Source organism: Podarcis vaucheri (assembly GCF_965113315.1).
Source record: "Podarcis vaucheri genome assembly, chromosome: 8".
Classification (NCBI taxonomy): domain Eukaryota; kingdom Metazoa; phylum Chordata; class Lepidosauria; order Squamata; family Lacertidae; genus Podarcis; species Podarcis vaucheri.
This window is the reverse complement of record NC_138766.1, coordinates 25,019,273-25,090,550: the sequence shown is the minus strand read 5'-3', so window position 1 is coordinate 25,090,550 and position 71,278 is coordinate 25,019,273. Positions and strand designations below refer to the sequence as shown.

General features: G+C 43.0%; 2 protein-coding genes and 2 long non-coding RNA genes across 8 annotated transcripts in view; 3 read left to right on the top strand and 1 right to left on the bottom strand.

The window, feature by feature from the left end:
- LOC309538993 overlaps positions 1-6,041 on the top strand; it is a 10,654-nt gene extending 4,613 nt beyond the window's left edge. Inside the window, exons 2-3 of the long non-coding RNA XR_014222586.1 lie at positions 758-879; positions 6,007-6,041. This is a non-coding gene — a long non-coding RNA (uncharacterized lncRNA). The remainder of the gene's footprint in view (positions 1-757; positions 880-6,006) is intronic.
- Positions 6,042-22,192: 16,151 nt separating this feature from the next.
- Positions 22,193-48,217, bottom strand: MC4R (melanocortin 4 receptor). The gene is made up of 11 exons (XM_082234625.1): positions 46,165-48,217; positions 44,824-45,308; positions 43,885-43,931; positions 39,697-41,306; positions 39,465-39,589; positions 38,942-39,103; positions 38,408-38,761; positions 36,973-37,077; positions 36,037-36,626; positions 24,866-25,015; positions 22,193-24,314 (listed from the first exon to the last, which is right to left on the bottom strand). The coding sequence occupies exon 11, from the start codon at positions 23,932-23,934 to the stop codon at positions 22,933-22,935; it is 1,002 nt and encodes a 333-aa protein (XP_082090751.1). The 5' UTR covers positions 23,935-24,314; positions 24,866-25,015; positions 36,037-36,626; positions 36,973-37,077; positions 38,408-38,761; positions 38,942-39,103; positions 39,465-39,589; positions 39,697-41,306; positions 43,885-43,931; positions 44,824-45,308; positions 46,165-48,217; the 3' UTR covers positions 22,193-22,932.
- LOC309538855 lies at positions 41,560-43,386 on the top strand. Its single transcript, XR_014222400.1, has 2 exons — positions 41,560-41,700; positions 43,305-43,386. It is a non-coding gene; the product is annotated as an uncharacterized lncRNA (long non-coding RNA).
- A 9,761-nt stretch (positions 48,218-57,978) lies between the features above and the next one.
- LOC309538710 (N-acetyllactosaminide beta-1,6-N-acetylglucosaminyl-transferase-like) lies at positions 57,979-68,931 on the top strand. Of its 5 annotated transcripts, none has more exons than XM_082234550.1 (4): positions 57,979-58,184; positions 61,978-63,262; positions 65,010-65,096; positions 66,598-68,931. In XM_082234550.1, the coding sequence occupies exons 2-4, from the start codon at positions 62,314-62,316 to the stop codon at positions 66,786-66,788; spliced, it is 1,227 nt and encodes a 408-aa protein (XP_082090676.1). In that variant the 5' UTR covers positions 57,979-58,184; positions 61,978-62,313; the 3' UTR covers positions 66,789-68,931. The 5 variants fall into 5 exon arrangements, with proteins under 5 accessions (XP_082090676.1, XP_082090675.1, XP_082090674.1 ...); XM_082234549.1 differs by lacking the exon at positions 57,979-58,184 and adding an exon at positions 59,652-59,884; XM_082234548.1 differs by lacking the exon at positions 57,979-58,184 and adding an exon at positions 59,923-60,060.
- Positions 68,932-71,278: the final 2,347 nt, after the last annotated feature.

Below are 71,278 nucleotides of genomic sequence, written 5' to 3'. Positions count from 1 at the left end.
AGGTGCGTCAAGCAGCTGAGATAGACAAACCCCCCATCCCTGAGGCAGGGCCAGAGGAGGAGGAACATTGGGTGGCAGTGTTTGCATGGGGGGGGAGGCAAGAGATCAGAGGGAGGGATCACCGCTTCTGTTGCTTTATGGTGTTTGCATGTTTTATAAAAAATAATAATTGCATTGCTAAATTATGATTTGATTCTGTTGTTAGTTTCCTCGAGCTTATTGTGAGGAAAGGGAAATACAAATCGGTGATATCCAACATTAGTCAGAGCAGACCCACTGAAATTGGTTGGCATAAGTCTACTCTGAATATGACTTAGTATTCCTTCAAGACACTATGGTAATTATTTTTATTCTTTTTAAGAATGAGGGAGAGTCCTCCAGTGGTGTAGCATGGGTTGCCAGCACCCGGGGTGGGTAAGCCACCGACACCACCAGAGGGGGAAACTGACTGGTGCCAATGCAGGCCTTGGTGGGTGAATCCTCCACAGAGAGGAGCACCGGGCTGGGCTGGGCTGTTGTCACCCCTTGCCTGCCTTCCTTGGTCTGCACCTTTGCCAGGGCAGCGATCCTTGTGGAAGCTGGCGCCTGAAAAGGAATGCAGAAGGAAGAGAGGCTTCCACAACTCCTAAATTCATTTGCTTCTATGCACTGACAATTTTCTTCATCAACTTTTAGTTCTCGTCCTTAAAAAAAAAAGTCCTGGAGATGTGGACAGTATTGCAATGGTGAATTTTCTTGTGCTCATTTTATTTCCCAGCAAAAGGATCTCCACTGCACTATCCTAAACTATCCTTGAGAGCCTGAAAGCTAGAAAACACTAGCAATAAATCAAGCTGGAACGCTGTTGAAAATTGTATATCTGGTGGAAAGGAGGAGCAGGTAAGCTGCTGCTCACTGTTCTGTTCTTAGGAACAGTCATTTCAAATATCATCATGATAATGTATCATCACATGGAATTGGGAAGGCAATTTTCTGTAACTGCTACAGATTTTTGATGAGCAATGAACTCTGATAAGCAGTGAACTTCACAAGGAGTTTCAAAATGTATGTGTGTGCATGCATGTGCGTACACAAGCATTAGGCTTCGGACAAAGAGAAGCTAAAAGGACACAGGTGGCGCTGTGGTCTAAACCATAGAGCCTAGGGCTTGCTGATCAGAAGGTTGGCGGTTCAAATCCCCACAAAAGGGTGAGCTCCAATTGCTTGGTCCCAGCTCCTTCCAACCTAGCAGCTCGAAAGCACATCAAAGTGCAAGCAGATAAATAGGTACCATTTTGGCGGGAAGGTAAACAGCATTTCTGTGCACTGTTTTGGTTTGCCAGAAGCAGCTTAGTGATGCAGGCCAGATGACATGGAAAAACTGTCTGGGGACAAACGTCAACTCCCTCAGTTAGTAAAGCGAGGTGAGCGCCGCAACCCCAGAGTCATCCACAACTGGACTTAACCATCAAGGGTCACTTTACCTTTAAAGAGAAGCTGGGTGAGCAGTTTTCAAGGGAGAGTGGAGTTGCAATTTTCCTAAGCCCTCAGCAACAAGACGGTTTGAGCACATTGCATTGTTCCTGGTCTGACTGCACTGGCTGCCAACTAGCTTCTGGGCTGAATTTAGAGGGTTGGTTTCCACCTATAAAGTCTTAAATGGCTCGGGACCACAATACCTGAAGAACTGCCTCTCCCCATATAAACCATCCTGGACTCTGCAATCATCAGAGGTCCTTCATCATCTGCCTTTTCCACATGAGGTCCAGAGGGTGGCAACATGAGAATGGGCCTTCTCTGTAGTGGCTCCCCATTTGTGGAATTCACTCTCCAGGGTGGTTTGCCTGGCACCTTCATTTAGGTACCAGACGAAAACACTCCTCTCTTCAACCAGGCCTTTGGCTGATTAATATTCTACAGCCTTTTTTAATGTTTGTGTGGGAAGGCGGGGGTTATTGTTTTGTTGTCTTGGTTTACTTCCTTACTTGTTTTTATCCTCTACAGTGGTACCTCAGGTTAAGTACTTAATTCGTTCTGGAGGTCCGTTCTTAACCTGAAACTGTGCTTAACCTGAAGCACCACTTTAGCTAATGGAGCCTCCTGCTGCTGCTGTGCCGCCGGAGCACGATTTCTGTTCTCATCCTGAAGCAAAGTTCTTAACCTGAGGTACTATTTCTGGGTTAGTGGAGTCTGTAACCTGAAGCATATGTAACCTGAAGCATATGTAACCCGAGGTACCACTGTATTTTATTCTGTGAACCTCCTTGAGATCTTATGATGAAGGGTGGTGTATAAATCTAATAAACAAACAAACTGGAGACAGCAAAATCCTCTATTAAAAATATGGAAGCCTTTGCCAATCAAAGGTAAGACTAGAAGTGGAGCCAACAGGGACACTGGGAGGCAGGGGCAGTGCCTGCCAAAACCCACAACCCTTAAATGACTTATTTAAGCCCAGTTCTCATAAGACCTGAAAAAGACAATGCACTCTCCACAACCTCATCTCTTTCGCCGATATACCCACACTTGCTTTCCGCTGTCTAGTGATATGCAACTCAAAGAGGGAGCCAAAGTGTTCTGTGATTTGTTGCAGTAAGCATAACAGTTCTCCGTGACACTCTCTAAGCGAAAGAAGCCCAGAGAAGTGCCATTTTGTTATGTGAACATTGCCGAGGAGTTAGAAATAGTACCGTTCCATAGTTTCATACTGCAGTTCCTTTCTAAAGTTTGCAGCTGTGAATGTTACACTCAGGAGTCATAATTTCAGTAGCTAACACTAGTGCACTGTTTTGTTTTGTCCTGCCCACTCACTGGAGGAAAATGAACTGCCGGAATAGGGTCTACCAAAACTCTATTGTGGTCTTGAAGAGTGACTAACACCAGCTGCGGTCTTAGCATACCCGAAGTACAACTATTTGTGCAGAGAAACATAGCTCATGGTGAATGCGTCAGAGGTGTTTTTCCTTTCTGCTGCTTTCATTTCATGACTCTGTATGGAAAATTCCAAGTTTAATTAAGTTGCCCTCATGAAAAAGACAGGCTTGAATCAGACCGTTTGCTGCACATAATTCAATTCCTCAATCTTTGATTTCCAAAGAGCCCCGGTGTGATTAATTTATACTGCTGCACAAGCACACTGTTTTGCTGCTATTTCTTTTTAATTCAATGAGCATCCTAAACAACGAAGCACTCCATCCAACAGCTACTAGCCACAGGGCAATGAGTATTATCAGAAGATTTCCCGTAAAGTTACCATTTGAGCCAAGATCAGGCAACAACAAAACAAACAAACCCAAAAACATGGGGAAAATTTGCTTAGGCCTCTAACTTCACCCTGAGAGATTTGAAGTTCAATAATTGCACACAGGCCTAACAAGATTTACATCTTAGATGGACAAAGTTCAAGGTTCTGTGAATGCTTAGTTACATTTTCTGATTGAAGCTCAAGGCAACAAAGTTGGCGTCCCTCTGTTTGTTCTGCCTCACACCCAACATATACAGACCGGCTCTTATGTACAGTGGTACCTCGGGTTACATACGCTTCAGGTTGCATACACTTCAGGTTACAGACTCCGCTAACCCAGAAATAGTGCTTCAGGTTAAGAACTTTGCTTCAGGATAAGAACAGAAATCGGGCTCTGGCAGCACAACAGCAGCAGGAGGCCCCATTAGCTAAAGTGGTGCTTCAGGTTAAGAACAGTTTCAGGTTAAGAATGGCCCTCTGGAATGAATTAAGTACTTAACCCAAGGTACCACTGTACAAGCAAGAAAGAGATCTTTATTTCATCGAGAAACAGCACAAGCTTGGCAACAGCCACTGAGTTGAGGACTCATGATTCAGGAGTTCAGGAATCAAGCGAGATGTTTGGAACTGGACAGAAGCAATGAAGATGTCCCTACAGTCTCCAAGCCCTCCCAGCAAGCTTTTGAAGATGAGTCATGATGTGCTCACTCATGAGACTCACTCGCTTTGTGGAAAAGCCAGGATTGCAAATCATGCTCCTCTGGAGTGGGTGGGTGTGTTCCTATCTGAGGAGGCAACAACAACTGGTTTTCCTGCCTCAAACCACCAACGGATGCTACTGATGCAAAACAAGTTGGATACCATCCAAAGCTCTTGTAATCCAAAGCTTTTTGATTTACTTGTGCTATATTCAGCTATGGCACTTCTACATTTTAGTTCCTTATTTCCACTGTGGAGTTTAGGTTTCTTTCTCTAAGAAGGAAGGTTTTTTTACTTTGGTTTTTTTACTCGTTGAAGGGAATGTCTACCCCAATTCCCAGCTGTTTTATGGGAAACGTTTGGAAACCAAAACTTAATTCTTAAAAAGTTTTAAAAAATCAGTAGTCAATGGCAGAAAGATGTGTAGAAAATGAGCAATCAAACATGGGGTCAAACCACAGCACCCAGTAATGCAAATGTGGATCCTGCTCGCTTTCCCTTTGCCTTGTGCTATGTGGTTACCAGCCTTGAGTAGGGAGCAGGTGGTGCTGTGGTCTAAAACACCGAGCCCCTTGGGCTTGCTGATTGGAAGGTCGGCGGTTTGAATCTGTGCAACGGGGTGAGCTCCCATTGCTCTGTCCCAGCTCCTGCCAACCTTGGAGTTTGAAAGCACACCAGTGCAAGTAGATAAACAGGTATCACTGCGGCAGGAAGATAAATGGCATTTCCATGTGCTCTGGCTTCCATCATGGTGTCCCGTTGCACCAGAAGTGGTTTAGTCATGCTGGCCACATGACCCAGAAAGCTGTCTGTGGACAAACGCCCTTGGCCTGAAAGTGGAGATGAGCGCTGCACCCCATAGTCAGATTCGAGTGGACTTAACTGTCCAGGGATCCTTTACCTTTACCACCAGCCCTGACCTTTACACTATACAGGGAGAGAGAGAGGGTATAATTTGAAAATATCACTAGGAGCTTAGGTGATATTTTCTGTGTTCCTTTTGTAAGTAACAACATATGATTAGGTAGTTGCTTGGAAAGGTTACTTTCATTTCATGCCACAACAGAGGATTGTGCTTGATAAAGGTAATCATACCAGAATTATTTACTCACAGAGCACTGCAAACTTTTTATTAAAAAAATGGATTATGTGTCCTCCTTATGTTCCACGTATAGTATCAGTGGCGAGCAGTCATGGACACAAACTAGTTAAAAGGCTAAAGAAATGGCTAATTTTTAACTTTCATTGTTTTTTCTCCAGCTGTTAAGTGTTTGACTTTTACTAGTTAAAAAAGATTAATTTACAGTTTTTTAATAGTGTAAGTTAAATAACACCCAAATCTGAAATCCGCTTTTCTCTGAGTTTTTCCTGACAGTTGCACACTCTAAGTTTTTTGACTTATACTTTTTAAAACCTGCAAGTTAATCTTCATGGAACCAGTTAATCTACATGGAACCATACATGCAAATTACTAGGGGCTGAGGCAGTTTCGGGAGCCCATCAATATACAGTGGTACCTCTGATTATGGACTTAATTCGTTCCGGAGGTCTGTTCTCAACCTGAAAGTGTTCTTAACCTAAGGTACCACTTTAACTAATGGGGCCTCCCACTGCTGCCCCGCTGCCACCGCGCAATTTCTGTTCTCATCCTGAAGTAAAGTTCTTAACCCGAGGTACTATTTCTGAGTTAGCGGAGTCTGTAACCTGAAGTGTTTGTAACTCAAAGCGTTTGTAATCCAAGGTACCACTGTATATTTTTTAGGGGGCCGGACCTCCTCAATGTTTAGAAGACGTTTGGCTCCACCCCCTGGCTCCTTGTCACATTGCGTGTGCAACCTCAGGATGTTGGGGCCCCTCAATCAACATGGAATAGCTGTTGCTAGCCTGTTGCCCTCCAATTGATTTGGTCTACAGTTCCCAACCATCCCAGCTGTGCTGGCTGGGGCTGAAACATCTGGAGAGCAGCAAGTTCTTCATTGAAGACTTCTTGTTTGAGAGGCAGAGTGGCGTCTCCCTATGAGGTATGGTCTTTTAAGAATTCCAAGTCCTAAAGTTCATGCCGATATTTTCTGTGCCCATGCTAGAGTCAAGAGAAAAGCCAATTGGCTGCAGGAGAGGGAATAAACACACACATCTCAGTTGCTGAATTCACAGGCCCTCGTAAGATGTGAGTAAACTATCCTTAATGTACAACTTTATGAGATATTTATACCAGTGGGATTTTATGTTTAACATTATTGCAGAATTCTGGCTGTTTTTCGAGCAGTGATCAGTTTCTGGAAACAACAATTCTTGTTTAATATGAAGGTGCATGCATCATACTTTGTTCCCAAAATAAATGTGTATATCAAGAATAGCATTAAAAGTGCCTCTTTGCATGGCATAAAAGTGCCCTTTGAGTTCAACCACCCATGAAAACTGGTCTTTAAAAAATGGTCTGTGCCACCTCCTGGCTCAGGCATCCTTGCCCCTAAAGCTACCCCGTCCAAAGTTGTCTCCCTGGCTAGACTGATGATGGTGGTCTTAGACTTCCCCCAGGCTTTGGAAGCTAGGGAGTTTCAGCATTCATGCTGTCTCAAACAGCTACGGGCATTATGACAGCCATGGGGCTACCCCATACATATGAGAGTCAACCCACCAGTTACAACAGTCAGCCAACTGTGTATTATAAGGGAACAATGCAATACTCAAAAAAACTGTTGTACAGCAAACCGATGTATATGAGGCAAGCATAAATTTACCGTATTATTCGTCCCATAGGACACACCGGCCCATAGGACGCACCTAGTTTTTTGGGGGGGAAATAAAGGGGAAAAAATTTCCTTTATTTCCCCCCCAAAACCAGGTCGGGGAATCCAAACCAGGTCGGGGAACAGCAGGATGGCGGCGCTGCACCTCCCCGCTGTCCCCCAAGCTTGTGGGGCTGCCCGATGTCTGCCCGAAGCGCGAGGCGCTCTGCTTCATGGCGCCCCGTGCGCCAGGCAGCAGGCTGCTATCTGCACCTAGGGAGCCCTGCGGGAACTCCCGCGGGCTCCCCAGGCTTGCTGATAGCTTGCTGAAGCCTGGAGAGTGAGAGGAGTCGGTACGCACCGACCCCTCTCGCTCTCCAAGCTTCAGCGAAAGCCTGCATCCGCCCCATAGGACGCACCCAGATTTCCCCTTCATTTTTGGAGGGGGGGAAAGTGTGTCCTATAGGGCGAAAAATACGGTATATCAAATCAAACCTCTGGTCAACAGTGAGACTGCTCCTGGATGAGCCAGCCTAAGCCTGGCAGAGGGAAAGCAAGTCTTTAAAATAGGGTCTGAGTTACATCACCCTTTTGGTCTGTCTGTAGTGTAGTGGCAAAGTTGGAAGAGGGCAAAGACCCATCATGACAGTCAGACACCAGACTTCTGCACAGCTGTGCCCTCTTGTAAGATTATTCAATAAAACTGAGCTTTCTGTCTCTTTGTTTGGAGTTCCATTGAGCAATGGGTGCAGGATGACGTACTGTACATAGTTTTGAGATTCAGCAAGAAGGCAATGACAGGGAGAGCAAAAGGTTTAGCGGCTGCATTTGCAGAGAATAAATTACAGCGTGTGCACTCGGAGCAGAAGGGGATGTTTGGTGGGGGGGGGGTTTGCAGAGCAAAGTAAAGCAGTTTTTAAGAGTTTCGACAATGCAGCTTTAGAATAGTGGCTGTTTCGCTCACAATATTTTCCCTGCCAATTTTTCTTCTAAAGTCGTTGTGAGTCAGCAAGGGACATTACTCCAAGCTGGCGGGGGGGGGGGCAACCTGTGGCCTTTCAAAAGTTGTTGGACTAAAGTTCCCAGCATCCCTCGCCCTTTGTGATGCTGGCTGGGGCCCGTTGCAGAGGAAGTCCCGCAATGCCACCCCTGCTTTGATCAGTGGTTTCTTTGCGAAAGCAAGAATTGTACAAGACTCGAGAGACCCTTTGCAACCTGTGCTCTGCATTACACAGTTAACATTAAAACCGAATGCCAAGTTAGCAATCACTTTCTCATCTAGCAAGGTGAGGATTAGTCAGCGAGGCAAATCACGCAGAGTGGCCTCCAAATCTGACCTTTCGTGTAAGTCATTCCGTTTATCTTCATTAGATCTAACCTTTCAAAAGCAAATCTTCATTATAGGCTACACTTCTGAAGGCAGCTTTGTGAACAGAGATGTGCTACGGAGATGTCTGAGCTTTAGCGGGCAACCCTATGGCAAGGTCTGCTGGGATGCAGCGGATCTCTAGATCCGCTGGCTGATTCCCCACCCGTGGTTCAGCCAAAGATAACATCAGCATAACTTATTCATCCTGGCTCCGCTAGTTGAGCTGCATCTGGATGAGCTGAGTCCAGTTTAATTCCCCCAAAAGGGGTAATCCAGAAGTGTGGCAGGTGCAAGACCAAAGAGGGGGAACTTAGGCTGTATCCTAAGTCTGTTCAGTTCAGTCACATGACCTGGCAACCTGGCGTAGAACACTATGGTAAAGACTGGTTTTCCATCTTCCAGGCTTAGGCAGAGAAGCAGCCCCTTAGGGCTTAAATCTGATGTAGCCTTACCCCGTCTTAATTAACACCAGCTTGCTTCACATCAGCTTCTTGGGTGTAGAATTGTTCCCTTAGAGTGTGTACTGCTGAACATCTCAGCTGAGAGTGAAGGCTCTCCTATTTCTGCCAGTGTTTGCTGGGCTTCCTGACCTGAATGTATTCTGTGTTACTTATTCAAGTCTGCTCAGGTTTCTGTGATGGATCTTTTACTATTTGATGTAATACAGCTGAAGTTACATTTAATGTCTGGATATATTTAATCCTATTTGATTCCTGAGTGAAGCAAGCAATACCTAAGCAAATCAACATGTTTTAATATGCTTCAGTTCAGTGCACTTGATGTGAACTGCTGCCCAAGGAGACCCCTTACTCCCGCTAGAAAAAAGTTTCTTTCTTTGAGATGACATTAATAAGCAAGTCGTGACTCCGGATAGAAATTTCTTTGTCTATTAATAACTTTGAAAGTTTCATCCACTTAGACCGGCTCTGTGACATTTAATATCTATCCCTCCTAAAGGTGATATTTGACAAAGAGAAAACCCAAGTCATAAAGTTACTGCTTTGAATGTCTTAGAAATCTCTGCTAAGATAAGGTAAGGTAAGGTAAGGTGAATCTCTATGCTTTCCTGGGATAGAATCTCTTTTCTCCCGTGGCCACCACAGAACCTTTGTAGAGCAGGTATGAGTAGTTTTATGTGCTTTGGGTTTCTTTGTTTCTTTTTCTTTGATATGCAAAGTCTTAATAGAGAGAGAGAGAGAGAGAGAGAGAGAGAGAGAGAGAGAGAGAGACCGGAGGGAGAGCTTTTTAAAAAACACAAACACAAAAACTTACACAGCATTATCCCAAAGAGATCCTACTGAGTTCAAAGGGGCTTGTAAGTATGTGAATACAGCTACAGCTGCGCCTTGGTTCTTGAACGGAATCCATTCAGGAAGTCTGTTCAACTTCCAAAAACATTCAAAAACCAAGGCGCAGCTTCTGATTGGCTGCAGGAGCTTCCTGCACTCAATCGGAAGCTGCGGAAGCCGTGTTGGGCGTTCAGCTTCCAAAGAATGTTTGCAAACTGGAACACTCACTTCCGGATTTGCGGCATTCAGGAGCCAAAACGTTTGAATCTCAAGGTTTTTCCAGAACCAAGGTGCAACTGTATAGGATTGTAGCCTTAGTAAGTCAGTTGCCTATTTAGTTCAACACTGAACTGAATAGGCAACTGACGTGTACAAATTCAGACATCAGTCTGTGTTGGCTCCTTGGGGACAGGTTGGGATAAAAGAAAAAGTAATAAAGGGTATAAAGCTATGAATTATATTTGAAGAGGAGGAGGCTGGAATCTTGACCGACTAGAGAGGTAAAAGGAAGAGGGTATGAATAAATCCACAATGTGATGCTGTTCTTGTTAGATCTATTTCCTGCCCTTCACCAGAAAGTCCCAGGGTGCTTTATAGCAACATAAAATGCACAATTAAAAAAAAAAACGCAACTGGAATGGGTCCTAAAAATATGTCTCTTGTGCCAAGGTAAAGGTAAAGTGGCCGCTGACCATTAGGTTCAGTCGTGACCGACTCTGGGGCTGCAGCGCTCATCTCACTTTATTGGCCGAGGGAGCTTCCGGGTCATGTGGCCAGCATGACTAAGCCGCTTCTGGTGAACCAGAGCAGCACAAGGAAACGCCGTTTACCTTCCCACCAGAGTGGTCCCAATTTATCTACTTGCACATGACGTGCTTTCGAAGTGCTAGGTTGGCAGGAGCAGGGACCGAGCAACGGGAGCTCACCCAGTCACCCAAGATTCGAACCGCCGACCTTCTGATCGGCAAGTCCTAAGCTCTTTGGTTTAACCCACAGCGCCACCCACGTGTGTCTGCAGCATAAGATGAAAATATTACAATGGAGGTACCAAAGGAGGTGGTTTCCAAACACCTGACAGCCATAGGGCTATTAGCCACTTGAGAACTGCAGCGTCAGCATCTTTCCTGTGGCACCAAGCAATTTGCACTGAGCCTGCTGCTGAAACAGAGCTTTCCACCTCCATTTTAGCAGCAGTTTCAATGCAAACCACTTGGGGATATCGGAAGAAGACATGTTCCCCCTGCTCATCAGGTGGGAGCGTGCCTTGCTCTGGCAAAGGAAGATCAGGAGCTCACTTTAAGTTCCCGATTGTTCCTTTGCCGTCATGTTGATACCTGCACCAGACTAGAAGTCTCATAAGACATCAGGTGAGCGGCAGGGGGCAGTGGTTTAGAGAAATTGCCTCATGGGGCAAATGAGGGGGGCTGGGCAGGCACATTTGGCCCTCAGGCCTGAGGTTTCCGACCTCTGCTATAGCCCCTCAGCCAGCAGAAGTTGAGGACAGGATTGTACCCTTAGGTTGAAGCCTGACATTCCTGGGAATGTGTCTCATTGTACACATGTTAAATGCATACTGTTAATAGTTGTACTGTGGAAAATGGAAAGCATAAATAGCATTTCGAAGCACAATTTGAGGCAAAATAGAATCTGTAATTCTAGAGCTCAAGATCAATGGGTGTTGTTTTTTTAAGTGCCTTTCTTACTATGTTGGATTAAAAAGAAAGAAAGAAAGACAATTTATTCCTATAAACCTTTCTGCGCTGGTATTGACAGGGGCAGCATGAAAATTCTGTGAGAACGAAACAAATATTTGTCGGATGGCTTAGCGCTGGATTTTCCCAACACTCTTAATCAGATGAATTGACTACATGTGGCTGAATACATTCAATACTGCAAATGCGCCTGTGATCCAGAGACTCTTTTTCCATTATGTTGGGAACAAATTATGGTGTGAACTTTCAATCCTGGTTCGTCCGTGGATGTGAAATCATTGAAGTAACGTAAGAAGAGCTTTATATTAAATCAGGCACTGGGGGATATAATAATCTCCCTCCAAAGGCTCAGATCGTTAACAGAGTTAGCAAATAATCTGTACTTCCCTGCGGCTGAGAAATATATCTGTAAGCCAGAGATAAGAAAACAGATGAAGAAAGGAGAGACAGAGAAAACCGCCCCATCAATTGATGGATATCGTTCATAAGCCACCATGAATAACACAGATGCCGGGCACAGTTTATGGCACCCATAAACAAGAAGAGCCCCCAAATCAGTGAACAATTGCCCAAACTTTATTGATTACAGTGCCTTGGGGTCTGGTGTGGCAGAAGGCAAGGATCTGCCCACCTGTGATGGCCTGGGACTTGGACTTGGAGCCAGAGGAGTCTCAGTCTGCACCGGATCCTTTGCCTCAGGCATCACCTGAACCAAGTCTGGGGCCTGATCCTGAAGAGTCCCAGTCTGCACAGGTGCCCCTGCAACAAACACCAGCTGGGCCAAGTCAGGGACCTGAGCTTGCCCTGGCTCCAGATGTGGGGGTTACCTCGTTGCCTTCAGCAGGGCCATCGTTTACAGCTGCTCCACTACCAGTTGGGTCAGGGGAGGCTGAGGTGGCCTCTGGGTCTAGTAACCCACTGACATCTCCCGAGCTGCAGAGACTGAGGTCTGAGAGAAGGAGAGACCTGAGTACTCGCAGGAGGAGTGTTCGCCTTCGGGTAAGACAGGGAGGTGAGTCACCAGGGGATCAGGACCGAACATTACCCTGACAAAGGTAAAAGGCTGTCGGACCCAGTCCCAGGTTGCAGGAGCAACATTGCTATATGCCAGACCCTGCCTGAGATCCTGTACCTGTCCTTGCCTGGTTTCCTTCCTCGTGTCCTTCCTTAGCCCTGTCAGACTGACTCCTAGTGGAACCTTCAGATTCTGGACTGGACCTGGTCTGTGTTGCTCGGGTTACCCCTGGGCCTAGCACACCACCCTACTCCCCTCATGCTCTTCCCAGCCTTCTTCCTGGGTTACTGGTAAGAGTTACTTAGGAGAGAATCCCTGGGGAAAGGGATTGACCATTAAACCACTCTGAGAATTGTAGATGGGGGGGGCGGACAACACGCTGCTCAGCACCCTTAACAAACTACGCTTCCCAGAATTCTTAGGAGGAAGCCAAGGCTGTTTAAAGTGGCATGATACTGCTTTAAATGTGTAATGCAGATAAGACTTTAGACATAAACTTTGGGGCATCCAAAAAGATTGTGAAGAAGCCAAATACTGATTGCTGAAGAGGTGAAGAGAATGGTGCTGGCTGCCAATAAGGTGGCCAATGGAGATTGTTGCTTTTACGCTAAAAATGTTTGGCATAGAGATGGGGGGGGAATCCCTCTAGATAGTCTGACTTTTCACAGCTGGATAATTGGCAGATGGGGGACCATTCAGATCCATAAATACAATTTTAAATTCATCATATTTTAAGGAGATAATGTGATATACCGGTATTCCATCTCCAATGAAAGCGTCAATGCTAGAAATGCCAAACCTGGGGTGTATAACCCAGTCTGAACTGGACCTACCTGTGTGGCTTGGGGGAACGGGTGGCACTGTGGTCTAAACCACTGAGTCTCAGGTTTGCTGATCAGAAGGCTGGTGGTTCGAATCCCTGCAACGGGATGAGCTCCCATTGCTCTGTCCCAGCTCTTGCCAACCTAGCAGTTTGAAAGCACACCAGTGCAAGTAGATAAATAGGTACCGTTGTGGCAGGAAGGTAAACAGCGTTTCCGTACACCCTGGTTTCCATCACGGTGTCCCGTTGCTCCAGAAGCGGTTTAGTCATGCTGACCACATGACCTGGAAAGCTGTCTGTGGACAAACACCTGCTCCCTCGGCCTGAAGCGAAATGAGCGCTGAAACTGTCCAGGGGTCCTTTACCTTTTTTTACCTTTACCTATGTGGCTAGCAGCGGGCTGTAGACATATCACACAGGAAGGGCATTGAAAATGAATGTGTTTTACTTGCCCTCTAAAGATAGCATTGAGTCTCTCAGGGAAAAGTTGGAGGTCTAAGCAAATTTCTCCCATGTTTCGTGGTTATTTTGTTGTTGTTGTTGCCTGACTCTCCTAGAACCTTGGCATGATGGCCATGCATTCCATGTCATTATCAGCTGTTGCCTAGCAACAGAGCTTGTGACTGTTTGAACTGAGGTTCCTGCATCCTTAGCATCTCAAGGTTGGCTCTAGTGACCTTCGCTCAGTCACTACATTAGAAGATGGTGTCCAAAAGACTCCTGGAGGTAAGTAGGTGTTGCCATGCACTTAACTCTAGAATGTAGATTAATGGCATCACCAAGTTTGGCAAAGAGCTATCCAAAGTCAAAGAAAGGGCTGAGCTCTGTGCAAGTTTTTGGAAGGGGAGAATGAATGCTGTAAAGGAAAATTTAGTGTTCCATACAGCAGTCGATTGAATATTATTTTGAACAGAGCACTTCCTTCTGCTATATGCATATGTGAATCTGGGAGAGGGTTTATTTATATTTCTACATTCTGGATATCATTTTTGTACTATAGTTTGAAAGGGAAAGGGAAAAACAGAAGAAGAAAATAAAGCGTGAGCGGCTGGACCAGTGGAGGGGAAGGAGATGCTGGATGAAGCTGGTCTTTCCACAGAGCTGGTGCAAGGAGCCCTGCTGCCCACCTGTCCACAGAGTCCATTGGAGGCGAGGGCTGCTCTCTGGTGCAGGTGAGGGAGTGAGAGGAGGCCTGGCGGAGGTCTACACCTGGAGGAAGGAGGGACGAGAAACAGCGCCATCGGCTCTGCTTTAGACTGGCCATCTCCTTCAAACCTCCTCTCCCTCAATTGTCATCTGGCAGCAGCCATTTCATTAGGCTGCCTCAGTGGGAGAGTTTTCTTTTCCTCAGCCCTCCTTGCCCTCTTTCCTTGTGTGTTGTATTTCTGTTTGTTAGCTTTTTTTATTACAATATAAGCCTGCGAATAGGGAGTATCTTGCTTTTGATTTCACGTAAGCCTCTCTGAGCTTACATACCATATCCCAGTGTACACATCAGCATATATAGAAATACATCAGAGAAATCTACTTTCCAAATGTGACATCCCTGCCTGAGGGCCTGATCCATTCCCTAGTCTCTGAACTTCCTGTTCCTTTGCTCTGTTTTCTCATGAACAGGGTATTGACTTCGATGAAGACAAAATCTCTGAAATCTTCCTTTTGCTTTCAAAAACCCGCTTATGGTGGTGGAGCTTGGAGTCTCTGAAGGAAGGGAGGCAAGAGAAGCTGCTGAGGACTTCCAGAGAATTGAGGGATCACAACTGTGGGTGTGAGAAGGCAGCCATTTCCCTTTTGACACAAGCAGCCCTGTTTCAGTTCTACTATTCAATGAGAAGTGGGCAATGAATACTGTAAACAAACAGAATGGTATAAAATCCTTAAAATAATCAAAACAAATAGGCCACGTAACACGTCAAACTTTTCTTACAGAGAAGCTGTTGCTTATAACAAAACCTTTTTTTACACAAAAGTGTCATTCCTCTCTCCCCTCAGCATCCCAACCACACACTCTACCATGTTGGAGGCAGCTGATGTTGCTCCTGAAGGCTTCAGCGAGGAGCAGCTGACGGCCGTCATTGTGACAATGATGAGTCAGAAGAAGCTGGTCCAAAGGAAAGCTCTGCAAGATCTTTCTCACCTCCTGCAGAAGATGCAGGAATGTGTGAGTTCTTGAAGGGAATCATTGCAACCATGCAGGGATGTCAAAGCCTTCAGGCTGCCCCTTCCAGGCCCACCCTGCAAGGTGCCCGAGGGACAGTCAGGTATCAAAGCACATAAGTGATCTAGAGAACAGCGTTGGGTATAGTACAGTGTTTCCTTGCAGTTGGCTGGATCAGCTGAGAGGTACCAATAGCAAGCCTTGTTTTGGGCTGCACTCAAGAGTTCACAGCTGGGAAGGTTGTTGTACCCAGGTCCTGCTTGCAGGCTACTCAGGCATCGAGTCAGATCACGGTAAGAACAGAAGGGAGGACCAGCCTCTGGACTGAACCAACAGGGTGCTGTCTACACAGCTCAGGTGCAAGCTATCTGAAAGATTGTATTCCCCCCCCCCAAAAAAAAGCCAATGCAATTCTGGACTGCATCAATAGGAGTATAGCATCTAGATCAAGGGAAGTAATAGTGCCACTGTATTCTGCTCTGGTCAGACCACACCTGGAGTACTGTGTCCAGTTCTGGGCACCACAATTCAAGAAGGACACTGACAAACTGGAACGTGTCCAGAAGAGGGCAACCAAAATGGTCAAAGGCCTAGAAACGATGCCTTATGAGGAACGGCTAAGGGAGCTGGGCATGTTTAGTCTGGAGAAGAGGAGGTTAAAGGGTGATATGATAGCCATGTTCAAATATATAAAAGGATGTCATATAGAGGAGGGAGAAAGGTTGTTTTCTGCTGCTCCAGAGAAGCAGACACGGAGCAATGGATCCAAACTACAGGAAAGAAGATTCCACCTAAACATTAGGAAGAACTTCCTGACAGTAAGAGCTGTTCGACAGTGGAATTTGCTGCCAAGGAGTGTGGTGGAGTCTCCTTCTTTGGAGGTCTTTAAGCAGAGGCTTGACAATCATATGTCAGGAGTGCTCTGATGGTGTTTCCTGCTTGGCAGGGGGTTGGACTCGATGGCCCTTTTGGTCTCTTCCAACTCTATGATTCTATGATTCTATGATCTGCTCCAGAGGCATCAATGAAGCCTTGAAGCCGAATCGCTGCCTTGGGTGTTGCTGGAACCCACCTTTCTTCCCTCAGGGCTCAGGAGGGGAGCCCCTTTGTGAGGGCAATGGGCCCATTGAGGCAGGCTCAATAAACACACACACTCAATCCTGAAACCTATAATATAACGTGGTTGCAATTGAGCCCCTCATGTGAGCCTGTGCATTTGTCTGCCACTACCTGCCCAGGGGGATCTGAGAGGGGCTTGAGCCCCACAGCCCCCCCCCCTGAAGTTGGGCACAAAGGGCTACAGGGTCAGTTGCTGCATCTCTGTCCAAGTACAGCTGTGGGTGGGGAAGGGCTGCTTGGCCCTAGAAGGACAGGACTTGCCTGTGGACATATCTCAGGCCTTTCCTTGGGCCTTGAGAAATGTGCCTTGTTCCTCCACATCCCTTGCATTGGGTGTCTTGCCTTTTTGAGTTTCCATACCTGAGGACAGGACTTGTCTCACCTTAAAAAATAATAATCAGTCAGGTGCTTTAGGAGACAACATCTGTCTGGAAAGCAGAATAATAATAATAATATAATATAAATGGTACATTTAAAAGAATATATATACCACCACCCTTGAATTGCATGGAATTAACATTGTCCTAACTACTAGGCCACACTGACTCTCCTAGTACCTTGGCATGATGGCCGTGTATTCCATGTTATTAACGGCTGTTGCCTAGCAACGGAGCTTGTGACCTCAGCATCTTGAGGTTGGCTCTAGTGACCTTCACTTGGCTCAGATGGTAACTTTACGGGAAATCTTCTGACAATACTCATTGCCCTAGGTTTGGTAGCTGTTGGACGGGGTGTTCCATTGTTTAGGATCCTCATTGAATTAAAAAGAAATAGCAGCAAAACAGTGTACTTCTGTAGTTAGATAAATTAATCACACCAATGCTCTTTGGAGATTAAAGATTGAGGAATTGATTTACCTGCAGAAAACGGTCCGATTCCAGTCTGTCCTTGGAATTTTCCATGCAGGGTTGTTCATTAAATCACATCTGAATATTTGCAACCTGCTGTATCTCTAAGGGAATAGTTTTTAATTCAAAATTTGCTTACCTGCAGAAACAGGGCACCAAGCTCCAACAGAAAGGTACATTGTAGAGGCAGCTTCCATGTAGAATTGTCAATGGAATCTATCATATTTTTGAATCTGTTATAAATGTTAAATGAAATTATACTGGTAGCCAGAAAGATCCATGGTTTTCCAGTTCTGGAGCAAAAAAATATATCCTTGTTGTCAAAAAGAAATGTTGATAATATTAATCCTAATTTTAAATATATTATTGGATCCATGAGGCAGAGCTCGGGCAAAAAAGGGAAGGCTTAACTTTGAAACCTATGGAACAATTAATCCAATTTGTTTGTTTGCAAAAAATGTCTAGATATCACCATGTCATGGTGGTGAACTGCATAGAATCAACAGCAAAATTACTTGCATAAATAGAGGACAGAATGTAAAGCAATGGATCAGGTTAACTTAGCTGAATCTGGAACTCTTCAAAACAAAGAGGGAAAGAGATATTTCATCCAGAAGGGTGTTAATTTAATTACAGTGGATTCTTTCCACAGAGGATTCAGTTTATGCAAGCCCTTAGACTAGGGAGAGTGAGAAAAACTGCAGGGAGAAAATACAAATAACCAGACTATGGAATTTCTCCAACTTTATCTCAGAGGACTCTGGCAACTAAGCTGGAAGCCAGATAAGATGAACCACAAAAGTCATTATATTAACAAAGCTGGAGATTAAAATTGACATAAACAATCAGAATCGTTTTCAGAAAATAATATATTGTTTACATTTTCTCTTTCCCCCTCCCCTTCTTGGGGGGAAATGGAGTCATCCCATTAAGTATTTGACACTCTGCAGTGTTTGTTATGCCACTCCTTTCATGGTTTTTTATCTAGGAGGAGATGAGGAAACAATCCCTGTGGATGCAGAATAACCTTGTGTAATGTGACAATTGTTTCTTCCAAGCATATTTTAATTAGAAATATAATCCAGACTAAACACAGATTAAAAACCATGCTCCACAACTATCAGGATTCATATACTCCCATTTTACCCTATCCTTGATAATATGTTTTCTGTACATCACGGGGGTAGGGGGGGGGGACATTTTAAAAGGCTCTAATCTGTATGGAAGGACAATTCATTCTTAGCTGATTTATGCAACTGTAACTGGTCTGCTGCCCCTGTCCAAGGTGCTGACCCTGTGATTGGCTTGTTCAATAATGTAATTAAAATGGTTTCTGCTCTACTACCTTCCAGAAGAGGTGCTGGGGCACACCATAGCCATCAAAGACAAACATTTAAAGCCTGTAGTCAACTTTATGTTTGCCCAAGGGATTGTGTGCATGCTGTAAGTGTCTTATCTTTTTTCCCCGAGCAAGAGATCTCCAGCACTGTTCAGTTTCTAAGGGCAGAGCAAGATGGGATGTGGATAACAAGTCAACACTGAAAATAGCAAACCCACGTCCAGTTCCACTTTCTCTCCCTCTAATGTTTAGTAAGAGTAATGAGTGCCATGTAGCAATGGAGGAGACAATCAGTTCAGTACACAGTAAAAGCTAAATTGATCAAATTTGCTCTTTCCAAAACGATACGTGAACAGGAACAAAGCTATCCTTTGACGCTTGCATTTATTCTACTTTTGAAAATTGTGCATAAAAATGAAGCTATGAGTGAATATAACATTTTAAAAGACACTGCCTTTCAAATGAAAAATGTGCATTAGTCACAACTGCATATAAAAATGTGTTCATCAGGAGAAATTCACACTGAAATTACAATTAGCATATGAGGATTTTTTAAAAAATGCAAATGGCTGCAAAATGTGGAGAACTGAATGGATGATTGGAAAAATGAGAAACGGAGAGGGCCAGAATGGACAGATCCAGATCTAGCGCCATGATATTGCAGCTTTTGGTTTTTGGTTTTGGTTAATAATAATAATAATAATAATAATAATAATAATAATAATAATTAATAATATATTATTTATACCCTGCCCATCTGGCTGGGTTTCCACAGCCACTCTGGGTGGCTCCCAACAGATTAAAATCAGAATCAAAAAATAAAAACTTCCCTAAACAGGGCTGCCTTCAGATATCTTCTAAAAGTCAGATAGTTGTTTATTTCCTTGACATCTGGTGGGAGGGCGTTCCACAGGGTGGGCGTCACTACCGAGAAAACCCTCTGCCTGGTTCCCTGCAACCTCACTTTTCGCAGTGAGGGAACCACCAGAAGGCCCTCAGAGCTGGACCTCAGTGTCCGGGCTGAACGATGGGGGTGGAGACGCTCCTTCAGGTATATTTAGACAATAAGACAGAAGAATCAGCCTAGCAGTTATATCTCATACTAACAAGTGGTGCTTAAGATACAAGATCAAAAGGGTATTAGGGAGATAATTGCAAAGGCCAAGTTCATGGATTCCACTGCTGCGGAGTCCCCAGGAGCAGCAGAGCCTTCGCTCAGTTGATGGGACCAACGTCCAATGTTTATTGGTAGAACTTGAGCATGAAGACCAACTCAACTTCTGAAGTTAGGAATTTATATAGCCCTCGCAAGGGCATGATGCCAGGCTATGCAGGCATTCTACATTATGTGAACCTTCCTCCCAACTTGGGAGTGAACGCATGTGCCGGCCTTCTCTCTGACCAATTAGGGTTCATGACATCAGCTGTCCCTTGGGTTGAGCCAAGTACAGTTCATGGAGGGCTGGATTTAGGTTTGATGAGGCCCTAAGCTACTGAAGGTAATGGGGCCCTTTATATAGCAGGCGGGGCCCATTACTTACAACATGGGAGCCTACACATCACAAAACACTCTTGCTGTATGTAGGTTTTATTTTATTTGTTTTTTATCTTATATTTTGGAAATGTACATCTGGGGTTGTTTTTTTCCTTTGAATTTTTTGGGGGCACCCAAGAGAGTGGGGCCCTAAGCTATAGCCTGTTTAGCTTATACGTAAATCCGGCACTGAGTTCAAATCTCGGGCATGTTAACTTGTCAAACTAGACAGGCCAAATTCTCATTAAGTAACAAAGTGATCGCCAAGCCCTTATCATATATAGTTCTAATTATATTGACAAATATATAGCGGCATCTAGCACCAGTTCCTCATTGTAAGTTGGCTATATGACAAGGCCCTCATTATTAGGATAAATATATAAAGATTTAAAGCTATATTAAACGTTGAAACCAGGAAGCATCCCCTACTGCCCATATCTGGTCTGGCAATACAAGGGTGTCTGTTGGCTCCTAACCTGCTCCAACAGCCCAGATCTGGGGTTAGGATTGCAGCCTTGATTTCTCCCTCTCCTTTCCTGAAACCTCCAGATGAGATAATGCTCAAACATACTTTCTGAGCAGCAGTTGCACTTGCTTCAAAATAAGGCTCTTTTGTATCAATGTCTGTGCCACGTCACAGAGAGCACTTGGTTGCTGAGTGAATTGTCATATTTGAACAAAGCATAAATCAAAGGAGGGGAGGGAATGACGAAAACCTCAAATCTTGCTTTTCATTCTTTGTGTGAGTTCAGAAAATATGTGTCTGTCACATTGTCGCAGCTGAAACTATCTCAGATATCCTGTAATTAAAGGCATCGTATCATGGTGACCCAGCTTAGCTGAGTCATAGTTTGGGGGATCCAAAATGTTCTTTTATAGATTTAATAGGAACACTCCTTGTACTTTTCCAGGGCTAGACGCTTGCTTTGAAAATAATTGTGGTGCTCATTACAGTGCATGTTTCTTCAACCACTTACAGGGCTGTTAATTCCAGCTTTAATTGGTCATAAAGCATTTTATTTTATAGGCGTCAAAATTTGTGAGAGGCAGAAAAAAAACACCGTTGCAGAAATTATTGTGATGGGGGAATAAAGGGCTCAGGATTAGTGACTTAGAAAAGCTGAAAAATAGCCAATATATTTCACATCTGGCAACACATGCACCCCTTTGGTGCGATTTCTGTTCTCATCCTGAAGCAAACTTCTTAACCCGAGGTACTATTTCTACTAGTTAGCGGAGTCTGTAACCTGAAGCGTCTGTAACCCGAAGTGTCTGTAACCCGAGGTACTACTGTACTCGATTTTGGCTAAACCAAGTCTCGTAGAGCAAAATGTACCTCAGGAGGCTTAGTTTGGTCAGAAACGAGTACAGTGGTACCTCGGAAGTCGAACGGAATCCGTTCCGGTTGTCCGTTTGACTTCTTAAACGTTTGGAAACCAAGCCATGAAAGTCCCGTCGGACGTTCAGGTTCCATACCAGGTTCACATACCAGAACACTCACTTCCGGGTTTGTGGCGTTCGGGGGCCAGAACGTTCGACTCGCAAGGCATCTGGGATCCAAGGTACGACTGTATACACTTTCAGAGTTGTTTTTACATTGGATCTGTCCAGTTTTGTAGACGCTACATTTCCCTTACTCCCCTTGGCAGCATAGTGACAAGGAAGGGGCATTAAGCCCTCAGGCCTCTTAGAGTATTAAAAAGGACCTAGGACTTTTAAGCCTTGACCAGGAATGCTACAAGCCCCCCCCCCCCATTTATGTCCTTTGCAGGGCCGCCCCGGGAGGTTTTGGCACCTGACACGTAGAGTAACATGACATCTCTCAGGACCGTGTGTCTGCCTGTCCCCTTCAGTCATCACATGCAGCTGCACCAGCAACACAGGGGCTAGCCTGGAGCATCACCAGTGTCGGGATGTTTGTGCCGTGACAAAGTGGGTTCTGGGGGGAGGGTACAGGACGGGTGCTCTCCACAATGTCTCTAGGCTGCTGCACAGTTGTAAAGGGAAAAGTCCCTTCCTTCCTCTTGGTCTTTTCACTCAAAGTCTTTGCTCGCTTTTCCTTCAGCACCCTTCCGACAATGTGGCAGCTGCAGTGAGCAATGTTTTCCTCAGAGGCCAGATCTGACCCCTTAGGACTGCTGCTAAACATCTAGTTTGGAACTAACCTGATCCAACATTTAATGCAGAGTGCTTTTATCCCTTCCTTTATTTATGTAATTTTAAACATGCTTTTAAATGATTTGTTTGTTTGTTTAATTTATCTATCACCCTTCATTCGACAATCACAGGGCATCTGACAACATACATTTTAAGCTGTGTGACTTTGATTGCTCAATTCTGTGTTTAAGGTGTGCTTTAATTCTGTATTTCACCTTGAGCATCTTATGGAAACATGTTTAAGTAAATCAAGCAAGTAAATAAATACAAACGACATTTCTTATTGTCACAATCCAATATGAACACTTTCAGGGAAACAAAACATTGTTCATAACACCATATACAGCATAATTTACAGTCCCCTCCAAAAAATCCAATTTCAGTGAACCCAGTGGTTGCTAGTTCTATCTAACTTTAGCTAGATTGATGCCATTAAACGATGCCTCTTTAATATACATTTGAGCTCGGTGTGGAATAAAAACAGAGCCCTGTAATAACGCCCACTAGTATTTAATTAAAATTAGCAACATGGGTGTGAGGCATAAACCGGCTCCAGCTCTTGAACAAATGCAGTGTAATGGAGCAAGTCTAAGAACACGACTGTGTGCATTTTATATCTGCACAGTTACGTGCATTTATAAGGCAACTGTTTCTTTGCAATCTTCAGCATCCATTTATTGGTGTCTGGCAGTTTCAAAAATAAGTTGACATTGTTCCTTTAATTGCAGTCTGTCGGAACATTTCCAATCACCACCACTGCTTTGACATTGAAATAATTGCACTTGAAGCATGACAAGCGAGAAGGAAGAAAGATGCAACTAATAACTACAGCCGGAAGAGGTTCGTTGTTATGGATGTAGCCAAGACAGCCTTAAAAGTGGCAAGTGTGTGTCTGTGTGGTAGCTGAGCCACATCCACTCAGTATTTGCCAGAGAAATCGCAGAGCTCTCGCAAGCTGCAGCAGCACATAATCTCCTTGAAGGTTTTCCTCAGCTCTTGACTCCGGAATGCGTAGATAAGAGGGTCGATAATGGAGTTGCACATGATAAGGATGAGGTACAGGTTAAAGTGGGACATGAAACAGATGCAGTAAGGGTTGTGAGGGCAGGAGATGTAGAAGAGCAAGTGAAGGAAGAGCGGAGCCCAGCACACGACAAAGACGCCAATCAAGATGGTCAGGGTGATGGCCCCCTTCATATTGGCGCCCTGGCGTATCGGGCCGCTGCCGGGGAGAATGGCAATCTTCTTAATGTGCAGCCGGGCCAGCAGGAACATGTGGACGTAGAGAGAAGCCATGAGGACCAACATGGTGAAGAACATGGTGATGAGGCAAATGATGACGGCGCTGCTGTCGGAGTAAATGATGAACAGAATGCCCGAGATGGTGCAAGCAGCCCAGATGCAGGTGATGATGATGAACACACGCTTCACAGTCATGATGTTGTGATACTGGAGAGCGTAGAAGATGGTGAAATACCTGTCCACAGCAATGGAGAGCAGGCTGCAGATGGAGGCCAGCAAAGAGCTGCAGATGACCGAGTCAATGATGTTGTCGATGCTGACGGTGAAGCCTTGCGCGTCCGCGTCGGTGTTGTTCAGCAGGGTGATGACGATGGTCTCCGACCCGTTGGAGACGCTCACCAGCATGTCGGCCACCGCCAAGCTGCAGATGAAGAAATACATTGGCGAATGCAAGTTCTTGTTCTTGGCGATGGCCACAATCACCAGCACGTTCTCCAGCAAGCTGACAAAGCCAAGCATGACGAACACTTCGGGCGAGACGAAAAGTTGCTCGTAGCAGCCTTCCGAAGAGTAAGCCTTCCCCAGGGATCGATTTGTGCCTCCTCCGCCACGTAGTCCGTAACTACGATTCCACAAGCCAAGAGGTTCATGAACTCCATAGTGCTGTGTGAAATTCATCTCACAAAGCGCTGGTCCCAAATCAGGTGGTGGCTTGCCAGTTTGCTGCTTGAAAATGAAATTCACCTGTCAGTGGTTTCTCCTCTTTGAATAGTTCTTTGGGGTTTTTCACTGGCTGGGGAGCTGCAGAACTGGTCGAATGCCGTTTCCAAAGAGTGGGATGGTGTACAGCAGCAGGAAACCAGACTCTGATAGACAAGGTAAAGCTGAAGTGTTTTGCAATTATTGCTGGCTTATCCAACTCTGCAATCGCCTGTTGTACCCGCTGGGAATGATGTAGCTGAATGCTGCCTCCCTCTCAAGGAAGCCAGGAGCGTCAAGAATTACTTTTCTGTTGTTCTCTATAAAAGCACAAGGCTAGAATGCGCTAGTCCCTGCTACTGAGAGAGAGAGATACATCATTGAAAGCCATAACTACTACTCAGCCTTCTGTGCAATGCCTGCCTGCCTGCTGCTACTGCTTCTTATACTGTATTGGGGGGGAAAGGTAGTAAGAGACATGCCCCTCCTCTGATTTACTGATCAGCCAATAGGCTGGACATGCTGAATACATTTCAGGATTTTACACAGCTCGGCAAAACAGCTTCTGATGTTGCGCTGCTCCCCAAAGCTACGGGAGACGCCAGAAAAGCACAGCAAATTTCATTTGCTGCAATAGATTTTTGTTGAGATTTTATAACAGTATCAGCATCATTCTCCATGGGATGTGGAAATTAAATTCTAAGAATATACATGGTGTTACAAGTTAGGGCTTTGTATTATGATTATTCAATGATGCTGCTGTTCTGTTTGAATTTACTTTGTTTTGATTGGGAATGCCAGGATCAGACAAAGCTTTTAGTGCAAGAAGTAATGACTCCGGAATACATCAGCCTTTGATTCCCCCCCCCCATGTTCCCAGGGTTAGTTCAATTGTGCTGCGTTCAAGTACCTGTATTCAGAATTCTCTTTTCAAATATGCTATATAGCTCTGTTCACTCGCTGACAGTCTGCCATGGTTCTCTGACAAACCGTTTAAGTAGGAGCTGTAGAGATGCCCTTAATGCTTTTCTTCTTCTTTTGCCTTGAGACATAATACCATCTCGGTGGGGTGGGGGGGGGAGGAACTGGAATCATGATGTTTGAAATACGTGATCTGCCTTATGGTCAAGTGAAATGTAGAACATAGTTGTATTCTGTATCGCAGAGGTTGGGAAGCTTTGTGGTTCTCCCAGTTGTTATGGAACTCCCATCACCCGAGCCAGCATGGACAATGGTTAAGGAGGATGGGAAATGTTTCAACAGGAAGTGTTATGGAACTCCCATCAGTTGTCATGTGTTCAGTTGTCATCCGCCAATCTTCATTACATTATTCTTGCAGCTGACCGCATTTTCCTCCTTACAAACAGCACCTCTGTTACATCTTATAAGTATAAAATCCATTACATGTGTGTAGTCCTTCATATACATTTGTTGTTTCAGACCTGGTGTGCTGGGAGAATTAAGTACTATCTTCCATTGTTCAGTTCTTTGCAGTATTTATCTGGATGGTACAAGGTCACATTCCATGCCTTCCGCTGTTTACCAACTAGCATACGGGCTGCGGCCATAAATAACCCACAGAGTATATGTCCAGTCTTCACCATTAAAATTCCACTCTGGAGCTCTTTCAGCACATAGCTGAAAACAAGATCTTTTCTCAAGTTTGGCCTCTTGCCAGATCTATTTGGCAACCATTCATTCTTCTTGAGAGAGCCAGTGTGGTGTAGTGGTTAAGAGCGGTAGTCACGTAATCTGGGAAACCGGGTTCGTGTCTCCGCTCCTCCACAAGCAGCTGCTGGGTGACCTTGGGCCAGTCACACTTCTGTGAAGTCTCTCAGCCCCACTCACCTCACAGAGTGTTTGTTGTGGGGGAGGAAGGGAAAGGAGAATGTTAGCCGCTTTGAGACTCCTGAAGGGGAGTGAAAGGCGGGATATCAAATCCAAACTCTTCTTCTTCTTCTTCTTCTTGCTTATGAATGGTGGAGTCATACAATTTCCAGAGGGCTACAGATTTCCCATCACTGCTCTAGACCTCAAGGAGCAGCTTTTGGCAGAATTGGCATTTTGTTTTTAGCATAGAACATGGGTAGGCAAACTAAGACCGGGGGGCCGGATCCAGCCCAATCGCCTTCTAAATGTGGCCCACGGACGGTCCGGGAATCAGAGTGTTTTTACATGAGTAGAATGTGTCCTTTTATTTAAAATGCATCTCTGGGTTATTTGTGGTGCATAGGAATTCATTCATTTTGTTTCCAAATATAGTCCGGCCCCCCACAAGGTCTGAGGGACAGTGGACTGGCCCCCTGCTGAAAAAGTTTGCTCCCCCCTGGCATAGAATATACAAACCTTTCTCATTCACCTTTGCCTGATAATAGAGCTTAAAACCCTTTGCAACGTACGCAAGCATGCCTTTATTTATTGCCTTATGGCCAAGGCACCTGCTTCTTGCAGACATACATTATTAAAACTGGTAAATAGCTGCACGTAGAAAAAAGAGAGGGACAAGTGTAAAATCATATGTTCACATTTGGAGAGAATATTCGTAAAGATGTACCATTCCTGCTTGATTTACTTTTGCGGAAGGCATGTTTTTGTTCCCTGGAATCCAGTTTTTTAGTTGTTTTTTTAATTCATCTGTGTTCAAAGCTGTTTTATTTTTCACCTTGACTGTTAATTTCAGCCTGCCTATCACCTAACAAATGAAGCAGATGTGAAAAAAGAAAAAAAAGGATACACTGCATCAAATGTATGCAATTATTTCAGCCGCTCTTCACAAGAATGAGCAAAATAAACTGAATGTGTGGCCTTTTTTCTATTTTGTTCTTTTGCATTACATAACTTTCTACAATCTATAAGGAACGAGAGAATGGCAGTAAAATAAAGAACGAGAGAATGGCAGTAAAATGTCAAGGTCACCAAATGTCATCTCTTTGTCCTATCAAATCTGCTCACAGAATCAACAAATTGTACAATAGATTGTTGTCTGTATATAATAGCTGGTATTCCATAGAATCACAAAGTTGGAAGGGACCCAGAGGGTCATCAAGGCCAAGCCCCTGCAATTCAGGAATCCTGCCCATAGTCATCTCTGGGTGGGCTCAAAATATCAATCTTCTGGTTAACTGCCGGCAGCACTGGTCCATTGCACCACAGAGGCCCAAGCTGTTTCAACCTTTTTTCTCGGCCTAAAAGGGATTGTCCACAGCAGACAGCCAGTGTGGTGTAGTGGTTAAGAGTGGTAGACTTGTAATCTGGTGAACCGGGTTTGCTTCCCTGCTCCTCCACATGCAGCTGCTGGGTGACCTTGGGCTAGTCACACTTCTTTGAAGTCTCTCAGCCCACTCACCTCACAGAGTGTTTGTTGTGGAGGAGGAAGGGAAAGGAGAATGTTAGCTACTTTGAGACTCCTTTGGGTAGTGATAAAGCGGGATATCAAATCCAAACTCTTCTTCAGAGCAAAATATGGATCCGGACTGGTCTGTCTCCCCAGCCCAGTGTTGTCCCAGACCTTTTCCCTTTCAACTGCAGACTTTTTCAATCCTTGTAAATGGTGTAAACAGGAACGGTTTGGATTCTTAGATCACGGACTGCAGTTTCTTGAAGATGGACTTCTGGCAAGCGATGGGCTGCAAATGGTGTAAACAGGAACGGTTTGGATTCTTAGATCACGGACTGCAGTTTCTTGAAGATGGACTTCTGGCAAGCGATGGGCTGCACCTCACAACGGTTGGGAGGAATGTTTTTGCCAAAAATCTCAGAAACCTCATCAGGAGGGCTTTAAACTGACTAATGTGGGGGAGGGAGACAGTGCTCCTGAAGGTAGGAGTCTATCAATTGATGAAGATGATCATCCAAATGTCATAGACAAAATGGAGCAAACAGCACACAGACCTAGTGGTGGGAGGAAAAAATCCTTAAATAAGAGTCACGGGGGAATGATTAATGGACTTCAATGTCTGTACACTAATGCGCAAAGCATGGGGAATAAACAAGATGAGCTTGAGCTCTTGGTACAGCAAGCTAAATATGACATAATACGCATCACTGAAACCTGGTGGGATAAGTCCCATGATTGGAATGTAATAATGGAGGGATACAATCTATTTCAGAGAAAAAGACCAGACAAGAAAGGAGGAGGAGTGGCGTTATATGTCAGGGATGTGTATACCTGTGAAGAGATCCAAGATTTAGAACCTCAAAGCCAAAGTGAGAGCATTTGGGTCAAAATTAAGGGAGAGAAGAATAACAGTGACCTCATTGTGGGAGTTTACTATAGATCCCAAAGCCAAACGGAGGACATAGATGATGCCTTCCTGGAACAGATGGCCAAGCATGCAAAAGGAAGGGAGATAGTAGTAATGGGGGACTTCAATTACCCGGATATTTGTTGGATGTCAAACTCAGCCAAGAGCATAAGGTCAAACAGATTCCTCACTGGCGTTGCAGACAACTTCATTGTCCAGAAAGTGGGAGAAGCAACAAGAGGAACAGCCATTTTAGATCTGGTCCTAACCAATGTTGATGACCGGTTAGTGGGGTAGAAGTGGAAGGATCATTAGGCGCGTGATCATGCTCTTCTGAAGTTTACTATACAACGGAAAGGAGCAGCCAAGCATACTAGGACTCAATTTCTTGACTTTAAGAAAGCCAACTTCATAAAACTTAGGGAAGTGCTGGGTGAGATCCCATGGACAGTAATACTAAAAGGAAAGGGAGTTCATGATGGCTGGGAGTTTGTTAAGAGGGAGATAGTAAAAGCACAACTTCAGGCAATACAAATGAGGCGGAAACATGGAAGGAGCCTAAAGAAGCCAGGGTGGCTATCTAAAGAACTTTTAACTGAGTTAAGATTAAAAAAGGATGTGTACAAAAAATGGAAAAGGGGGGAAACCACCAAAGAGAAATTCAAACAAATAGCCAGCACGTGTAGACACAAAGTCAGAAAAGCTAAAGCACAGAATGAACTCAGGCTTGCTAGAGAGGTTAAAAGAAACAAAAAAAGGCTTTTATGGGTATGTTCATAGTAACTAAGTCTGCCTTCAGGGATCCAACCATGAACTGTTGATGTGAGTAAACTTCTTTTTACAGTGGTAACTTAATTCGTTCTGGAGGTCCATTCTTAACCTGAAACTATTCTTAACCTGAAGCACCATTTTAGCTAATGGGGCCTCCTGCTGCCGCCGGAGCACGATTTCTGTTCTCATCCTGAAGCAAATAGTAACCCAAGGTACTATTTCTGGATTAGCGGAGTCTGGAACCTGAAGCCTCTGTAACCCGAGGTACCACTGTATTGACTTTAAATAAGATTGTCGTGTGTTTACTCTTTTAAGAGGGATATAAGGGAACTTACCAGGAATCTAATAGTGAGAGGCTTACACAAGCCTGCAACCAGCTATCCGCTGTGCATTTAAAAGGGGAATGTAAACTCTGCTAAGTAAAGGAACTTGCAGACTCAAGTTAGGAAGGATATTAACAAACAATATATCCTCTCCTGCCTCCCTGAACATTCCCACAGCCTTGAGGATGGGGGGGGGGAGTTAGTTGCCTCAGATTCCACAGCAACTGGTTTTCTCTGAATTGGAGTTGTGAGGTTACTTAGTTTACAAGACTGGTGTGATCTTTTTGCAAAGGATCGTTAAAATCCCAATGAAAACAGGAAACAACTGTAGAGTACAGAGGGACCCATCTGGTCCAAATACATGCACATTTCCAGATTGCAACCTTCTGACTCTTAAGCCTAAAATATGAACTGGAATTTTATATGTATAAGACATAACAGAGGTGCTGTCTCTAAGGAGGAACACTAAATCAGAAACGAAGCAGCGCACACGGGGTGTGTGTGTGTGTGTATCTTGGACATATGTTTCAACAGGACCTGATTTAAAATTAATTTATTTTGATTTGCAATAATTTGGAAAAATAATGAAAATGATTTGAAAAAAGAGAATATTGTATGGAGGTCTAATTTAAGTTTGAAATGTAACAATCCAATGTTTCATTGAGAGAAGCAAAGGACCTTTCTATTCACAGAAGGCAGAACTGGGGACGCAGACAGATTATATGCGTATAATTGACAACTGGTTTGCAGAATGGGGGCCCTTATTTGCAATGTTTTTCAATTAGAAGTTTTGCAATGATTATAATATACATTCTTCTCTGTGATCGGAAATAAGTATCTCTTAAAAGGGGCAGTGAGGACATCTTATATTCTGAACACACTTGGTTGCTTTCTAAAACAATCCCAGAGCAAGATTTGTGTGTAAACTCCTTAGGTGTCACAAATTCTTTGGAGTTTTCGCCTGCCAGAAACAGTTCTTTTTATCCTTATCCACTTATTTATTTCCCCTTTAAAATATTAATCTCTACTTGACACTCAGAGAGCTATCTTCATGTTGGCAATAGCCAGCTTTTAAAATTAATCATCCTCTTAAAGTCGGCAGATGTTTACAGGAGATTGGTAAAGGTTAAATTGCTCTGTGGAGTTGGGTTGGGAAACCGGTGATTGTAGCATATTCATCTTGATTTCGTAGCTTGGATAAGATCCGGGGGAAAGAGGGCATGTGGTAACCCTATTTAAAGCAATTCAGCTTTCAAGATAGGGTTTTCGTAGCTTGCTTTTCATTAGATTCATAATTGGGCTTTCTCTGGCTAACTTGCTATATTGCTTCCCCTTTGTTGTGGATGTTAAATTCCATCTACACAACTAGAATAAATAAACGATATGCTCTTTCTTGGGATTCTTTTTCTTCGCCTTGAAGCCATACGCTGTGCTGTTTTTCTCCTCCATCTCTCCCCAGCCCACCTTAGGCAGTGAGCTGTGTGTAACGATTTGGGAGGCTGCTATTATCCCAAGGAGAGCAACTCAAGTGCAAAAGCAAACAGTTCAGAACCTCAGGGTTCTTTACCCTTTTGAAACACCCCCCCCTTTCCTTTTCTCCCCTATTTCAAAAAATGTATGTTTCCAGCCCTGTTGGGAATCCAATGTTATTGGAACACAGCAGAGTCTTTCAAGACTTTTTTTAAAAAATGTTTTCAGGTGTTTTTTTTAATTAACATTATTTCCATACACTCCAAACATTTTTCATATATACAGTACTGGGATTATACAAACCCCTCGGACTTCCCCCATCCCCCCCCCCGTTTCCATATTTTACCCTCTTTTCTTGCATAAAAGTAAAGGTACCCCTGACAGTTAAGTCCAGCTGCGGACGACTCTGGGGTTGCGGCACTCATCTCACTTTCCAGGCCAAGGGAGCCAGCGTTTGTCTGCGGACAGTTTTTTCAGGTCATGTGGCCAGCATGAGTAAGCCGCTTCTGGCGAAACCAGAGCAGCGCACGGAAATGCCATTTACCTTCCTGCCAGAGTGGTACCTATTTATCTACTTGCACTTGATGTGCTTTCGAACTGCTAGGTGGGCAGGAGCTGGGACCAAACAACGGGAGCTCACCCTGTCGTGGGGATTCGAACTGCCGACCTTCCATTCGGCAAGCCCCAGGGTCTGGGGTTTAGACCACAGCGCCCCACGTGTCCCCCTTTTTTTGCATATAATTATATTTATCCATTCTATTTCATCTCCTTATTTACTACTTTAGTTCATTTTACTTCATAAATGTTATATCAGTCCTGCTAATGTTTCTAAGTAACTACAGTGGTTTTTAAGGTATTCTACAAATGTTTCCCATTCTTGATTATTATTTTTTGTCATCTTGGTGTCTGATCTTCATGGTCATCTTTGCCATTTTGGCACAGTCCATCATTTTGGTTATCCACTCATCTTTTGTTGGGACCTTCTCTTCCTTCTACATCTGGGCTAACAACATTCTTGCAGCTGTTGTCACATGTTGTTGTTTAGTCGTGTCCGACTCTTTGTGACCCCATGGACCAGAGCACGCCAGGCACTCCTGTCTTCCACTGCCTCCCGCAGTTTGGTCAAACTCATGTCGCATACATAGTCTTTTTAGGTCTCTTGGTATTTCTTCTCCTGTTAAGCCTAGTCAAAAAGCTTCTGGGGATTTTTTAGTAAATGTTACTTTCAAGACCTTTCTAGGGTCCAGGAAATACCCGGAATACTGTAGCCGCAAGCAGTGTCTGAGCGGAAATCTGTGAAACGTCCAGGAAAATCAGGGTGTATGGCAGCCCATGTCGTTTTTGCTGATTTACCTCAGCTCCAAAACGTTCGATTTCTTTGCGTTTTTGTAAAAAGAGGAGTCAGTACCGCTCATTTTTTTGTTTTTAGAGGGAGAAGAAAATATACACTAGCTGTGGAAGCACAAATAGTGGTTCTCACAGAGGGCCCAATTAAAAGGAGCACCTTAGGCCAGAATGTCTTGCTTCCGTCCATTGCGGTATTGCCACATCTTCACTTGCTCCTAGAATTCCAGGAAAACCGTTGCACAAAGATGACGAAAGAGATGACCCAACAAGCCACACACATAAGGCGAAACACATAAGGGTCACTAGCTAATCTAACCAGGACGGCAGGGATGGGATTCTTTCCCATCTGCAAATGGGATTGGTAGTCAGGCCTTGAATTTTAGTGAATCCCGCCCCCCACCTTGGCAAAATTAAAGATGCACAAATTGGTGTGGCCATAGGGGGAACGGGATTTGCAGGGCAACACACACTTTACACCTCATACTTTCCCAGGGGGCTAGGTTTGCCACATTTCAAAAAGTAAAAACATGGACACTCTGAAAATTGAGCTTTTTAAAGGACCCCCCTCCCAATTGCTGAGCTTATTTTAGACAAACCCCCAAGTTGCCCAAAAGTCGCGATTTTCCAATTGGCTTTCCTAAGGTCCAGGTCAAAGTGTAAGGCAGCTGCTGGGGATGGTACAAATGGTCAGTAAATGAATTCATTGTGAATACATTAACATTGCCTGATATAATGCACGCTTCAAACAAGAAAATACTGAAATATTGCCCACTGGTGCATGTTTTTTTTTTTGTTTTTTTTTTAAAGAACACCAGCTCTTCAAGCAGAGTACTTTGTTGTTGTTGTTTGTTTCAGGCAGAGTACTTTTGCAAAGCAGTAGCTTTTAGACTAATTACTTAGCGTGCAAATATTCATATGTATCACCATTTGTGTGAGACAGTTAGAAGCTTCATTCTGCCTCTTCTGGTAAAAAACACTGAATTATGCATCCTTTCAGACACAACTTGCACAAGCTTCATTAAGCAAAGTTAATAGCTCTTTTTAAAGAATTGGGTATAAGTCATTGAAATGTGTAGAAAGAATTTGTTTCAACAATTAGCTTGCCATAGCAAATGAGGCAGTGGGGGTAGGGGTCTAAATTAGGGTTGCCATACATCTGGGGAAATCTGGAGGTATGGCAGCCCCTATGTTGGCAGTGCCATTTTTGCAGTTTTCCCATAAAAATAGCTTAAAAAGAAAAAGCTCAACAACTTTTCTGTCCGGATTTTCAGTGTTAGAAATATGGCCACCCTAGTTTAAATACATGAATCATTATTTCATACCATGGTTAGCTTCCTGACATAGTTTAAGGATTCTTTTGGCGGATTTTACTGTCCATTCGTACCATCCCCAACCCCTGGCCCTGTGCAAGTATCAGGTGAAAAGTATATGTGCTCTCAGGCAAATTTTGTTCCTTCCTATAAGCATCACACAAATTTAGTTCATTTTAGCAAGACAAATTCCCGTGCTGACAGAGGACAAATTTGTAACACTGGCAGAAAGACCAAATCAAAGATACATGTGGAAATTAGGTATATTTTTTGGAGCTGGGTATATGTTCAAAATTCACAGAGGTGTTTGTAAGGTATGGAAAGTATCTGCAGATTTCATATCCTAAGATTCGTTGTTTCGTCTTTTTAAGAAAAGCAAGCGTCAGACCATTCCACTTCTGCTTAATGAAATGTCAGGAGCCGGAAGTCGTGCCAAATAATATTCCTATTGTTCAGAGGATTTAGTGCTTTCTCTGTACCCAAATGTCCTGCCCCTTGACTAGAGAAAGCAGAAAAGGAATTCTGCAACATGTGCATATTATACAAGTCCAAAACACTTTACACAATTTCTCGGTTTTTTGCTTGTTTTCTACAGTGATTACATTTTGGAAACTTCAAGCGCAGCCGAAAACATTAAGCAAAACCAGAGGAAGCTGTGTAAAGTGGCTGGATTTGGATACCATATAAAGTTTGCAGAGTTCAGATTTTGTTGGAAAACCAACTTTTTAAAAAAGATGATTACAAATGGCCCTGAGTTATGTTGGTCTTTGGCCTGGTTAAAAGAATAAATGCTATAATAACACCTGTTTAGGTGTTACTAATCATATGCATGTTTGCTTTATAACAATGTTCTCTGAGCGATGACCTACTGAATACAAACACTAAAAATCAGTAAGTGAGGCAGAATAGTGTGACATATCCACTGACATAAAAGCGCAAGAGCCGTCTCAGTGAATCCCAGACCCTCCAAGTGTCCCTATTTTCCAGGGACAGTCCTGGATTTACAGAAGCCATCCCAATTTCTGATTTGATCCCAGAATGCCCCGCCTTTCCTTAGGACGTCCCTATTTTCGTTGAAGAAATGCTGGAGGGTATGGTAAGAGGTCCCTATTTTCATCTGAGAAATGTTGGAGGGGATGGAGTTATGCGACCCCCACCCCACCCCAACCAAGGAGATAAGTAACTAGACAACCTATAGAAGACATCTGGAGGCAGCCCTATGTAGAGAAGTTTTTAAATATTTAATTACGTTTTTATATGTTGGAAACTACCCAGAGTGGTTGGGGCAACCCAGTCGGATGGGTGGGGTATAAATAATAAAAAGTATTAATTATTGTTGTTGTTGTTGAAGAGGATGTCCCTATTTTCCTCTGAGAAATTCTGGAGGGAATGGAATCCTTTCAGCAGCAAGCTTAAAACATGACATCACGGCATCAATAAGACAGGATGAACAGAAAAACCCTTGCCAAAAATATATTAAGGTGTGCGTGCAGGAAAACTTCAAGTCAAAAAAGTTTTCAAAAGGAAGAAGTGGGAGCCAATCGAACTGTTTGTTTGCTAATAGCTTGGCTCTGTTCCTTGAGCCCCTGCCCATTTCCCCAAGCCAGGAAGGCTGTAGCTAGGACCAGGGGTAAGAGCTGTTGATTCAGCAATAAACTCAGACTAAAAGCTTACATAAGATGCTCCACCCTTGCACCCAATCAGATCCTGAACCAAACTATGTTTCAACATACTGCAACTGTTTATAACCAACACTTTCAAACTAATGCTTTCTTAAAAAAACCAATGCTTTTCACTTTTGCATTTCCTACCTCCCCACAATATATTATGTAATTGCAATTTTAATTTTAATATTATATTTTAATATTTTATTATGTAATTGCAATTTTAATTTTAATATTTTATTTTCAAATTGCCTAGTAATGAAGACTGGATCTGGATTAATTTTTAAAAACTTTTTAAAATGCCACCCTAGTAGCTACAGGCCGAAAATAACTTCTTTTCGGAATCAATTACTCCCCCCTGTCCACACTAAACTAGGGAGGAAGCTGAACTGAACCTAAGTGGTACTTATGCATCTAAATAAACATGCAATGATCAGCCCAACTGAAACTGGCTGGTGCCTTGGAACTGAACTGATTTTCACAGAATCACTATCTTGTAGAGCTGGAAAGGACCACAAGGGTTATCTCATCCAACCCCCTTCAATGATTTGATTTGGGGTAGGGGGTCAAATTATTAAGCTTGGTGGCTTTTAATTTTTTATGGATTTTAAAATAAAAAATGACACACTCTCGCTATACATCCGGGGTTTTGCTGGACATTTTGCCGATTCAGCAGAAGTCTGCCCAGATGCCATTCTGCTGCCCGAATCCCGGTAGTGTCCAGGAAAATCCAGACGTATGGCAGTCCTATTCTATATCCTCACGACAGTCATTTGAGCAAGGTTAGGCTGAGAGTTGGTGGCTGACTAATGCAGGAAGTCTGCAAAAAGTGAGTTCAAAATATGACGGTGCAAATGCTCAAAGAATTTGTTGTCGTTGATCAACGTTAGCAAACTGCCTTTTGTGTTTTCCTGTAAAAGAGTGGAATACAGCAATCAAGACTATTCTCTACCTTTCATGGTTGGCTCCATCCTGGCTCTGAACACTTGGATTTCTCCGTATATCGATCCAAGTTTCTTTCTGCCTACTCACCTTAAAGATGTATCTGGGTTGCAAAGAGTGATCCCATGTAAACTTGGAGGCATTAGGAGCAAAGACTTTACCATGGCTCAGCGATAGATCCCTTCTCTTATACTCCTAGAGTCAATCAGCCATGAGAGATTGGTTTATTCGTCATTCATTTATTGCAAATTCATTATTCACAGCTCAATAGCTCTCAAAGGGTGTTCCCACAAGAGAAAAATGTGATAAAATACGAAAAACTACAAGCCCTAAAAAACCATCCCTACAAACTCTGAAAACAGTAACTATTAACAAGAACAACAAAATCAACAAATTGTGGTCCCTCCATCGCTGCCACACAACACTTGGATTCTGCCTGGAGATTCATATCTCGTCTCATGTTGCAGCTAAGTTGTGGCTACAGGTGATGGCTTTAATATGGAAAGTGAGTCGTCTTGGATCATTCTCTGCTTTTATGGTTTGGAGGTTACCTCCTCTGAATCTATGGTGTGGGTCAGACAGCTCCGCAGAGACAATGACCTGCAGTAGAGATGAGAAAAGGCAAAGTCACATGCCTTTTGCGTTGCCAAAAATGCACTCCAGATAATGGGCACAACATAGAAGCAGAAGCAAGCCAAAGTAAGGATGCCATGAGATGACCTTCTTGCAACTCTGGTGGAGTGAGATGCTCATCTCCAATCTCTTGTCCCAGAGGACATCACTGGGACCTGCAACCTAGTAGGCACTGGGTTGAAAGGCAGCATTAAGGAAGAGGATAGGAAATGCCACCTGAATCTTCCTGGGACCACGTTAGTTGAGAGCCTCCTGGGGCTAGAAAGAGGAACCTTTTGTTTTCCAAATTAATAAATACATGTGAGAGATGTACCTTCAGATTGAGGAGTCTGGCTGCCTTTGTCAGCAGTGAACAGGTCCTGCTGGCTGCCTGATTCCTGCCATTCATGTTTTCAATGGAAATATAACTTCTCGGTTCCTGTGAGAGGGAGAACCAGCTCAGAATCAGATTAAAAAACAACACACGATATTTAAAAATCACATATTAAAAGGCAGCCTATGGAAATGCTGCCCGGCCACTGATTGATGTGACATAGGGGAATATTCCCTCCCATGAAATAAAGAAAAGGGAAGTATTTGCAGCATTCAGCACAATCTTTTTTTTAAAAGAGGAACAGAATGGCCTTGCCCAAAGATTAAAACCTTTTGGGACATGATCCACGACAAAATAAAAAAATTGATAAGGACATCACACACAAAAAAGGCAGAGGCATATCTATTAGGAATTCTAGATAAAGATATCCCAAAAGATAAAACTAACTTATTTCTATACGCGACAACAGCGGCAAGAATTTTGATTGCTAGCTATTGGAAAGAAGACAGCATCCCAACAAAAAGAGAATGCTTGGGGAAACTTTGCGAGTACCTGGAATTAGCAAAACTGACGGCTATAATAAGGAGAAAGTCCAAAACTATGGTTATGAAGCAATTGGAGTTCTTAAATGATTATTTACAAAACCAGGTCTCAACTACAAAAATTTGGTTTGTGTTTAGAATAATCTTGTGCGTAATATAAAAAATCCAAAGGGAGACATTAAGGAAATCCAAAGGGAAAATATGAAGAACAGAGGTTCTGACGAATGGATTATTAAAAATGTGTGAGGTAAATAGTGGAAGTCTTTTTTTAAAAAACAACAACAACACTTTATTTAAGGTAGATAAGGACAAGATGAAATTATACAATTGAATATAAATATAGATGGGAAACTGTTATGTATTGTGAGTACTTATCTACTTTAAAGTTTTTTCACTTATGATCTTTTTCTTTTACTTTTTTATTCTTTTTGTTCTTTTTTCTGATATCTTATCTTTCATTTCACTGCTTTATTGTGAATAGCATTTTATAAAGGTATAAATAACTAAATATGAAAAGAGGCAAAATATTCTCTAATTTTTTTCCTTGGTTAGATGTATTTTCTTTTTCTTTTGTATTTTCTTTTGTTGTGAATATGTATGTTTTCTAATTTGTACTTAATAAAAATATTAATAAAAAAAGAGGAGCAGAATGCTGGACAGCAGAGGAATTGTGATGGAGTCTCGTTTGGAGACAGAGTGATTGACAGGCAGTTGGAGCGTGCTGGTTTTGTCGGAATGCTGGTTTTGAGCCTAATTTAGGCCGGAGGATTGGAGAAAGGTCCCTGTGGGTGTCAGAAAAGGCCTCTGCAGGTACAGGTGAGCCCAAAGGTGCCACACTGATGCTCAGTGTTGGACTTCCACTTCAAAAGCAGCAAGGAAGGTAGGAGCAATACCTTTTCTCCATCAGCCTTTGAGGGCTGACTTGTTCTCGGGTCCGTCGGAAAAAAGGCGTATTGGCTCCTCAACCAGTCACAGGGTGGGCGGCTGTTGCAGACCGTAGCTCCAAACACCTTTGCCCCCTAGGAGCAATGCCTGGGGTTAGGCAGTCAGTCGTAGGAAACTCCTAGGCTGGCAACTGAGGAAAGCTTGCCAACTCTTTATCCTCGCCAACTCTTTAACCTGCATCCTGTCCAACCTACACCAGGAATCAATAAAGTTGTGGCCAGTTTTTTAAAATCTCAGAACATTGTCCTTCTTGCTCCCAGAGAGCAGGGGTTCACTGCGAGCGGGTCCACAATGGAAAGACTCTGTCGATGAAACAACGGGAAAGGGCAGAAGTAAAAAAAGAGAGAAATCATTGTCTCCCTTCTTTGAAAGAGGTATCATGGAAGTCTCCTCAAAGGAGAGATCAACTTCCTTCTTAACCCATTAGCCAGGTTCTCACTGCCCTCAGAACAATTCCCTGCCAGTACGGATCGTTTGCTCACCTGAAGAATAAGAGTGAGTCCCATCCGTCCTCAGAACACTGGGTTGCTCGAAAAAACACGAGGATTTTCCGCTCCTCCATCTTCCAGGCCAGCAGAAGGACTTTGCACCAAGAACATCTTTCTCAAAAGGCCCTGGAAACTTGAGAGACACCTTGCTTTGAACTGCAAAGATGAGGCACTTTGCTTGAAGCATAATAATAAACTTTACAAGGCTAATCTTTTGATAATAATAATAATAAGAATATGTTGCCCTATACCCGCAGGTCTCAGGATGGTTCACAACATAAAACCACCATATAAAATATAAAAACACACCATACATAATAAAACAAAACCAACCAATGATTGGAGAGGGAATGTCCTCTGTGGTGCTAAATCTTCATGGATAGTGGCAGAATCACAGTGGCTTTCTGCATCTCTTCCCCTCCCTCTCTTACCAACACAACAACTGCCTAACGCTTTAACTCTGACTGACAAAGTAACCCCCTAAGAAAATGGCTCACTAACTCAATAACTCTCTCACCTTATTCCCCTCTTGCCCAAGATGTCTGGCAAGTCACCCAGCAAGGGGACGTGTCACAATGGAGCACATGTCGCAGTGACTTTCGCAACCTTCCTCAACAATTAGCTCTGGCAACTGGGTGGAATCTACACACATATTAAAAAAAAAACCACAACGTTGTGAAATTGGTTTTTTTTTTTCAAGTTTTTTTTCGGGGGGGGGGGGGAAATACATTGAATTTGCCATAGCTCACCATCGCCATCTACTGTCACATTTGTACACTGCACTTTACAGCACCTTTTATTTGAAGCTCGATAAGAGTCGGCCACGACTGGACCTAATGGTCGTGGTCCCTTTACCTTTAGCTTTAAGCTGAGTCCAGGGTCTGAAGGAGAAAGAAACCATTACGTATTTTGTGCATTTATCTTGTATTTATGCCACGAACCACCCTGAGATATTTGGATGAAGGGCAGTACTGTATACAAATTAAATAAAGAATAACTGTAATAAAATAATCATTGGTTTTAATATTTTTGGACATGGCTTGGGTGGAGTAAATTTAGTAAAGTCAGAAAAGGGGAGTTGGTGGCTGGGTTAGGCCAAGAAGCTGCCCTATGTGAGGCCATACTGGAAAAAGAGGTCAGAAAAGCAGGGGGGCGGGGGTTACGATCAGTCAGAAATACAGCTGGTGGAGCTTTCGGGTCAGAAATGAATTGCACCTAGTACTTAAAACTGGGTGGGACTAAATTTGGCCAGGGCAGAGATTTGGAAAAATTGTCCTGAAGTAAAATCCATTTAGGCAGTATCTACATACACATAAAAAATGCTGTGAAAATGCTTTTTTAAAAAACGTTTTGAAAAATACATTGAATTTCACATAGCACTCAAGGTAAATATGAGTATTCCCTTATGTACAAAATATCCCTTTAATAAACAATCCTGGTTATGGCGCTCTGGTCTAAACCACTGAGCCTCTTGGGCTTGCCAATCAGAAGGTCAGCGGTTCAAATCCCCGCGACGGGGTGAGCTCCCGTTGTTCGGTCCCTGCTTCTGCCAACCTAGCAGTTCGAAAGCACATCAAAGTGCAAGTAGATAAATAGGTACCGCTCCGGCAGGAAGGTAAATGGTGTTTCCATGCGCTGCTCTGGTTTGCCAGAAGCGGCTTAGTCATGCTGGCCACATGACCTGGAAGCTGTATGCCGGATCCCTCGGCCTGTAGAGCGAGATGAGCGCCACAACCCCAGAGTCGTCTGTGACTGGACCTAATGGCCAGGGGTCCCTTTACCTCCAGGGTTGGTGTCAATCTCATACCTAAGCCTAGGGTGCCAAGCCACTAGGAATTTTGAAAAGCATGCCAAGGGAAGAAATGTCAATGGGAAACAGACACGTTGAGGAACTTAAGTTACAGTGGGACCGAACAACAGGAGCTCACTCTGTCGCAGGGATTCGAACCGCCGACCTTCTGATCGGCAAGCCCAACAGGCTCAGTGGTTTAGACCACAGGGGATTTTCAATTTGCTAGTACGTTTTACACAGATTAAACTGCTGCAGACTAACTGTCTCCGGGGTGCACAGGAGCACAACACAACATACCTGCTGCCCTCACAGTTAAGACTATTCAACTACCGGTAAGTGCAGAGTTGCAATATTTCAAAAAGTAAAATCCAGGAAACCACCGAAATTGTTGAAACCCCAAAGTTGTGGAGTTTCCCCACCCAACCCCCCCAAATAAAAAAGTGATCCAGATTCCCAACGCCTTTTATAACACAACTACATATATGTCTATTCAGAAGTTCAATGGGACTTACAGCCTTCCCGGTGTTGTTGAAGCAAATTTTACAGATGGCCTGGAATACAGACATGCTGAGAAATACTGGACAAAATGTCGGGAATTTTGAAGATGCAGAAAATCAGTGCAAGTGCATTAAGGCAACCCCTTAACTGAGGGTCAGTTTCAAGTCAGCTAAATGGAGTTTGTGCTTCTCATGCCTTCCCATCAATGCCTAAATTTCTTACAAACTTCTTTCTAACTGCCATAATTGCCTAACCAAAAGCTTGAGCGTTGCTACAGCTGTTGTTGTAAGGAAAGCTCGTGGAAAAATTTGATGCAGTAAGAGAGCCAACAAGTGTTTGCAATACACCTTTTTCATTACAGCTGCCTCACTCCAATCAGCCCTCACACAACTCTTAAGAATTCGGTTTATAGCTATTTTCTTCCAGTAATAAGCAAACAATACTCTTCAAACAGACATCCTAGGTCAGGGGTCTGCAACCTTTAAGACAAAAAGAGCCACTTGGACCCGTTTCCGAAAAAACAACAACTGGGAGCCGCAAAAACATTGCAACATTTAAAACAAATATAACACTGCATATATTGTTTCTGGCCTTAATGCTATATATACAGGATTGTGCAGTCAGCTGTCAATCTCAAGAAAAAAGGACAAATTAATAGCTAATTAAAATATTTAATTTACAACCAGGTAACCAGGTTAATGGGACTTTTGCTCCTGAACCTCAGTGCTCAGTGTCTGCACATCAGGGCTGTAAGACCTCACCTTCATTTTCACACAGGCTTGCAAGCTGTCATCTGTGAGGCGTGATCGGTGTTTGTTTTTAATATAGTTCATGTTGGAGAAGACCTGCTCACATACATATGTGGAAGAGACGACAAGGGCCATCGAGTCCAACCCCCTGCCAAGCAGGAAACACCATCAGAGCACTCCTGAGATATGGTTGTCAAGCTTCTGCTTAAAGACCTCCAAAGAAGGAGACTCCACCACACTCCTTGGCAGCAATTCACCAAACTTTCCCCTGCTTAAGTTTAAAAAGGGGCTTCGCTTAAAAAGGGGCTTCAGGCAACTAACTCCACGTGGAAATCCACGCGACCGCGACTGCATAATCAATGCCACAAAATGCCAAAGAAAATTAACCAGGGCCCCAGTGAACCATAAATCATAATCAGTGCCTGATGTAAATAATATATAATAATGAGGCATTCGTCATTATAAAAATACCTTTTTTGACACTTTTTATTATTTCTTTGTTTGACCCCTCAGAATTACTCCTCCTCATAGAAATAAACATTAAATTAACAAGTTACCTTTTTTTGAGTGTGTGTTCTTCACTCCCCTTCAAAACAGTGACCAGTGTATATGCCCCCTTTCAATGCAGCCTGCTTACAAAGGCGGGACGACAAAGACCAGCAATAAGCTGTTGCATAGCGTTCCCCAAAAACTTTCCCCTGCTTAAGTTTAAAAAGGGGCTTCAGGCAACTAACTCCCATGTGGAATTTCCTATAGTAAGATGGCGGCCGCCTCAGAAGACCACATGGGCAGATAAGATGGCTGCTGGGACGATCCGGTTACCCAGCAACAGCACAGCTGATTCCGACGCTTTTGAAAGCAGCCGGCAAAGCAAGTGTTGGAGCTCCGAAGCCACACTGCTGCGCATGTGACCAAATAGCGAGGACTTACTTTGCTAGAGACAAGCCCCGGCGCTACCACAAGCCTCCCTCTCTTCGCGCCGCCCAGCCTCCCAAGAAAAAAACCCCACCTCAAACAGTCACAAAGCACAAATCAGTAAACATAATAAACATTAAATTAACAAGTTACCTTTTTTTGAGTGTGTGTTCTTCACTCCCCTTCAAAACAGTGACCAGTTTTGAACAGTGGCTTCAGGCAACTAACTCCTCCGCCCCCTCCCCTCGCGCCCTCGCCTCCTTCCCTCGCCCCCTCCCCTCGCCTCCTTCCCTCGCGCCCGCCCCTCGCCTCCTTCCCTCGCGCCTCCGCCCCGGAGCCGCAGCAAAGGCTTTAAAGTGCCGCATGCGGCTCTGGAGCCGCAGGCTGCCGACCCCTGTCCTAGGTGTACAAACAAAAGCAAGGGAGAAGAGCTATTGTTTAGGGTTTTTTGTTGATGTCAGGGTGGATAAAAGTCAGTGATTTTTATTTTTAAAAAATCCATTTTTATTTTATTTAAATCAGATTTTTTATTATATTTAAATCGGATTTTTAAAATAAAATGCTTCTGGAGGAAAAATCTTTCTAAAGATAGTTTTCTATTTAAGTTACATTATAGTCCAAAGGCTATTCATCAGGAAATAAAGATTTGTTTTAAGTTTTTTATTTGTGCTAAAACTCAAGTCTAAGTTTTGTTTGTGTTTTATAAAAATTAGCAACACTAGTTAACAAACATGGATACATATGCTATTACGTTACTGTTTTAGTTAAATATATTCTTTAAATTGTTATTAAGGAAATGATTATTTTTCTCCTTCCAATAAAGTACAGCAGAAAAGTTGTCCAAATATAAAGAGTTAACTTATTAAACCTCACAATAATTTCATAATTATCTGTGTATGTAATTCTAATAGTATAACCAAATAAGTAATTTTTGATATAACTGTAAAAACTACTCTGAAAATTTATTATTCCATAAACAATACCTTCCTCTGCTTGTAAATATTAAGATTATACCAGCAAGACAGAGTCTCTGTAAAAATAAATAAATAAATAAATAAATAAATAAATAAATAAAATCAAGTCTTACTGACTAGTGATTTAAATTGATTGATTTAAATCAAATCCACACTGGTTGCCGTTATTATTAATTTTTTTGTATCTGTATTTTTAAATGTGGAAACCACTTCAAACACATTTTTCGATGTGTTTTGTTTAGGACTACTTTTGTTATGTTTGCGATTGTGTGAATCATTTCCTCTTGCAAGCCACCTTGAGCATGGTTTGAGCTCTGGAAAAGCAGCATACAAATGAAGCGAGGGTAAGCGGAAGGGTTGAACTAAGTTTTGGCCAGGCATAAGATTCTCCCCCCCCCCGCACCCCTCTTTTCAAAACCCAGTCCTGATTTCCCCTCAACGCCATCTGCTTTTCACAATGAAGGCTGCAATTCTAACCCCATTTACCTGCGAGTCAGCTTCACTGAACGCAATAGGAATTACTTCTGAGTAGGCACGCTTAGGATTGCAGTGTAAAATACCACAACCCTTCCACGAAATTGCACCCCCACCCCTTCTGCCCACAGCTGTCAACGTTTTCCTTTTTTTAAGGGAAATTCCCTTATTCTGAATAGGATTCTACTCAAGAAAAGGGAAAAGTTGACAGCTATGCTTCTGCCTGTTGCCTAAGTCCCAGCTCCTTGGGGCCCTAGGTGCCCGAGCACCCACAAAATTCCCCATAAAGGGCACCCACAAATTTTGGTGCCAGGGCCAATGCACGCTGCATGGCATCCACAGCCCCGGGTTGTGGGGCTAAGCTGGCAGAAACCAAACAGGGCATGCACCCATTATTTCCCCCCCCCCCACATATTCAAAGAAAATATTTAAACACACACAAAGTCAAGGGCCGAAACCTGGTCAGGAAAATACCCTGTCCCCTAGGATTCACAGCCCACATTTTGCTTCCCTCTAGCAATGGTAAGTCTCAAAGCAGAACAAAAAAGCAAGATGCATTAGGCTTGCAAAGAGTCCTGGCTGCAGCAAGATGGCTGCCTACCGCATTGGGAGAATTTGCTGCCCAGGTTAGAAACAACATGGCTCATTCCTGCAGCCTGCATTTTGGTTGGCTATAAGCAGCCTTCGTTCCTTTGTCATTCAACTTGGACTACACTGGCAGCAGGCCAAAAGAGAGGAATCAAAACTGCCTGTTAAGAGAGACCCGCCCCTCCTTTAGCAAAATGCTAAATTATCCCGGCGGCCATTTTAAGTGATATTTGATTTTCTAAACTTTTAATGGATTCTTTCATACCCACCAACCTTTCTCTGGTGAAAACAGGAGCGTCCCATTCCATAATGATGATTTTACACTTTCTATCCCACACGTCTGGCTAGGCAGCTCTAGCTACTTTGGGCAGCTTGCAACATGTAAGGAAAACATCATAAAACATTAAACATTTGTTTTAAAAACCCCTTCCCTATACAGGATTGCCTACAGGTGGATTGGGGTCAGATAACTCCATACCCTCCTACCTCTCTCCAGTGAAAATAGGGAAGCCCCTTTCCATAATGATAATTTGAGTATTTATACACCACACATCTTACTGGGTTGCCCCAGTCACTTTGGGCAACTTTCAACATATATAAAAACATAATAAAACGTTAAATCAAAACTTCCCAATACAGGATTGCCTTCAGACGGCTCGGGGGTTGGATAACTCCATACCCTCCAACGTTTCTCCAAGGAAAATAGGGACATCCTAAGGAAAAGTGGGACATTACAAGATCAAATAAGAAACCAGGAAGGCTTCTCCTCACTGTGCCAACTCAGGGAATCTAGGCAGATTTCCATCTTTTTCTCTTTGCAGTTAATCTTCACTTTTTTTAGAGCAGAATATAACTGGGGTTGCCATATTTCAAAAAATGAAATTCCAGCAACAACAGAAAAGTTGTTGAGCTGCTGGGGGGGGGGCAGGGCAAAGTTGTTTAGCTTTTTAAAGTTTTGTCCAAAGTGTTTTTTGGTGTGTGTTTTTGCAAAATCGAAAAGAAATTGGACGGGAACACGACACTGCCAAAAATGGGCTGCCATACATCCAGATGGGCTGCTTACGTCTGCAGTATTCACAATATGCCCAGGAAATTCTCAACGTATCCTAATCATAACTCCGTTTAGGATATTCCACCGTTCTTACGCAGAGTTTCTTTTCTTTCAGAAAAGTAAGCGGCTCACGTAAATGCAAAACAAAGCTTGAGTAATAAAGGAAATGGTCATACCACAACATACAGTCAAAGAGAAAGTTGAACAACATCATGAGGCAAGAACGAGGCAAGAAGCAAGAATGACAGTTGGTCTCTCTAACTGAATTTAACTGCACAGCTGCAGCAGTTACTCCATTCATTCCAATGGGGCCTGCCTGCAACTCCAGCACAAAGTCCCATTGGAATGAATGGAGGACGGACGGACGTGCAAGTCAGCGGTTCCCCAGATCAATTCTAAAGCCGAGTTCATGACTCAAGCTTTGAGGAGAATAAGTGCTGCAACTCATACATCAACAAGTACCATGTCTGCATACTTTACATAGCCCTTAATAAATATATACTGTATTTACTCGAGTCTAATACGCCATCAAATCTAATTTACACCCTAATTTTTGCAACGTGATTTGGCCAAAAAAAGAGAGAGATGCGCATTAGACTCGAGTAAATACAGGTACGTTACCTTTACAGCTTAGTAAGAATTAAATTTTGGGAAATGAGAAAAAGCAACAGTGGTGGTGGTGGTGCCGTGACAAGAACTACTCTGCAAATTCTGATAGTTCATTTGCACTCAGAACACATTATTAATCGAACTAATAAACAGAAATGAGTCAGCGTCTGAAAACACAGTAAGATGTTTATTAGAGTGAAAATACATGAGCGAGAAAAGGCAATGCAGCCCTTTTCATAATGCGGTGAGTCAAGGTCAGTTTGTTTAAGGCCATAAATCAGAGTACTTTTTGAATGGAAAGATATGTTTTGACTAATCTAGGGGGATGTTTTAAGAGAAGAACCAGAAATAGAAATGTGCAGGTCAAGAGCAAAGGCAAAAAGGATAGTGTTTTCTAGGGTAGGTATTAAATGGCAGGCTGAGACTGACTCCCAGCTATATCTGAAGGGCCAGAGGATGCCTGGTTTTAATTTCTCCAGTTAGTATTGAGAAATAATTACCCCAGTTAGTAAAGCAAAATGCATAGGAGTTTCGGTATCTTAAGGCTGCAGCTTTAAGCACAGTAAAAAGGAAGTGAATGGTTTTGAATGTAGTGAGATTTGCTTCTGAGTAAATATGCTCAGGGGTTTGCTCTGCATGACTCACGTAAAAGACAAATGTGTACAAATTCTTCCATTTTGGAGAGCCTAAGTTACACTTTCTAAGGGCAAATCCACTCCATATATTTAAAACACTTTTGGTGCCCATTTAGAGAATTATGGGAGCCACAGTCTAGCAACCTTTGGAAAGCACGAGATTCTGTATGTGTCTCTATAGAATTATATGCAGTCCTAAATTGGGAATCCCATTCTAAGACCTAAATGAAGTATTTCCAGATCCCAGAAGCTAAACTTTAGCCACAATCCAGTATGCATCCATGCACACCAAAGAAGTTTTCTTTTGGGCAGGTTTGCGTTACCGTAAAACCCCCTTAAAGCAATGCCGCACGTAAGTTTCTGAAGGCGATACTTACTAGGAAAACATTTGATGCCCTCATATTCCTGCTACCAGTTGAGATCACAGTATCGCTTTAAAAAACCCCACACCAGCAGCTGAGTAAAGATATCATTACTAAATAGTAGAGGAAGGTTGGTTTGACATTTAAGGGTAATGATGACCGGATGCACTTCAGAGCTGACTGAACAAGATAGATGTATTTTTGTGTAAAAGGAGAAGAGGAAGACTTCTAATCCATCTTCAAATTTCATAGTTTTAATACTAAAAAGCTGAGAAACTTAAAAAAAAAAGAAAACTGAAGTGAGGCTCTGTAGGTGAGGGATACGATCAAAGTGCAATTCCATTAGGTGGGGTAAGATAAAGGGTCCTTGTTCTGTTACCGGGGGGGGGGAGCATTTTGTGGTTCGCCTCAGATGCTAAAATGTCTTGGGCTGGCCATTGTCTTTCTATTCAATGTTACCAGGTGTCTGTAGTGTAGAGGAGAGGACATAACTGGGACTTGGGGTTTTTTCTAGAAAAAAAATCAACAATTTCAGTGTTTTCCTAAAAAGCTCAGCAACTGGTCCAATTTTGAAATATGACAACCCCATGCAATACACAATGTCAAGTTTCAGCCTGAGAATCACATTCCTCTTCTTTCATCTCACTTACTTTGTTCTGTTGAAATTATTCACACTGTTAAGAGGGATTCACATTTGTTACATTGTGGTGTAATTTAATGAGTCCTATATGCAAAGATAAGGGACGTGGGTGGCGCTGTGGATTAAATCACAGAGCCTAGGACTTGCTGATCAGAAGGTCGGCGGTTTGAATCCCTGTGACGGGGTGAGCTCCCGTTGCTCGGTCCCTGCTCCTGCCAACCTAGCAGTCTGAAAGCACGCCAAAGTGCAAGCAGATAAATAGGTATCGCTCCGGCGGGAAGGTAAATGGTGTTTCCGTGCACTGCTCTGGTTTGCCAGAAGCGGCTTAGTCATGCTGGCCACATGACCCGGAAGCTGTACGCCGGCTCCCTCAGCCAATAAAGCGAGATGAGAGCCGCAAACCCAGAGTCAGCCACGACTGGACCTAATGGTCCCTTTACCTTTATATGCAAAGCCCACATTCTAGAGAACTTCCTGCACAAGGGACATTGGAAATTTTCCCCTAGTGCTGAAAAAAAACCAACCTTAGGAAAGAGACTGGAGAACTACAGAAAAAAGCTTAAAACAAAACAAAAACACTGAGCCTTGTGATGATGCTACAGTCTTAATCAAGTTTCCTGACATGCATGCTGCCTGTTTCCACAAGAGACTCTTGAAGCATATCAGCTGACAGTGGAGAATTAATTGAAATTATAAAAAATAGTTAAGAGGCGGAGGAAGATAATGGTCTGACCGTGATTAAAGCCTGTGCAGAGCATAATTATTCATTGAATTATGGGAATGAAGAGTTTTGAAGACTATTTCTTGGAATGAGACATAGCCATCAAGAGGAGAAAAAAAAATCCTCACAAAGGAATTAATGACTGACTTAATGCACTAACTACAAATTACCTCTAATGTCCCTTCCATTCGAGTGAGAGTTAGCGCAGCAAAGGCAAACTGGCGTTGGTGCCATCATCATGGTCTTGAGTTAGAGGATTAGAGCATTTTCCACACAAACATACGCAGGTGAGCTGAGGTTATAACTTCATATTGTTAATTGGGGAGGGGGGGTGATGAATTCACATAGTGCATCCCTTAGCAAAAATAGGCAAAACAGAATAGCATAGGATACTGACCATTTCTTTTACTTGTATTCAGCACCCATAGTTTATGCCAGATTGGCGCATCATAGCACATAGCCTCCAACATTTCTCTGATGAAAGTAGGCATGTGCTCTTCCATGATAATGATAATGATAATAATAATAATAATAATAATAATAATACCCCATCCATCTGACTAGGTTGCCCCAGCCATTCTGGACAGCTTCCAGCTTATATAAAAACATAATACAGTGGTACACTGGTTCTCAAACGTCTTGGTTCTCAAACAACTTGGAACCCAAACACTGCAAACCCAGAAGTGTTCCGGTTTGTGAACTTTTTTTGGAAGCCGAAGGTGCTCCATTTTGAGTGCCACGCTTCTGTTTTGAGTGCCACACTTCTGTTTTGAATGTTTTGCTGAGGTCTGCCTGTTTTTTCTATTTATTTTGTGTTTTTGTTTTTGCGGCTCTTTTATTTTGTTTTCGTGACTGTGTGGAAGCCAAGCTACTGATTGATTGATTGTGTGACTGCAGTACATTGAATGAATAAATTTTATTACAGTTACAGACCAGCATAAGAAAAACATATGAATAAAATAGCAGTTAGGATTTAAACAGGTAATTGTTAATGCAAATAAGAACAAATATGTTTGTGTGTGTGTGTGTATTCCCAAAAGGGAAGGGAAAAAGAAAATATACCTTTCTGCATCTTGATTTGCAAATGCTAGCTCTTCCCTTAAAAAATCCTGAGAGGAAGTAGCTATAGTCTTCCTGTTGAACCTTTAAATGTCTCATCATGACAGACACCGGTATAGATTTTTGTTTCTGACCTGATCTGCTGTCTTTTCAATAGAACTTTAGAATAATTCACTGTGTTGCTGTACCCAGAACTACCCAGAAAGGAAATAATAATTGGATTATTAGTCATCGTGCTTGACCATGGCAATTTACCCTTCCAACCTATTAATTTCCTAACAGGCTTGGCAGGAAGCTAAATATATACCAGAGTTTTCAGTGCTTCAGCTGGCTTTTCTAACTCACTTCAGAATGTGCTCAGCATGCCTGTTGGATTTGTAAAAATGCTACCAGCAGTTTGCCACTCAAGCCAATAATAACTCCTGAACAAAACATCATTAATAGTTTAGGGAAAATAAACTAAAATTCATTAGAGTTCCGAAATCAATAGCCTCGTATTGGCATCAGATGAAAGATTTAGAACAGGTGGCTTTTAAAAAAACAGTAACGATAACCCAGCAAAAGCAGTTGAATGTTATTACATAGACTATTTAGGGTTGCCATACATTCAGAATTTCCTGAATATATCCAGAATACTGTAGCTAAAGCATCCATGACAGACAGCCATCCAACTTCTGTTTAAAAACCTCCAAGGAAGGAGAGTCCACAACCTCCTGAGGGAGACTGTTCCACTGTCAAACAACCAGTTCTTCCTGTCAGAAAGTTGTTCTTATTTAGCCAGAATCTCCTTTCTTGTAACTTGAAGCCACTGGTTTGAGTCCTACCCTCCAGACCAGGAGAAAACAAGCATGTTTCATCTTCTATTTGACAGCCCTTGAGATATTTGAAGATGGCTATCATACCTCCTTTCAGTCTCCTCTTTACCAAGAAGTTTTTCTCTCTCTTTTTTTAGAGGAGGCATATAATAGTATTATTTCAGCCCTTCCTTTCCGTGGCAGAAGAAAAGTTCACAGAAAACTCGAAAGAAACCATTTTCTCTTTCTAACCTCACCAAGTGGAAGGTGCCATCCCAGACCATTATGATCTAACACTCCAAGGGAGAAAGAATGGCTTTGTACCTTAATGTGCTAGAGCGGGTATCAAGAACAGCCACATTTATTCTCTTAAAAGCTCTCGCTCTCTCTAATCCAAGAGAAGCCAGAATAAACCCAGGAGGAGCTCAGAACGTAAATGCAGTTTCAAAGATGTCATTTGTTGTAGCTAACTAGTTGCAATTTGTGAAAAAGGTGTGCTATCTCTCTCAGGAGAAAGAGCACGTAGAGAGTGGAAAACTGTATTATGTAGTTTGAAGAGGGGGAGAAACAGTTATATATAAAGTTACGGAATAGGTTTCAATTCCCCCCCCCCTTTGAAAACTGCTCTGCAGAAGAGCAGTCATCAAAATCTGTCGCCTGAACTAGAGTCCAGACATGTTCCAATCACACTTCTCTTTTTTAAAGTTTTCATTTATGCTTTTTGAATTTATACATTTCATTAATTTTACAATCATTTTAACATTTCAAAGTGTGACTTCCTTCCCCTCTTTCTGCAAATCCTTAAATTTATTTTTAAATATCTTCTGCATATCCAAATTCATTTAATTTGTTCATTTAATACTCTCTCTCTCTCTCTCTTATGAAACTGCAAGTTGTTACTAATCCTGCCAATGTTTTTATCTGTTTGCAATTTATCTGTAAATATTCAATAAACCATTTCCATTCTTTTATAAAAAGTTTGTTATCTCGATTTCTTATTTTTCTGGTGAGTTTTGCAATTTCTGCATATTCCCTAAGTATTTGTAACCAATCTTCCCTTGCTGGGACTTCGGCTTCTTTCCATTTTGGGGCAAGTAACATTTTTGCCACTGTAGTAGCGTACATAAATAAGTTTATATACAGTTTAGGTAGTTCTGTCCTTATAATTCCCAAAAGGAAAGATTCTGTCTGTTTTTTTAAAAAACAAATGTTATTTTAAACATATCTTTTCAATTCATTATATATCATTTCCCAGTAAGCTTTAACCTTACTACAAGACCACCACCTAAGAAATCAAGATAATAAACTTTTTTTAAAGAATGGAAATGGTTTATTGAATATTTACAAATAAACTGTAAACAAATAAGAGCATCGGCAGAATTATTGTAATAACCTGCAGTTTTATAAGAGTATATATTTAAAGACGCCTGCTCCTTGGGAGAAAGGCGATGGCAAACCTAGACAACATCTTAAAAAGCAGAGACATCACCTTGCCAACAAAGGTCCGTATAGTAAAAGCCATGGTTTTCCCAGTAGTGATGTATGGAAGTGAGAGCTGGACCATAAAGAAAGCTGATCGCCGAAGAATTGATGCTTTTGAATTATGGTGCTGGAGGAGACTCTTGAGAGTCCCATGGACTGCAAGAAGATCAAACCTCTCCATTCTGAAGGAAATCAGCCCTGAGTGCTCACTGGAAGGACAGATCGTGAAGCTGAGGCTCCAATACTTTGGCCACCTCATGAGAAGAGAAGACTCCCTGGAAAAGACCCTGATGTTGGGAAAGATGGAGGGCACAAGGAGAAGGGGACGACAGAGAATGAGATGGTTGGATGGTGTTCTTGAAGCTACCAGCATGAGTTTGATCAAACTGCGGGAGGCAGTGGAGGACAGAAGTGCCTGGCGTGCTCTGGTCCATGGGGTCACGAAGAGTCGGACACGACTAAACAACAACAAATATTTAAAGTAGATGAATAAATGAGTAAATTAAGTTAATTTGGAATATGCAGAAAATATATATTAAAAAAATTAAGAAACTGCAGAAAGAGGAGGAAGGAAGTCGAGTTTCAGAATGTTAAAATGGTTGTAAAATTATTGAAATGTATAAAATTGAAAATCATAGAAAAGGTTGGTTGCTGTAGAACAGAGCTTTCCAAATTGTGTGTTGCAACACATCAGCGTGCCAGCTGCCTTGCCACCCAAAAGCCCCGCGTTCCTTAACCTCCAATTTGCTAGTAAACCTGAATCACTGTGTCGCAAAATGACGCATGTCTACAATGTGTGTCACCCACACCAGAAGTCTGGAAAGCTCCATTGTAGAACCAGGCCATATACTGGAAATGTGGAGATCTGATCAGAAATTCCTAACAGCCACACCAAAAATCAATCAATATTTTAAAATTAACAGTAATGGTATCACAAAGGAGTATAATGAGATGTCTTTTAATGATACGTCCGAAATAAAGATTGGCAAGATTTTGCTGTTTTCTGGTAGCCGTGTTGTGTTTGTGGGGTGGGGTGTACATTTCTGAAAATGTACCCAGTGCTGAAAAATAGAAGGTGAGAGCACCGTGACCCATTTGTACCGAAGTGTGAGAGCACCGTGACCCATTTGTACCGAAGCTGAACGAGAAAGTACATTTCAGCTCTTCCAAAATAGCTTACATTATTGTTTTCATGTAGCAAAAGGCTATAATACATTAGGAACGAAGCTGGTCAGCATGTTTTTCACTGTGTGTGTGTGTGTGTGTGCATGTGTGAAGAGAGAACATGCTGTACAGACTGGGAAAAAGTTATGAAGGGGTTGTTTATTTCTATACTGTAGTTTTTGGAGCATGGCATTTCAGAATCTATTATTATTATTATCACCAACTTTTGTTACGGGATTTTAACTGGGCAAAGTCAAGAGCATTATGGCAACTGAGGCATGAAATCCACACGACGGGCTCTCCTCATAGTAAAAAATAATAATAATTTATTAAGTAATTGGCGGCTTGCTGCCCTTTAATGTGCTGCCAAGCTTTGAGGTAGATGCAAGTCAAATCCTGAATGTTAGGTCTGCATTTGTTGGAGTGGAAAATGGAATCACCTTCTGCATTAAGAACATTAACTAATGACATAAAGAGCAGCTTTGAAGTGTCTCATATGAATGTATGAGCCCTGTTTAGGGAAGCTTTTAATGTTTGATGTATCACAGTATTTTAATATTCTTTTGGAAGCTGCCCAGAGTGGCTGGGGAAACCCAGCCAGATGGGCAGGGTATAAATAAATTATTATTATTATTATTATTATTATTATTATTATTATTATTATTATATCATAAAGGAAGACTACCCGGCCTGAAAGATTTTGTCAGAATTGCAAATGTATTTCCTCCATTTGTGCTCTAGTAGAATAATTACATATCAGAGATAAAAGTTCAGATGATTGTTATAAAGCTGAAAAACAGCACCCAGCAGTTAAATTGCCCTTAACATCGTACTAAAAACCCCACAAAATGACAAAAGGTTCCATCCAAAATGCCGTTCAAGAACTGGTAATTTCCAAGTGGCAATTTTACATAACACTGCTGCGGCTTGACATATAAAAACCCCCAGTTGCTATGCTGTAATCTCTTCTAATTTGCCTGCTGTTAGGTTAGCAAATGTATACCATTATATTTGTATGCACAACTCACTGCTAAATTTGATGGTGTTGGCTGGGACAGAGTTTTCAACCTTAGGTCTCCTACCACCGTTGGACAACGACCGCAGTTATCTCTGATTGTTGGCTTTGGATGATGGGAGGCGGTAACCCTACAACATTTGGGGACCCAAGGCCAAAGAACACGGGGCCAACGGGTGAGGCATACTTTTAGGTGAAACGTTTTGACTGCGGTTCTTCCAGCAACACAGATTCAACGCCATGAGGATCAAGATTCGGCACAATTTCCTGTGATTCAAATCCGATTTAATATCCGTTTTAATGACAACAAACATTGAGCTCAAAGCAACTCGCAATAATCGCAGTAGCATGAGATAACAACAAGCATTGCAATCACTATGATATCAAACACAGGAGCGTATAAATAAAGTGAACGACAACAGATCCATTTTAAAAAAATGATACAATTCCATAAAGTCGTGAGCACCAGATGATATCTTCTCCCTGTGAATGGGCTTCTTCTTCGCTCAGTGAAGCAGGTAGAATTGTCTCAGTCAATGAGATGTTTTATAATTTCTAATTTTGACTTCTTTTTCACCCTGTATGGGTCCACAGGTGTGCCTTCAGGTGGCAGCCAGCATAGGTGAGTGTGTGGGTATAAAAACACAAGAATACAGACCATAATAGCAGAATGAAAACAATAATACATTGGCTGATGTGAGGCCTCTCAAACATTTTACCTTCCAACACTCATGACCAAAATTGTGGAAACCTTTTGGGAAAAGTGTATTTCTGAGGTTTGATGGCTCATAAGACCATTTTTTGGGGGAGTAATACCATAAAATTATCTATCAATGGAAAAATAATTTAATGAAGAATGTAATGCAGCAAAGTTTGTTCAGTTATCTGTATTCTATCAAAAATTATAGCCAAATAACCAGAAAAGGGAAGCACAACTTGCTTAGGTCGATATGCAGTAGCTTTCCTTCATTTGAATGTAGCCAATGAGCATGAGTGTTTGGAGAGCCAATCAGACCTTGGAAATACACCTTTTCCAAAAGATTTCCACAATTTCAGCCACCAGTGTAGTTACTACAAAGCACAAAAAGCAAACTGCCCTTCTGTTTCCTGTCACCCAGGAACATCTACCTCCCCATATTGTCTCGTTTATGACCTCCTTTTGTACAATGGAGTATGATTCATTAGCAGGACTCAGGTAGTCAGATGTTTGCAGCATATGTGAATTGTTTCAGGACTCTTCCTTCTACAAGAACATGAGGCAGAACATGCTTCGACAAGCCCAAGTATTTTCTGCATGAAATTCTTAAATATTATCTACTGATCATCTTCTAGGAGGGTTGCCCTTTTCAAAAAGTGAATGCTAGTACATTTTACACAGATTAAACTGTTGCAGATGGGACGCAGGTGGTGCTGTGGTCTAAATCACTGAGCCTCTTGGGCTTGCCGATCAGAAGGTCGGCGGTTCGAATCCCCACCACGGGGTGAGCTCCTGTTGCTTGGTCCCAGCTCCTGCCAACCTAGCAGTTTGAAAGCACGGCAAAAAGTGCAAGTAGATAAATAGGTACCGCTCTGGCAGGAAGGTAAACGCCGTTTCCGTGCGCTGCTCTGGTTTTGGTGTTCCGTTGCACCAGAAGCGGCTTAGTCATGCTAGCCACATGACCCAGAAAAACTGTCTGCAGACAAACACCGGCTCCCTCGGCCTGTAAAGCAAGATGAGTGCTGCAACCCCAAAGTCGTCCGCGACTGGACTTAACTGTCAGAGGTCCTTTACCTTTACCTAATCTGTTACAGACAGCAGCACAACACAACATTCTTGCTGCTCTCATGGTTTAAACCCCAAAGTTGTGAAGCTTTTTAAAAAACCAAAATGCCACCCCCCACGAATTTTTGATTGCCTTGCTTAAGATCCAGGATAAAGCACCAACTTTTGGAAATCCCCCCGGATCCTAGTAACTTATTATACTTATTTTTTGTTTTCTGAACATCGTTCTGAGATACTATAATGCACATGCTTTATATATCCTTTTAGAACCAAAACAAAACGAGTTTCTGCTAACCCTATTTATCCAGGGGTTCCTTTTTCCTTTCAAATGCAAACCTTCAACAAGAGAAACTTGATGTTTAGATTTATAACCAGTTTAAGTAATAATGTTTGCATTTAGTTCAGGGTGGGGGGAATAAACACCCAGGTTTTCTAAAGTCTTAGGACTAATTTGCTTGTCACCCTTGCAGGCAGTGTGGGATCAAGCAATGTAGAGAAGGTCTGTTTGGATGATTTAGTATTTTCTAAGGTGCTGAGCCTGTGCTGGACAGCAGAAGATATTGCATGGACATTATTGGATGTATCATTTGATGTTCCTGTTTTGTTTCTGAAGAGTTCTGCAAGTAAACTTTGAATAATATTTTTATGAGCCTGGACAATTATTTCTTCCAGAAGGAGTCAGTTCTTATGCTTCCAGTCACTTCAAACTGTGTAATATTATCATCTGCAGTATGACTTTCATATTAAAATGCTTTTTGTATGCTTGGAGGTGGCTGGAGGGAAGCTCCACTCATCCGAGAGCTCAGTCCTGGTTGCAATGTGAGGAAAACTGACCTTTAGAAATATTGTGGGGTTTTTTTGAGAACAAGCTAAGAAAGCATTTGCTTGCGAGCTGACCGAAACATCTTCATTATTCCAAGTCTTGCCTCATTCGTTTCCTCTAGAAAACATTTCCTCTTGCTGTGTAATTAAACCGGGAGGTATTTATGATACTTCTTCAAAGTCGGCCGGTTTCTGACTCATCTAAGAGAATGCCCAGATACGTATTCCGGGCATGGCAAAATCAACAGCAGCAAAGAAGCATCAGGAAACATCACCAGGGGTTCACAAACAGGCAGAATGAAACTCGCTTAAATTATTGAAGCACCAAGGTCTGACTCAAAGCTGCGGCGTGTACAGATTATTAATGCATGATAGATGTTGGCATATCATGCACAGTGCTCCCCGGGGCAAAAAGCAGGACTCAGCCAAGTTAACGTGCAAACTGCTGCGGTGTTTGGTTTTTGTAACACTTGGGAAGGGTGTGATTTGTTTACTTCTGCTTGAACCCCTTCCTCAGCGCCATTGCCCCAGCTCAAACCCGATCAATATTGGCGTGGCCTATCCCCTCCCAATACAGTGGTGCCCCGCAAGACGAATGCCTCGCAAGACGGAAAACTCGCTAGACGAAAGAGTTTTCCATTTTGGAGGTGCTTCGCAAAACAAATTTCCTATGGGCTTGCTTCGCAAGACAACAATGTCTTGCAAGTTCCTGCTGGTTTTTTTTTCCTCCCCCCCTTTTTCTAAGCCGCTAAACCGCTTATCAGCTGATCCGATCAGCAGATAAGCCGCTAAAAGCCGCTAAAAGCCGCTAATAGCGCTAATCTGCTAATCCGTCAATGGGCTTGCTTCGCAAGACGAAAAAACCGCTAGATGAAGAGAATCACAGAACGGATTCTTTTCCTCTTGCGAGGCACCACTGTACTGGTTTTCTGCAGCCTGCACCGTGCCTAGGGCCAACCACTGTGCTGATTTGTAGCAATGGAAAGATGAAAGGAGTTCAATTCTGCACTGCTTTGGCTTGCAAGCCTGCAGCTAAAGACTCCGCCCTCGTATTATTGGGCTTCTGCTCCTCTATTCGGTTCTGTGTTTATTGTCTTTCAAGCGAGAATCCAGAACCTGAGGCCTGCACAAGTGAGTAAACAACTTCTTCTTCTTCTTCTTCTTCTTCTTCTTCTTCTTCTTCTTCTTCTTCCACCGCCCAGCCACTCTGGGCGGCCTGCAGCAAAATATTAAAAATAAAAAAAGTCAGACATTCAAAACTTGGAACAGGGCTGCCTTTCTAAAATTCTCTACCTCCCTGACATCTGATGGGAGGCCTTCCGCAAGGAGGGCCCCACTGCCGAGATAACGCCTGTTATCTGGGAGGTGCTCAAATCACGTGGTTTATTATTTGCTGCAAACTGATCCAGGATTCGAGTGTGCTGAACCTGCAGCATTCAGGAAACAACTGCTGCTGCCGCCCGCCCAAGACCTTTTTCAGTTTCATGTCTTCGTCCAAGAAGTAGGAATTAGGTAATTACTCAGTAAGTGCAAACATAATCACTTGCGTTGTTGCAACATGCAAGGGAAGATGGCATTAATATTGGCCAAATCTATGTTATCTGGTGCCCAGTGCTGGTCTGTCCCCGTTGCCCCAGGGCTAACACACTCTCTCTCTTTCTCCTTTTCCCAGCTCCTGGACTGTCTCCTCTAAATCCTGGGTCAGTGGGAAAAATTTACATGTTAACATGGCTACAGGCAAGCTGACCCAAGGGGCAATATATATATATATGCATACACATATATATACACATATATATATATACATACACATATATATATGTGCAAGATTTACATAATAAATTCCAGTTAAAACATATCAGTCACCTTGCATTTAGGATTCTTTGAATCCCTTGACTTCCCTCCACCCTTTTTTTTGGTTTCCATTTCCCATTCCACTTTGTAATCGACTTACCCTCTTGAGTATGCATATACCGTACTTTTCCGTGTATAAGACTTTTCCGTGGTGGTTTTTTTTTACTAAAAAATAATATTAAAGGGGTGCTAGACATATACATGGGGGCAATCTCCCCCCATGTTCTTAAGTTTTCTTAATTTTGAGTCCCCCCAAATAGGGGGCGTCTTATACATGGGGGGCGTGTTATAGACGGGAAAATATGGTGTGTATATATATATATATATGATGCTTCCACCCCAACTTTAAGAAATGATGCCTTAGCTTGCTTCTCCCTCTTGTGTGTCACCATGTCTTTTCGATTGTAAGCCTCAGGGCAAGGTGTGTCCTACAATTAAGAAAAAAGCACACCAAGAACTCTGTCCTGGTTTCTAATCTATAATTGACTTCTGACTTCTGCTCAATGATTGAAACTAAGACCTCCACAACGAATCTGAACTAACATGAATTCATCTCTACTCATAAACTCTTATCTCTAATTCTGCAATGAATTATTGTGTTATACATATTTTTATGAGTTTGAGTTTGTAATCTCTGTTAGAGTTGGTAACCTCTATTTGAGTTTGCAGTCCTTGTCAGAATACATACTTTTGAATGGATTAGTTTTTGTTACTATTGACTCTTGATTTGAGAGTAGGGACCACTCCCACTATTACATTGGCCTGAGTTCTTGGTGTGCTTTTTTCTTGGTATATTTAATAACAAGAACTCCAACTTATTTAACGTGTCCTACAGCTAAGACAGCTCCTTGAAAGGAATCCAGGCCTGAGAGAAGGATTTTCAGCCGGTTTCCCTGCTGGGAATAGCCTCCAACGTCTCTTTTGAGAATCCCTTGCTGTTTGTGTGCATGCTAGAACTGCCCAGTTTCCCTGCAGCAGTAAGTTTGGGGTGGGGTGTGGGGGGAGAGGACATAGGTCTCTGTTTGTGTGTAAGAAATGTCTTTTTTGCCTGCCCCCTAGAATCATCCCCGGACACAGTCCTGGGATCCTTGGAACCTGCAGAAACCTTTTCCAGCTACGCTTGGGCTGGTTCCCCACCCCTGCAGACACCCAAGTGAGAGAACCAGTTTTGTTTTGCTGAAATGCAAGCTCCCCCTTTCCCTCTCTTCTTTAAAAGTTCTTCTCCTGGACCAGTGATAACCTTCTTCAGCCCACCAAACTGCATTTCCTTGTGTGCAGCCTTCCAGTGAGGTCTTGGTGGCTGCTGTTGTTGCAGGACAGGGGTGGATATGTGGTCCCGTGTGGATGGATTTATTAAGGGCAGAGCAATGGATGCAAATCTTACCCTGTGCACATTAAGCCGTGCAGCCCTGAAAAAGGCAGAGGTATCCCCCCCTTCCCCATTTCTCTGTGAAAAGCAAGTAAGAAGTAGAATCACAGTTGAAAACATGTGTTTCACTTGGGGGGGGGGAGTTGAGCGCAGGGTAGGCCCCAGCGACAGATGTGGCCCTGAGAAGAGGGCAAGGCTTGGGGAGGAAGATGCAGAGGCCTTAACGGTTCCATTACTCCCCCCAACTCCAGCCTGAGGTGACCCACTCTGTCCTGTGTTGTATCTTTCCGCATCTCACTGGAGTATTATTCTATTTTATTTTATTTTCTGAAGCCCAAAGGAACTTAGAATTGATGTAGAACATGGATAAGTTATCATTTTCATTTTTTAAAAAATAATAATTTTAATTACATTTTCAGTTTTATCATAATCACAGTTTCAACACATAATTCAATCAGTCTAAGCATTGCTTTGACAGAGCATCGACCTCTCCCCGCCCCTCTTTCTGACTTCCATGCATACCGTATTTTTCGCTCTATAAGACGCACCAGACCACAAGACGCACCTAGTTTTTGGAGGAGGAAAACAAGAAAGAAAATATTCTGAATCTCAGAATCCAGAACAGCAAGAGGGATCGCTGCGCAGTGAAAGCAGCAGTCCCTCTTGCTGTTCTGGCTTCTGGGATAGCTGTGCAGCCTGCACTTGCTCCATAAGACGCACACACATTTCCCCTTACTTTTTAGGAGGGAAAAAGTGAGTCTTATAGAGCAAAAAATACGGTAATTACTTTTTTCTTAGCATTTCTATCACCACTTTTTTACTTTCTCTCTTATTTTTTATATTTCCCCTCATTGAATGTAAATCAGTTCCTTATATTCTCATTACAAAACATTTAAACTCAAACCTACAAATGTTTTCAGATGTTTACAATGTTCTTTCATATATAATATAAATTTGCTCCAGTCCTTTTGAAACAGTTCGTCGCGCTGATTCTTGATCTTCCCCATCAGCTTTGCTAACTCTACATATTCCACCATCTTACTTCTCCGTTCTTCCAATGTTGGAAGTTCCTGCAGTTTCCATTTTTGAACCAGGAGTTTCCCCAGCCACTCTGGGTGGCTCCCAAAAGAGTGTTAAAAACAATACAGCATTAAATATTAAAAACTTCCTTAAACAGGGCTGCCTTCAGATGTCTTTTAAAGAGAAGATAGCTGCTTATTTCCTTCACATCTGAAGGGAGGGCGTTCCACAGGGCGGGTGCCAATACTGAGAAGGCCCTCTGCCTGGTTCCCTGTAACCTCACTTCTCGCAATGAGGGAACCGCCAGAAGGCCCTCGGCGCTGGACCTCAGTGTCCGGTGGGGTGGAGATGCTCCTTCAGGTACACAGGACTGAGGCCATTTAGGGCTTTAAAGGGCAGCAACAAAATATTTTAAGACACAGCACCCATCCTTGTTTTGCCAATCTTTGTTCTAACATGCAAATTCTACCTTTTTTGTTTTTTGCCACAGAAGTATTTTCTCTCTGTCCCCCACCCCCCCAAAAAATGAAGTAAGGAATTGCTCCAGAAGCTTTTCTTCCAACACCCTTGCTTCAGAGGAACCCCATTGCTTCTTTATTCTATTCTCTGACCCACCCCATCTTCTTCCTACATTTTCAAGACTTCATATTGGTTTGTGTTCCTTTTTGTCCCGTAATTCAGGAGCACAGTGCCCTTTCACGGGTGAGGTGCAGCCACTGAACTTTGGGGGAAGAACTGAAGAATCGAGGGTTCCAGGCTCTCCCTCCAGCCTTTGTGGCCGATGGTGTGCTTTGCTAGGATTAATGTTGTGTTCGGCTCGGATCCCTGCGGATAGGCAAGTAGAGCCGCTTGCTTAGCAGCCAGCTGAGCCAAAAGCTACCCTGCCATCTTGGGGCAGCGGGCAGAAACAAAACGATGCAGGGCAGCAGAAGCACATTGCCAAATTAACAACTCTGAGGGGAGCACCTTCCACTGGCGTTTGCTGCGACAAAAGCAGCAATAATTTTTCAAAAGACGATGCTCTCTCGGAAGGCTTGTTGCATCTCTGCCGTTCTTTCCCTGAGCGGCTTGGCAGTTCTGCTTGTTCTGGATCGCCAGCGTCCCCTTCTCTCTAAACAACAACGGCGGCAGATGCAGAAATCTCGGGAAGGTGATTTCCTCCAGCATCATTGCAGGTCTCTGGCAGAGCAGGACAGAGCGTTTATCTGGGGGAAACACTTCCACACCTCTTTCGGGAAGTCGTCTTCCTGCAAAGATTACGTGGCCAGCAGTCACTACCTCACGAAAACCCTGTCTGCGGAGGAAGCCGGCTTCCCCATAGCGTACGCCATCACCATCCACAAAGAGTTTGGTACCTTTGAACGAGTCTTCCGAGCCATTTACGTGCCCCACAACGTTTACTGCATCCACGTGGATAAGAAGGCACCTGACGGGTACCAGCGAGATGTGAAGAAGCTGGTCGATTGCTTTCCCAACGCCTTCCTCGTGTCCAAAGCGGAGGTGGTCATTTACACGGGGATAACCAGGCTCCAGGCTGACCTAAACTGCATGAAGGACCTCCTGAGCTCCACGGTTCAGTGGAAGTACCTCCTCAACCTCTGTGGCCAAGACTTCCCCTTGAAAACCAACAAGGAAATTGTCCGGAAGCTGAAAAAGTTTAACGGGAAAAACATCACACCTGGCATTCCCCTTGTAGATCCTTATACCGTGAGGACCAAATATTCTTTCAAACCATGTCTTGGAGATCACGACGGAGAATATCCAATTCAAATGCTAAGCACCATGTATTTGAAATCAGAAGTGCCCCACAATCTGACTCTTTACCGTGGCTCTTCATACGTTGCCCTAACAAGGCCCTTTGTGGAGTTTATTTTCTCTGATGAACGGGCCCTCGATTTGCTAGAATGGTCCCAGGACACCTTTAGTCCAGACGAACAATACTGGACGACACTCAATAGGATACCAGGTACGTAGCAACATCCAACCGGTTCTGATTTTGTTGGCTGGGGTTTGTTGTCAGATCTAAAGTTGCACAGGTTCTCAAGGAGATGAATTGGTTAGAGTGTGGTGCTGGTCATGCCAAGGTTACAGGTTCGATCCCCATATGGGACAGCTGCATATTCCTGCATCTTTTCAAGTGATGCTGTGCTGGTTCCATGGGTTAACCGTGAGGTGAGGTCCGAGTCCAGTCCGAGGTTGAGGGTGCAGTATGGAGGCAGTCCGTCAAAGCTGAAGTTGGGTCCAAGGCAGGGAGTCGGGTGAGATCAGGAGCTCCGGCAGGACAGGGTGCAGGCAGGAACTGGATACCAACAATGTTGCTCCTGCAACTTGGGACTGGGGCTGGTTGGCTTTTATCTGCCCCGAGGCATAGGGCGGCCCCGTCCACGGGTGACTCACCCCTCCTGGCCTGGAGGCGAGCACTCCTCTTGTGGGAACTTAGTTCCCTCCATCTCTCTCTGCCCTGAGCCTCTGCATCTCAGGAGAGGCTGGAGGGTTACCGGACCCAGAGGTAACCTCCTCTTCCCCTGACGGGGCTGAGAGTGGAGCACCTGCAGGCAATGGGTCCTCCATCCCCTCAGGGGCCAGAGCAGACTCAGCTGGTGCCTGCACCTGAGGATCCAGCACAGGTGAGGACCCTTCAGGCTCAAGTCCCAGCCCTGGCTCAGCTGGTTCTGGAGGCGGGGAATCCTGTGCAGGCTGGGATTCCTCAGGTTCAGCCTCCGAGTCCGAATCCCAGGCCATCACAGATGCCTTCACCACCTCCTGGCTCCAGTTGGTCAACGCTCCATGGCTGCCACAAAAAACCTTGTGCCTCCTGCTTTTCTGCCTGTTTTGACCAGCGCTTGCATGCTACACACTCCTGTTGTTCTCTCTTCCGGACAGCTAAGGGAGTGGGAGCCAAGGCCATCTACTTGCTCAGGGGACACCCTGGCAACCTGGCTCACTCCTTGGGGATGTTGATGAAGACACTTAAGTGGCCAGCTAAGGCCACTATCTTACAAAGAATCTGGTCTGACTATTTCAGTAAACTCCTCTTATATAACAGCAAAGGGGGCCAAGAATTGGAAGGGACTTGGGGCATCATCCCTCAAACCTACATGCACGATGGCCAGAGATGTTATTTCTTTCCGGGTCATTCTCTTACTGGGATGTTCCTGTTTGTTTTAACAGCTGGATTTCCAAGTCATTAGGACAAAACAGAAACTGCTTGTACATACCCTCCAACATTTCTCCGATGCAAATGGGGAAGTCCTAACCCATAATAATAATTTTACTATTTAGACACCACTCGGTATTTTCTCTACCTACCATACCCGCCAACATTTCTTTGATGAAAATAGGGACTTCCTAAGGAAAAGCGGGACATTCTGGGGTCAAATCATAAATCAGGACAGCTTCTGTAAATCCAGCACCGTCCCTGGAAAATAGGGGCACTTAGAGGGTTTGCTTGTATACCTGGGAATTTAGGAAAATAATTTTTATAATATTTATTAAACAGGTTTGTTTCTCTCCCCCCCCCTCGAGATGATGCAGACAAAACGGAAGGATTTCAAATGAAATCCCAATTACCTTGGGAGAAACTGAGATAAATAAGAACTCCCAAAGCATGACGAAATGTCCATGTTTTCAATAGACCCTCTGGCACTTTTAAGATTAACTGCTGTGCCCTCACAAGGCTCATCTTTTGGTTTTGCACTCTCTCCAAATAACAGACGTCCCTGGCTCCATGCCAAATGCTACACGAGAGGGCGGTTTGAGAGCTATCAAATGGATCAACGGAACTGTTGGAAAATGTTACGGTAAATGCACAGATTTGGCATTCTGCTGTCTAGCACTGAGAGTGGACCCTTCTTTTATTCCATGACCTCTGTCTATGCTGCTCCTCTTTTCCCTTCAGTTTAATGAAGGCTTCAAAGAGATTCGGAAACTTGAGGCATTTCAGAACTTGCAGCGTGTAGGCTCAGAAACACCAGCACTGGCACGGTCCTGTTTCTTTCCTGGGCAATGCGCAGTTCCAGAAACCATCAGCTGGGTATTATTAATATCTATCTGGAGAATGACCACGCTTCCAGCTGAGGGCCTTCTGGTGGTTCCCTCAGTGTGAGAAGTGAAATTACAGGGAACCAGGCAGAGGGCCTTCTTGGTAGTGGCGCCTGCTCTGTGGAACGCCCTCCCAGCAGATGGCAAGGAAATAAACAACTATCTGACATTTAGAAGACATCTGAAGGCAGCCCTCTTTAGGGAAGGTTTTAATAACTGATGCTTTAATGTATTTTTAACCTTCTGTTGGAATCTGCCCAGAGTAGCTAGGGAGACCCAGTCGGATGGGCGGGGTAGAAATAATAAATTATTGTTATTATTAAATGCAGAGAGAAAGCTGAATGGGGCTCCTTTTGCATGATTGTTCAAGGTTATGAACTTGCAGATTACACCAAATTTGCACCCAAATTTGTGCACTAAAGTGCATACAAACAATTCCTGCATGAAAGGGTGAATATATGTATGGCCTTACTCTGCGTTCATTTTTTGGCTGCCATACTTCTCTCATTGACTTTCATGGAATAATGTTTCACAGTCGGGGTCTTGAGAACTACAACCTTAGTGGCTTGGAGAACTCCCAGGTCAATGTAAATAAAGAGGGTAGTGAGCTGCATCTTATATTATAAAGATAGTAATTAGCCAAGCCTTGTGGTAGGAAGTGGTCTGATGACCTATTTTCATGAAGAAAAATGCTGCTTCTGAAACCCATATTTCAAAAAGTAAAAACCAGGACACTACAAAAGCTGTTGAGATGTTTTTAGGAAGACGCCAACATTTTTAGGAAACCCCTTAAATCACCCCTAATTCACCTACCTGCATCATATATTTAGTCTGCAACTGCAAGTCCGCTGAGTAAAAGTTATTCGTTTTTTAAAACTTTAGCAGGCAGTTAATTTGTGCAGTCAATTCAGGTCGTCTGCAAAACTCTGCTCGAGTTTAATTCCCACATAATAAGGGTTGCCATATTGTAGGGTTATAGGGTTGCCACAACCAGGGCTCCCAAAAAGTTTTTTTTAGGAAGACCCCAAAATTGTTGAGCTTCTTTTAGCCACCAGACATCAATTCCACCTTTAAAAACCAAATGGTATAGAAACAACGTATCCCAAATCATTTTTATTAGTTTTACATTTTTTTTAACCAATACCAATTTACATTGCATTTAATACATTAAGTTGACTTTTCACTCTTCATTCTTTTCTCTAATTACTTCTTTATAGGACCTTCTATATTTCCGATGAAAGTACTTTTATCTCTTGACAGGTCATTATAAAAGAGACATTTGTGTCTATGGAACTGGAGACCTTGAGTGGCTGCTATCCGGTACACAACTGTTTGCTAACAAAGTTGAACTTGAAACATATCCACCTACTGTGGAATGCCTAGAACTGGCCGTTCGGGAGAGGGCACTGAAAGAGAGTGAAATACCTGTGGAGCCAAGCTGGTACCTTTAGGGGAACGGATATGGTTTACTCTAAGACAATGAACAGAGCCAGCATCCTGGAAGAGCCAGTTTAGCTTGAAGCCATGCATGTTCCAATCTTGAACATCATCTCACTATGTCAAAATTCGGGACAATCGATATATTGGTTGATATTTTTTGCTATTTGATATACTTGATTATTTTTAGGATTTTGCATCCTGTTTTGGAACAGAGTTACTATCCATTTCTCCCACCCACCAAAGAACTCGGGTATCATTTGTTAATACTTTGAGAAGCGGTTTGGACCAACAGGAAGATAGATGGTGAATTCATATTTCAAGTTGGTTGAATTAGACTTTGATCATTGTTGCAAGTCAGGTTTCACTAAGTGGTAGTCTAGAAGATGACTGGATTAAAACAGACTACATATCAATACAAGATTTACAAAGGGGCCTTGTTATTTGCTGGAGGACTTGTGTCTGCGCACAAATATTGTACCTGTTTCTGAAGTGAGGTCAAGCCAGATATTCAGGTATACGGGCTACCAGGGTTCTTCTGTTATCTCCCACGGAAAGAAAAAACTCCATGTGTATCTTCCCCCCTTTTTTATAATGTATATGAGTATCCCTTTCCCTTTTTTATAATGGGAGCCTCACGCGCCCCCACAGGTAATGTGGGAGCTCAAAATCAGCGCAAAAGAGCAAAAAGTAAACTGCCAAAAAACAATTTCTCTTGAAAACAAAAGGAAGATCTTCGCACATAAGGTTTTTTTTTAAAGAGATGGCTTTTCAGGTGCAACCAAACCAGTTTCTTTAGAGGAACTGCTTATGCTGATTAACAGCAAATCATTTCCATATTTCTGTGCACCATCTTAATTATTATTATTATTATTATTATTATTATTATTATTATTATTATTATTTCTGTGCACCATCTAAATCTTCATTGACCTCAGATGGTTTGAAAAGGTGATTGCCGTATGTCAGGGGTAGCCAACGAGGTGCCATTCAGATGTTGTTGCCCTAAAACTTCCATCATCGCTGAATGTTGGACATGCTAGCTGGGGCTGATATGAGCTGCACTGCAGAATAGCTAGTGGGCACCATGTTGACTATCCCTGTAATATTTGCTAAAAGTCCAGAGGAGAAAAATTAAAAAGCGGCATATTCTTCTTTCCCTGTTTTACAATTTATTTATTTTTTAAATGGAGACTGAAATTTGATAGAAAGGTTTCATCTGTGCAGAAATGTCCACCAGTTCTTTCTTGGCATCTACCGCAAGCATGAAAATGGGTCTGCTAAATATGAGCTTGAACTGGTATGTCAATGGATTATGGACATTTAACACAGCCCTCCATCTTGTGACTCATTTCCATTTAGGCCCTTGTTGTTAAACATGTTGCCTATGTTTCAGTTTTGGTCTGTTAAGTGTTGTACTTTAAAGTGGAAGAGTATTTTTTCTTACAAAAACAAACAGATTTGCAGATATTCATTGTAAATTTTTTTGTAACAATTCAATAGTAAATAAATAATTTGTTTTCTTAAAATAAAACTAAAAGAAACTGAATCATTTTCCTTTACTTCAGAATTGTATTGAGGGTATCAGAATTTGTATTAAGGGTACCAGCTTTTCAACCAGATCTGCAGCTGTGCCCTTAACAGCAATCAAGTTTGGATTGGTCTGCCGGAGAAAGACAACTGCAAAGTTAGGTACAATGCTGAGCTCCTATAAAGGAATAAAACACCGGATGAGTTAGTATCCTAGGTGATAAAAACAATATGTCTATGCCAAAAATTAAAAAGGTTTGTATTATTTTTCTGATTTTGTAATATGTCATCTTTGTTCATAGGTTGTGCAAGCTTTCTGTACTACGAAATCTACCAATGTTGAGACGCCTGTTTTTCCTTTAAAGAGAAAAAAACAACAACACAGAATACAAACATCTACTGAACACAAAGCCCAAATTTTAACTCTTGTGCTTGTTGTTTCATAATCCATCACTGAATAAGCAACAAAACAACCACTACAAACCCAACCATGAACTCAACAGAAGGTGGAAAAGTTGACTGAATTAAATGAGGCATGTTCCCGCTAATGTTGACATGTGGTTTATTTTCAGCAAAGATATATGGCACTTATCTTTCATTCTTTGGAATAAGTGGGTGCAAATCTAACACGTAAAACCTGAGCGAGCTGGTTTAATGTTACGTTTACCGACTTGTCAATCAGCCCATCACTTATCACCAGTATGGCCAATGATGATGGGAGTTGTAGCCGAACAGCATCTGTAATGTCAGAGGTTCCCCACCCTTACTTTAACCACAGCTTGGCGTGATGAATAAAAAGGTGGTTATGCTTCTCTCTGGGCTGTAAATATGCTGATTTATGCACATCATGCTACGGTGCAACTCCAGGTGCCTTCCGCTCCAACAGCCCAAACAACGAAAGGTTTGCACAACAGAATCCTCTTAGCAGAAATTGGCAACTGAACAGGGTGTGTGTAGGGAGAAGGGATGAATATATTTAGAAATGATGGTTGGAAAAGCTATTCTAGTGAGAGCTGGACCATAACGAAGGCTGGTCGCCGAAGAATTTATGCTTTTGAATTATGGTGCTGGAGGAGACTCTTGACCATGGACTGCGAGAAGATCAAACCTATCCATTCTTAAGGAAATCAGCCCTGAGTGCTCACTGGAAGGACAGATCCTGAAGCTGAGGCTCCAATACTTTGGCCACCTCATGAGAAGACAAGCCTCCCTGGAAAAGACCCTGATGTTGGGAAAGATGGAGGGCACAAGGAGAAGGGGACGGCAGAGGACGAGATGGTTGGACAGTGTTCTCGAAGCTCCCACCATGAGTTTGGCCAAACTGCGGGAGGCAGTGGAAGACAGGAGTGCCTGGCGTGCTCTGGTCCATGGGGTCACGAAAAGTCGGACACAACTAAAAAAACAACAAGAGGAGGGAGGAAAATAGAGGGGGCATCTGGGGTGGGTGGGAAGTCAGCTTTTCCATTTGTATTTGAATTCGTATTAATTCCGTGACCATTTGTTAGAAATGATGGGAAATCAAAAATAATTGGCAACAAAGAAACCTCATGCAGGTAAAATTTGTTTCCTGCAAATGGGACCTGCAAGTTTTGCCAGCTGCACGGGGTTTCCCCACATGGGCAGCCTTTACTGCCCTTGGGGGTTTGGGGGTTTATGGCTCTTGGTTGGCCTGGAGCAAGGCCAACGACAAGCCTAGGTTTAGATGACTAGTAAGCCATGATCTCTTCTCCATTGTTGGCTTAATCTTAAGTGCAAACCGGGCCATTGTCTTAGTTCTGTGGTTGGAACAATTTCCCCTTTTCCAGTTCTGGAAACCCCCAAATTCTATACATCCGTCCGAAGGAGAGAAAATAGCTTTTGCGTCTGAAGGTATGGCAGGGTGCCAGCAGCCAGCATCTTCTTCAAACAATTTTTGTTTCATTATTTGTGCATACTGAATGCCTGACAAGGCCTATAGCGAATCGCTGGGCTTAACAGTCTAGCTATTTTAAAAATCACAAAGAGATTTACCCTCACTGACAATCTGAGAGGCCCTTTATATGGAGGCTGAAAGGTAGTCTATTAACATTTTAATCAATGCATATGGAAAATGCTGCAGGTAAAGTCCATCTCTACTTTTGATATACCGTATTTTTCGCTCTATAACACGCACCTGACCATAACACGCACATAGTTTTGAGAGGAGGAAAACAAGGAAAAAATATTTAAACGAAACAGTGGATGTATGATTTTTGTGGTTCATGCTGCAGCCACAGACATGTGATCTGACGGTGAGTTTGGGGTGGCCCAATGCAAAAATCCTGAGGATCCATGTGGATCCATGCTTTGTAACCATGCTTTTGCACCATTGTGGCCCCAGACAACAGTGGGTGCGTGATTTTTTTGGTGCAGGCTGTAACCATGGATCCTCTGCTCACGACTGCAGCAGATCCCCCTGTCATCCGTAGGCATTCGCTCCATAACACGCACAGACATTTCCCCTTACTTTCTAGGAGGAAAAAAGTGAGTGTTATGGTGCAAAAAATACGGTACATTGCAAACTCTGGCTGCAAAAATAAAACGTTAAGCAATCACTCCCGGAAATTCTGCAAGAAATATGTACTCCTAGGGTTGCCATATTTCAAAAAACCACAAAAAACCCCACGATTTTCCGATTGATTTGCCTAAGATCCAGGACAAAAAAGCGCCACCTTTTGGAAATCCCCCCGGATGTCAATTCTGCTTTTGAAATCCCGGTAAATGGATGCCAAATAATTTTTATTCGTTTTCCAAGTTTTTAACCAACAAATAGCATCAATGCAAGAGTGAACGTGTCATTTGCCAGCCTTCTAACTCGCCAAAACTTGGATCTCCAAGTAAAACGGATGCACAGTCTCACGCAAGTGCCTGCCAACACAACCTGTTTTTTCCCCAGTTCCCCAGAAGAAGGCAAGTATATTTAGCAAGCAATCAACAGTCTGCAATGTGTGGTGGG

Coding starts and splice junctions, on each gene's coding strand:
- LOC309538710 (XM_082234550.1), top strand. CDS start 62,314: ATGCTCTCTCGGAAGGCTTGTTGCATCTCTGCCGTTCTTTCCCTGAGC. Junction 63,263..65,009: donor GACACTCAATAGGATACCAG/GTACGTAGCAAC, acceptor TCCAAATAACAG/ACGTCCCTGGCTCCATGCCA. Junction 65,097..66,597: donor AACTGTTGGAAAATGTTACG/GTAAATGCACAG, acceptor ATCTCTTGACAG/GTCATTATAAAAGAGACATT.
- MC4R (XM_082234625.1), bottom strand. CDS start 23,934: ATGAATTTCACACAGCACTATGGAGTTCATGAACCTCTTGGCTTGTGG.